This window comes from Salvelinus alpinus, chromosome 2 (assembly GCF_045679555.1).
Source record: "Salvelinus alpinus chromosome 2, SLU_Salpinus.1, whole genome shotgun sequence".
NCBI lineage: Eukaryota > Metazoa > Chordata > Actinopteri > Salmoniformes > Salmonidae > Salvelinus > Salvelinus alpinus.
Window position 1 is genome coordinate 66,655,204 of NC_092087.1, and position 61,403 is coordinate 66,716,606.

A 61,403-nucleotide genomic window follows, 5' to 3' on the forward strand; every position below is an offset into this window, starting at 1 on the left:
CATACTTAGGTAGCCTTTTCCCACATGTGTTTTGTGGGTAATTATTTTCCGTGTGTGTTTGTGTGCACCTCGGTTGTGTCACGTTCTTTGCTGTTTACCTGTTTGTTTTTTGGTTGTTTCGGTTTCACTTTCATTAAAAGATGTGGAACTACATGCACGCTGCACGCTGCGCCTTGGTTGATTTATGACAGGGAATTTGAGGATAGCGAGCGTGACAATAATAAACAGAATTTCCAATGGCTGTGTGATCTGATTATGCTAGAGCAATTTAACTACTTATGGCTGGGGGGCAGTATTGAGTAGCTTGGATGAATAAGATGCCCAGAGTAAACTGCCTGCTACTAAGATATGCATATTATTAGTAGATCTGGATAGAAAACACTCTGAAGTTTCTAAAACTGTTTGAATGATGTCTGTGAGTATAACAGAACTCATATGGCAGGCAAAAACCTGAGACAAAATGGATGAGTTTTCACTTCCTACGGCTTCCACTAGATGTCAACAGTCAATAGAACTTTGTCTGATGACTCTAAGGTGAAGGGGGGCCGAAGGAGACAGGAATGAATAAGCACTGCCATGAGGTGACCACGCTTTGACCACGCTGGTCTGAAGCTGCGGTTTTGGCGGACGAGTATGTTTTGACTCACAAAAGTGTCTTTGCAGAGCCCCGTATTCGGAGTGAGTGGGTGCGTTCGGAGAGATTTGGGCCTCGCTCACCGATATACTTTGGTTCACGAGCAGAGTTTTATTCAACTAGGGTTGAGCCTGACTCCCGTGGTAAAGCTGACTTTGGTCAAGAGTGACACTACTGTCAAGGTTCGGGTCATTGGAAAAACGAATGTCCGGTTCTCAGGACTAGGGGTAAATTCAGTGCGTGCGCTTATGTTAAATCTAAGCCTACGGCGTTATTTGCGCCTGTTCCACATCAGTTCACTTCTGACACATTGTCTCATGCCCAGGGGCATGTGAAAGTCCATATTAACCCAGACTATTTACCTTTCATTACGGAGGGTTTTGTGTCTATGTTAGGAAGTAAGGACCTATTGCCGGTGAAGATCCTGAGACACAGATGCCTCTGAATCGTTTGTGTTGGAGTCTGTGTTACACTTCTATGCTGAGACTGATTCGGGGAATAGTGTTCTAATTAGGGGAATAGGTTTGAACACTCTGTCAGTTCCATTGCATAAACTGATGTTGGATTGTGGACTGGTGAAAGGTGAGGTTGTTGTGGGGTGCGTCCTTCGTTGCCTATTGAGGGTATCGACGTTATCCTTGGGAATAACTTGGCTGGTGAGCGTGTATGGCCTGTCATGTTTCCATCTCTAGTGGTTTCCACTAAGCCATATTTGTAGGGATTCCTGAGAGTGCGCAGTTTCCCAGAGGTGTTCTCCGCGTGTGCAGTGACCCGTTCTATGAGCCATGGCGACCTGGTCACTGCGCTAATGAGAATGCTACAAAGAAATCTGTCACTACTTTCCTTGTTATCCCGTTATCTGTACCCAGCTCCAATCTAATCAAGGCGCAACAGGCTGACCCCACATTAGAGTTGCGTGACCAAATTGTGCCTGTGGGAGATGTCACCCATGGCTATTTTCTCCAAGAGGATGTCATGATGAGAAAGTGGGTGTCTTATGGTAGTTGTTTTCTGGGGGAGGCGTTTAGTCAGATTGTTGTACCAGTTAAGCTTTGTGAGTTGGTGTTGACAACTTCCCACAATGACATTGCTGGACATGTGGGTGTGAGGAAAACCTACAATCGCATATTAAGGGATTTATTTTGGCTTAGGTTGAAGAGGGATGTTTCTGAGTTCATCAAAACTTGTCAAACCTGTCAATTAACTGGTTAACCTAATCAAGCTATTAAGCCGGTACCACTGTTTCCTATTCCTGTACTCAGCCAACCTTTTGAGTATCTGATTATTGACTGTTGGTCCTCTGCCTCGTTCTAAAAAGGGTAGTAGTTACCTGTTCACTGTGTCAGATCACTAGGTTTCCTGCTGCCTATCCTCTCCGGTCTATCACGACTAAGTCTGTGCTAAAAGCTTTGACTCAGTTTCTCTCACTGTTTGGAATCCCTAAGGTCATTCTGCGTGATCAAGGATCTAATTTCACCTCTAATCTGTTTGGTCAGGTTCTCCAACAGCTCCATATTAAACACAATTTGTCTAGCGCCTATCACGCGCAAAGTCAAGGAGCGATGGAACGTTTCCATCAAACACTTAAGTCTTTGTTGAGAGCTTATTGTACTGAGTTGAATAAGGATTGGGAGAAGGGGTTGCCTTGGTTACTGTTAGCCGCTAGGGAGGTTTCACAGGAGAGCACGGGTTTCAGTCCAAATGACCTTGTGTTTGGACATTGGGTGTGTGGACTTCTATCTGTTCTCCTGGATGACTGGAAGTCTCCCGAGCCCACTCAGTCCTTGTTATCTTATATGTGTGATTTCCGGTGACGCCTGTACGCCACTGGTGAAACGGCTAAAGAGGAGCTATCATTTTCACAGGAGAGGATGAAGGGCATATTTGATCGGCGAACTGAGCCTCGTCACTTTAGTCCAGGTGACCAGGTTCTTGCTCTGCTGCCAATTGTTGGTTCTCCTTTTCAAGCCAAGCTTCAAGGTCCATAAACGGTTGTGCGCCAGTGCACTGAGCAAAACTATCTAGATGCCACTCCAAAACAGAGAAAAGCACACCAACTGTGCCATGTAAATTTGTTGAAACCCTATTATGCACGTTCCTCTGAGGCTAAACAATGGAAGTCTATAGAGGACGGTAAACCTGTTATTTTGGACGATACCGTTATTTCCCTGGGTTCTTGTCAGGCTAGGTCTGTGCATGAGGAGGAAGATGTTCCTGGTCCCAACGATTGCATACTGCAGGGTAGATTGAAAAATTCAGAGAAACTGGATATTTTAGACAGCCTTCTCGCTCATCTACCTGTTGGTGGGCGGAAAGAGATGGTTGGTCTGATTAAGAGATTTCCAGGTTTGTTTTCTGATACACCTACATGTACAAACTTAATAAAACACGATATTGACGTTGGAGATGCTGACCCCATTCGTCAGCGGTTCTATAGAGTTTCTTCAGAGAAACGGCGTTGTCTGGATGCTGAGGTCAGGTGAGGAGAGTGAGATTGCAGAGCCTTTCTCCAGTTGGGCTTCTCCCTGTATCTTGGTCAGTAAACCGGATTGGACAAACAGATTTTGTACGGACTACCGTAAGCTAGTGTCACTAAGCCAGATTAATTTCCTCTTCCTCGGATGGAGGCCTGCGTTGATCAAGTCGGAGCAGCTAAGTTTGAGCAAATTTGACCTGTTAAAGGGCTATTGGCAGGTGCCACTGATGAGTAGGGCACGTGAAATCTCTGCCTTTATTACACCCTCTGGTCTGTACTCGTATTCGGTTATGAGTTTCGGCCTGCGTAATGCACCTGCCACTTTTCAGCGAATTATGAACAGGGTTGTCTCCGGTCTGGCCAGGTGCGCTGTCTATCTGGACGATGTAGTGATATATGTAGATATTGGGAGGAACATCTGTCCCGTAGTCAAGCCTTGTTCGACAGCCTAGCTGCGGGTCGCCTCACGATCAATCTGGCTAAATGTGAGTTTGCTCAGGCGACGGTTACATACCTTGGAAAGGTGGTTGGGCAGGGTGAAGTGCGTCCTGTTCGGGCTAAGGTGGTAGCTATTGATGCTTTTCCAACACCAACTTCTAAAAAGGAACTGATGCATTTCTTGGGAATGATTGGTTATTACCGTAGATTTTGTAGGAACTTCTCTACTGTGGTCGCTCCCTTGACAGTTTTGCTGAAAGCTAAGGCTGTTTACGTATGGTCCTCCGTTGTCAACAGGCTTTTGAAGTTACAAAGATGTTGCTTACCCCAACTCCGGTGCTGGCTGCTCCTCGCGTGGATTTGTCATTTACTTTGCAGGTGGATGCTAGTCATGTGGGGGCAGGTGCAGTTTTTCTGCAAGCAGATGTGTCTGGTGTTGAAAGGCCTGTTAGTTTCTTTTCCAAAAAGTTTAATCAGTTGAACTACTCGGTCATTGAAAAAGAAGCGCTAGCACTCATATGGGCGCTACAACACTTCGAGGTCTGTCTGGTCGAGAGTAGTACCTATTGTGGTCTACACCGACCATAACCTCACCTTTTTGAGGTCCATGATGTGTCCTAATCAGAGGATAATGAGATGGTGGTTATTTTTACAAGCATTCCATCTCGATGTGCGGCACATCCGGGGGACTGATAATGTCGTTGCTGACGCGCTCTCTCGTGCGCCCTATTCCTGAATGTCCACGTGAATGACCACTGTTATTTTGTGTTTGGTATTGTCCTGTTCTGTCGCTCCTGTCTGTTCCCTTCTGGTCTCGTTTTCTTCTTTCCTCTTAAAGGTTGCTTCCTGTTCGCAAAGGTTGCTGAGGTCTGGGGAGGACGAGGTTGGCTGGGGCAAGTGGAAGTGTGAACACGTAACCCCCTCATCAATTTGGGACGCAGGCTGGGTCAATTTGTTTGTGTGACTGGTATGGTATTCCGGGGTCCTTGTTGGTCCCCGGTTTTATGGGGGGGGGGTTACGACCCTCCCACTCTGTCTGCCGAATTCTTTCTCTTTGCTCTTGTTTTCCTTATTAGGATGTCGGTGGGCGGAGCCGGGAGGGTCGTCAGCGAAATGGGACACACCTGGGTTCGGGTGTGTCCCAGGATAAATGCACCTCTTCCCCATTCATTGAGGAGACTCTCTCCAAGCATTCAATGATAGATTTTGGTTGTGGCATTTTTGTTTGTTTGCGTTGGCACCTTTCAACACCCCTCATTATCACATTTATGCACGCAACCACTCACTTACACTATTGATTTACTGACTACACACACCATTGTTAATTCTTTAGTTTACTTTAGTTAATAAATATATTTTGTTATTTCTTATCTCCACGTTGTCTTCCTTTTTGTTAAGAACTTTGAGCCGGACACTGCCTAGTTTCGTTCTGTATTTGCCTACTTTAAACTTAAGGCCATTCTTCCATCCTTCCCAACCTTTAGGTGACCCATTGTGAGCAAGACATTTGTCGGTGGACTAAGGCTTCTGCAGCATCAAAGTCGCACTCACTTGGAAACTCATTCTACTCATACATAGCTTTTGCCTCGCTTTCACGGATCCCTCGATCTGTCATTATGCACACTTGATCCCCATTTTCCTTGATTAAATACTAAGTATGCCCTTTGTTCACCATGGTCTTGTCGGTTATTGTTCCCATTCCTGTTGGTCGTGTGAGTACCTATGCGTTGGTGCAGCTGTTATGCTGCGTGCTTTATGTTGTGTATTACGGGTGTCTGTCACGACTTCCGCCGAGGTCGGTTCCTCTCCTTATTCGGGCGGAGTTCGGCGGTCGACGTCACCGGTCTTCTAGCTATCGCTGATCCATCTTTAATTTTCCATTGGTTTTGTCTTTATTTTCTACACACCTGGTTTTCATTATCCAATTACATGTTCATGTATTATGCAACCCTCATGAATTGTAAATCAGTAATTTCTCCCAACAGATGTCAAAGAAAAGCTCTCACACACACGCACACACACACACAGCAAGGATGGAGTGAAAAAGTACGGTGTTGAAAGACACACAGAGCCTGCAATGGCATTACCATTATCTCTAAGCCATGCCGAGTTCAACGAGATGCCCCAATTGACCGTAGCTCGCTCGGTCTGAGCGCAGCGACAGTGACAAGAAGAAGGACCCAAATGAACCTTGACCTCAATTTCAAGTTTTTTGCTTTTGGGAGACAGAGAGAGAACCGTCAAGGTTAGAAGCACAATTTGACCTCAGGAACGTTCCTAAGGTCCTCCCGATCTGTGCAAGCCTAACCATGACCGTGTGGCATTAACCCTTAACAGTTAAAAGAAGGTGTTTACATCAAACAGTTTACAATGACATCTCTCCCCATAGGAACACATTGCCTGCACCCCTAAATTCAACCTGAAGCCTATGTGGGTTATGAATGTCTTATGAACCTGTCTTCGATGACAATCCATCAGGCCACTATTAGGTCTACCTGTGTTGATTCTAAGCTTCCTGGAGCAACCGGAAGTTATTAAAATCACCCTAAAAGTGTTTTTCCATAACAAACCAGTAGTTTGTGATATATAGTGCATTCAACCCTGTGTAAATCAGTCAGTTCTTAACGTATAGACTTAAAACTCAGGATTCTGTAAAAGCATACCCCGATCAGGATATGTATTTACTTATAGCTTCCTGTGCCAACCGGAAGTGCCTTAAAATGGGGTCATAGGTGCTGTTTCGAAGGGTTAAAAAAGTCAGATCTTTCCAAAACTTTAAATGTGTGATTAGGCAACCCTCATGAACTGTAAATCATGTCTCCCATAAAATTTCCAAGAACCCCCCCCCCCCCCCACGCACACACAGCTCACACACACAGAAAGGATGGAGGGACACAGTGTGGGGTGTAGAGACAGACAGTGCCTGCAATAGTTACTTTTGTTTGAACTTTTAAAGAACCGTCAGACCTAGAGTTCTGAAACTTTAGAAACCTGTTCTAGAGCTCAGGTCGATAGTGCACGGTGAGTTATGTGGCTCTAGAATGTTCTCAGACCGATTAACAGCCTCGTACATTTGCAATGACTTCAATTCATTTTGACCATTACGAAAATGGCGACAGTTAGAAAAGTCCCAGAGTCGCAAGACTAGGTGCATTGAAACCGGCTCGGCCCATAGAGACGGACCCAACGTTCCTGTCTGATAGCTCATTCAAGCACCCCGTAGCAAGGCATGGAAAAAAGTGGATTTTCAGCACCAATTAAGGTCTTGCTCAGGCACCGAATGACCTATCGAGCCGAAACTTGGGATTCGAGGTCGCCTCACATAGGGCTACACATAATGTCAGAACTGGACCCGCAGCTAGAACATAACTACGTGTTATATGTTTTATTATGGTTTAAATAGAAGGCACTGTGAATTTTGGGCCTGCTCTGAAATATGTGATAGTTGGCTTCTAAACGTGTTGGAAAAAGTGGGTGTGGTGTCTGATGGTATGACATTCTGAAATCAACACCAACGAGCGATGGAGAGGAACCAGAATCACTGCCCGACCATCCCGAGTTCATCGGCCCAGTCAATTTCGCATTCCTGCAGTATTTTTGAGCACATCAAATTCGTGATGGTATATGCCCATTGAAACATATTGCAAATGCACGTTACATTTGCAATATGATGTGATGTTTTTCACTGTTGAATCATATTGCAAATGTAACGTGCATTTGCAATATGTTTCAACAGTGAAAAACATCACCAAATGCACATGATGAAATCAACACAACGAGCGATGGAGAGGAACCACTATCACTGCCCGGCCATCCCGAGTTCATCAGGCCAGTCAATTTTACATTTCTGCAGTATTTTTGAGCATGTCAAATTCGTGATGGTAATTGAAACATATTGAAACATATTGCAAATGCACAGTAATTGGTAATGGGTAATTGAAACACATTGAAACACATTGCAAATGCACAGTACATTTTTTGGCTATGTTTCATGTTTTATACTACGGCCCCAAATCAATGGGTGCTGGCCTGAGTGATTTATGGAGGTTTTCAAAAAAGTCAAAAAATATTCTGTTTTTTCTTCTCGAAAATATTCTATGTTTTTTCTTCTGGAGTCAATGGCCTGAGTGATTTATGGAGGTTTTCAAAAAAAGTCAAAAAATATTCTATGTTTTTTCTTCTCGAAAATATTCTATGTTTCATGTTTTGGGTTACCAGGCACGATTTTCAATACGGTTTTAAATGCTTCATTTTGGCCTTTTTTTATTTTTTATGTTATTTTCGACTTTTGACTTCCTATGAAATCATATTGTCCTTATGGACAAGTAAAAAAAAAATGATAATAATAAAATATGACAAAAGTATGTTCATACAGTTCTTATACATGTGAAATTGACATAAAAATCGAAAGAATTTCGAAAACGGTCCAGAAAGCACTTTTTTAAAGGGGGTGATACGTTTTTCAAATGTTTTCATATGTTTGACTTTTGACTTCCTATGATATCATATTGCAAATGCACAAAACATATACCGTATGTACAAGTAAACATTTCCAAAAAAATTATGATAATACAATTTGACAAAAGTTTGTTCATACAGTTCTTATACATGTGTAATTGACATAAAAATCGAAACAATTTCGAAAAACGGTCTAGAAAGCACTTTTTTAAGGGGTTGATAAGTTTTTGCAAAAATGTTAAAAATTTCAAATTTTTTCTCTTGGGTCTTGACTTGTGTTACATTTGCAATATGAAAAGTTACGGTAAAGCCATCTATAGGATTTTTGGAGTGTTACAATTGGCATTTGCCATATGACATTTGCAATCAACTTTGGATGAAACGCGGCCGAATTGAGTGGTATTGTCCATCGTGTATATGTTTTGGATGGTGCCAATGACTTCCCATTCTATTTTGTCCATTTCAGGGGGGTGTTCCCTTACATAAATGGGAGACATTAGGGATGTGAAAAAACATTTGTATTTTGTTGTACCTTGGGTAGGGTTATCTGAAAAAGATTGGGGGTATTTCCATTTGCCCATTACATAACAAACACTGTTTGCAGAGAGAGAGAAAAGCTGCCAGGAAATGTCATTGAAATGATCAATCAGTAACCCACACACACATCAGCTAAATCATAAAAAATGTACCAGTTATTGGTGGGCAAGAATGGCTCAAACATCTATTTGGTCAAAGTTAAGTAGAAACAGAAATTTTGCATCTATCAGAAACCTACTTAGCCTATTGTTTTTCATTAAAGAGTCTCTCAGTTGAACTCCTTCACACATTCATTTAATTTATCTAGCCAACCGGTTTCCCAAGTTCTCGTTTTTTTAAGATACCCACATGCCATCTTAAGCACTGACATGCATAGGTATAGACTTAACAGCAATAAATAAAGAATTACACAAAGTTAAGAGGAGTCTCATTAATTAGGTGGCAGAAGTAGGATTTAAGGGGTGTCTTGTATCTCGCTGTCCTGGGAATTCCCAATTCTGCTAAGAACAAATACAGGGAGGGAGGGTGAGCATGTTGTCTGGCACCCGTCCCAATGTGGAGGGTCAAGAGCAGTTACGGTCAGGAAAATGCAACGATAAAAGCTTGAGCCTGGGTGCAGCAATTTAATTTGGATTTGAATCAGACTCACATGATGCGGGTGGAGCTGGTGTTGCTGGCCGCTGTGGCTCTGTCTCTCCCTATGCTCTCCAAGGGTGAAGTGCTGTGAGTACATCATAAATAAGATAGTTTTCAACGTGGTACAACATTTGGTCCCACAATTGTAAAGGCAATACATCAGCCATCATTCCAAGAATTGTCAGGGTAAACTTATCATAGAAACATTGATAAATAATAAGTAGTACTTCTAAAAATGGTAGTATTAATAGCTAGGTTTCCATCCAATTGGCAACATTACGGATTTGTTGCGGATAAAATTGACTAGTTGTGGATAAATATCTGTGTGTAATGACGTAGTGCATTACAATGACGATAATAATAACAACAATAACAATAATGACGTAGTGCATTACACACAGAAGTTCAATGTGTTTCCATCGCATTTCCAACTTGCGTTAAATAGCAAATGTGCCTACTCTGGTCTTGGCAAATGCGCTCTAGCCAACCGCTCGCAGATACAGTGTGGGTAGGCTAATCTAGTAGATGAGATTATTATGGATAAGAGCGAGAGAGAATATTTGTATTTGTCAAACGGCAGTCAAGCATCGATCAGCATATTACCAGAATAAGACCCTCAATATTTATTGGAAAGAAGTATCAAGATCACTGTGCACTTTTAACCACCCTGTGAAGTTCATCATAACTTCATAATTGAATCTGTAGCCTAATAAACTGAATGGTTTCCCAGATCGTAGTGGGAGGACCACACACCATATCATCGCGTGACTCACAAATGTAGCTCGATATGATGGTTATTATATCAATATTTGTGCATAAAGGAGTTTCCACAGATATTCTCGCATAATTAATTTTACAGACACAAAAAGATGACATGTCAAACAAACAAATTATCTGTCTGCATTTATAAAATTGTACCGAAATGTATAGTTTCCATCACAGCTGTCGTGATTATTTTTTAGTTGATGATTTTTACACTGTGGATGATACGTGGCTAGCGCCATACAATTTATTGTTTACCAGTTACTGTGCATGCTTTGTGGATTTATTCATGTTTTGTTTGCATGGTCACTGCGGGTACCATAATGTTATGACACACCAGTTGAATGTTGATCCCCTGCGATTACACCAAAAAGTACAATATATTATAAAAAAGGAGGGGGGGAATGCTGAAAGGGATTGTTCACCTTTTAAGTCAAATAGGAAGATCGGGATTTTACAACTTGATGTTAAGAAGGTTTTCAATAGTTGTTTATAATTCATTAAAAACATTTTTTTTATTGAAATATAATATTGGAATAGGAATATAACTAATAACATTAAATAACATTGGAATATAACATTTAATAACAATAATTTAACTAATTAACAAATCCATTCAGTGTAACATAGATATCTTATGCTCTGTTATTGCACAATTCTAATTTCTACATAAGCCTACTAGAACCTTGTTCAGGGGTAATACATTTCTGACACACAATGATGGTCTCTGCAGATTACAGTATTTTGCTATACTTTATGAATGGCGTGAGAAATGGGAACTAAAAAGGATTATTATGCTGCTCCAAACACAGCATGTTTCTGCCGACATATGCCCAATAAATACATATGCAAACAGATGCAAGTACACACACACGGATCAGATGTCAGTCATTCCATAACAAAAAGGTCTAGGCCGGGATTGAGTGCACTAGACAGCCAACAATATGCCTTTTAAAGGCATTTTCTCCAACATTCACGGAGATCACATTCATGGTAAATGCTGCGCATGTCAGCTCAACTGTAAATTACCTTTAAAGTCTGTTATAGTGTGACGTGCCTTGAATTAAATCCCGGCCTTAGTCAAGTACAAATCAATCTTCCACCCTCCATATTTTTCCTCTTCCTTTCTCCTCTCTTAACCACTGCAGGTATGTCATGTCTGCTCCTAACCCTCTACGGGTGGGTAGCATGGAGAGGGTCTTTGTTGAAGCTCAAGATTACTCAGGGGGTGATTTCAATGTCAAACTCACGGTGAAGAACTTCCCTGCAAAAGATAAACTGCTCGCATCTACAAGTGTGTCCCTGAATTTAGTTAACAAATACCAGGCACTTATGGACGTTAACGTAAGTCTTTATATATGTTTCCTTACCTAAATTAAATGTACAGTGGCTTCAGAAAGTATTCACACCCCTTGACCTTTTCCACATTTTGTTGTGTTACAGAGTGAATTAAAATGGATTATATTTAGATTTTTGTCACTGGCCCACACACAATACCCCATAATGTAATTTTTTTTTTACAAATTCAAAACTGAAAAGCTGAAATGTCCTGAGTCAATAAGTATTCAATCCCTTTGTTATGACAAGCCTATATAAGTTCAGGAGTAAACGTGCATGTATCACTCACATAATACATTTGAATGCACTCACCATGTGTGCAATAAAACTGTTTAAAATGATTTTGAATGACTTCCTCATCTCTGTACCCCACACATACAATTATCTGTAAGGTCCCTCAGTCGAGCAGCGCATTTCAAATACAGATTCAACCACAAAGACCAATGAGGTTTTCCAATGGCTCGAAAAGAAGCAGACATTGAATGTCTCTTTGAGCATGGTGAAGTTACTACTTACACTTTGGATGGTCTATCAATACACCCAGTCACTAAAAAGATACAGGCGTCCTTCCTAACATAGTTGCCGAATAGGAAGGAAACCGCTCAGTGATTTCACCAGGAGGCCAATGGTGACTTTAAAAAAGAGTTTAATGGCTGTGATGGGAGAAAACTGAGGATGCATCAACAACATTGTAGTTCATCCACAATACTAACCTAATTGACAGAGTGAAAGAAGAAAGCCTGGACAAAATAAAAAAATATTCCAAAACATGCATCCTGTTTTCAACAAGGCACTGCAAAAAAATGTGGCATAGCAATCAAATCAAATGGAATTTTATTGGTCACATACACATATTTAGCAGATGTTATTGCAGGTGTAGCGAAATGCTTGTGTTTATAGCTCCAACAGTGCAGTTGTAACAGTATAACTTTAAACCGTCCCCTCGCCCCGACACGGGCGCGAACCAGGGACCCTCTGCACACATCAACAACGGTTGCCCACGAAGCACGGTCGTTACCCATCGCTCCACAAAAGCCGCGGCCCTTGCAGAGCAAGGGGCAACCCTACTTAAGTCTCAGAGCAAGTGACGTAACTGATTGAAATGCTAGTAGCGCGCACCACCGCTAACTGGCTAGCCATTTCACATCCGTTACACTCACCCCCCTTTCGACCTCCTCCTTTTCCGCAGCAACCAGTGATCCGCCCTTTCAACCTCCTCCTTTTCCGCAGCAACCAGTGATCCGGGTCAACAGCATCAATGTAACAGTATAACTTTACGTCGTCCCCTCGCCCCGACACGGGCGCGAACCAGGGACCCTCTGCACACATCAACAACGGTTGCCCACGAAGCACGGTCGTTACCCATCGCTCCACAAAAGCCGCGGCCCTTGCAGAGCAAGGGGCAACCCTACTTAAGTCTCAGAGCAAGTGACGTAACTGATTGAAATGCTAGTAGCGCGCACCACCGCTAACTGGCTAGCCATTTCACATCCGTTACACAGTAATATAAAAAAGTTCACAACAATACACACAATGCACACAAATCTAAAAGTAAAATAATGGAATTAAGAAATATAGATATTAGGACGTGTAATGTCGGAGGGGAATGGACTAAAATACAGTAGAATAGAATACAGTTTATACATATGAGATGAGTATAGCAAAAATATGTAAACATAATTAAAGTGACTAGTGTTCCATTATTGAAGTGGCCAGTGATTTCAAGTCTATGTATAGAGGGTAGCAGCCTTTAAGGTGTCCTGAATACAAAGTGTTGTGTTTGGGGCAAATCCAATACAACACATTACCGAGTACCACTCTCCATATTTTCAATTATAGTGGTGGCTGCATCATGTTATGGGTATGCTTGTAAGGACTGGGGAGTGTTTCAGGATTTAAAAAATTATGGAATGGAGCTAAGCACAGGCAAAATCCTAGAGGAAAACATGGTTCAGCCAGCTTTCCACCAGACTCTGGGAGACAAATTCACCTTTCAGCAGGAAAATAACCTAAAACACAAGGCCAACTATACACCGGAGTTGCGTACAGTACCAGGAAGACAGTGAATGTTCCTGAGTGGCCAAGTTACAGTTCTGACTTAAATCTACTTGAAAATACTTGTCTAGCAATGATCAACAACCAATTTGACAGAGCTTGAAGAATTTTGAAAATTATAATGGGCAAATGTCGCACAATCCAGGTGTGGAAAGCTCTTAGAGACTTACCCTGAAAGACTTACAGCTGTAATCGTTGCCAAATGTGCTCCTGGAAAGTATTGACTCAAGATTGTGAATACTTATGTCAATGAGATATTTCTGCATTTAATTTTCAATACATTTGCGAAAATGTCTAAAAACATTTTTTCACTTTGTCATAATGGGGTGTAGATGGGTGATATTTTTTTTTGTTAATCCATTTTGAATTCAGGCTGTATTACAAAATGTGGAATAAGTCAAAGGATATGAAGGCACTGTATCTGAGATCACTTCATGTAAGATATTAATTTCAGTATTTTACCTGTGGTCGTGTACTTCGCACAAAAAAATCCTCATCACTTCTGTTTTCTCAAACTTGTCAGATCTTGGAGGGACCTGACTTCTTTGATGAGGACTACACAGTGAACCAGTATGTGTACCTGCAAGCTGAGTTCCCAGGCCACAGTCTTGAAAAAGTAGTCCTGGTCTCCTTTCAAACCGGCTACATATTTGTACAAACGGACAAAACCATTTACACGCCAGAAAGTAAAGGTATGGCTGAGCCCACTGACCTAAAGCCTTCGAATTAGCATTGCTCGGCAATCACCTCTGCTCAGGGGCGGACTGTAACCAGAAATCGACCCTATTATTTCTAACGAACCGGACCATTTTTTTTAACTTGAGGCTACCATGTTTCTTTCTTGGGGCCCCCAATATTCGCCAGATAAAAAAAACTAGTTAGACAGGCCCACTGGGGTAAAAATGGACCGCCCCATCTGTCATTTGCCCGAAATGCCAGAAGGCCAGTCTACCCCTGTGAATCAGTTTGATTAATTTGGGGTCAGGTCGAAAGTCACATGAAACATTAATGGACATTTATCTTTTTTAATTTATTTTTAATTTCACCTTTATTTAACCATGTAGGCTAGTTGAGAACAAGTTCTCATTTGCAACTGCGACCTGGCCAAGATAAAGCAAAGCAGTTTGACACATACAACAACACAGAGTTACACATGGAATAAACAAACATACAATCAATAATACAGTAGAAAAATCTATATACAGCATGTGCAAATGAGGTATCTAGCTAGCTGGGAGATGAACATTGGGGTGATTTTGACCCAGAGTCAAAATTGTGTTACTCTAATTAATCCACAGATAAAACGGTGTTACACTATATGAACCTAACATCTTAAACTGCATTCTTAGTGTATTACAGAGTCTTTGCCTTAAACACCGGTCTAGAGCCTGTAACAGATATCATCAATGTGGAAATTATGGTAAGTTGTCCTTATAAAAAAATGAAACAGCATTGAGAATGCTTCCTTAGTCATGGTTGATGCATATGGCCAGTTGACAAAATAGGTATTTTCTGGCATTACTAATGTTTACTACTGTCAATCTTGAGTAGCAACAGATTAATTATCTGTGATCAGTCCATGTATTCTTTCACATATCATGTACAGTTAAAGTCGGAAGTTTACATACATCTTAGCCAAATACATTTAAACTCTGTTTTTCCCAATTCCTGACATTTAATCAGAGTAAAAATTCCCTGTCTTAAGTCAGTTAGGATCACCACTTTATTTTAAGAATGTGAAATGTCAGAATAATAGTAGAGAGAATGATTTATTTCAGCTTTTATTTCTTTCATCACATTCCCAGTGGGTCAGAGGTTTACATACACTCAATTAGTATTTGGTAGCATTGCCTTTAAATTGTTTAACTTGGGTCAAACGTTTCGGGTAGCCTTCCACAAGCTTCCCACAATAAGTTGGGTGAATTTTGGCCCATTCCTCCTGACAGAGCTGGTGTAACTGAGTCAGGTTTGTAGGCCTCCTTGCTCACACATGCTTTTTCAGTTCTACCCACAAATTTTCTATGGGATTGAAGTCAGGGCTTTGTGATGGCCACTCCAATACCTTGACTTTGTTGTCCTTAAGCCATTTTGCCCCAACTTTGGTAGTATGCTTGGGGTCATTGTCCATTTGGAAGACCCATTTGCAACCAAGCTTTAACTTCATGACTAAAGTCTTGAGACGTTGCTTCAATATAACCACATCATTTTCCTGCCTCATGATGCCACCTATTTTGTGACGTTTTTAATTTTTTAATTTTTTAATTTTACCTTTATTTAACTAGGCAAGTCAGTTAAGAACAAATTCTTATTTTCAATGATGGCCTAGGAACAGTGGGTTAACTGCCTTGTTCAGGGGCAGAACGACAGATAGTTACCTTGTCGGCTCGGGGATTCGATCTTGCAACCTTTCGGTTACTAGTACAACACTCTAACCACTAGGCTAACCACTCTAACCACTAAGTGCACCAGTCTCTCCTGCAGCAAAGCAACCCCACAACATCATGCTGCCACCCCCTTGCTTCACGGTTGGGATGGTGTGCTTCACGGTTGGGATGGTGTTCTTCGACTTGCAAGCTTGCCCCTTTTTCCTCCTAACATAATGATGGTCATTATGGCCAAACAGATCTTCATCAGATCTTCATCTTCATCTTTCATCAGACCAGAGGACCAGAGGACATTTCTCCAAAAAGTACAATCTTTGTCCCCATGTGCAGTTGCAAACTGTAGTCTGGCTTTTTTTATGGTGGTTTTGGAGCAGTGGCTTCTTCCTTGCTGAGCGGCCTTTCAGGTTATGTAGATTATAGGACTTGTTTTACTGTGGATATAGATACTTTTGTACCTGTTTCCTCCAGCATCTTCACAAGGTCCTTTGCTGTTGTTCTGAGATTGATTTGCACTTTTCGTACCAAAGTACGTTCATCTCTAGGAGACAGAACGCGTCTCCTTCCTGAGCGGTATGACGGCTGCGTGGTCCTATGGTGTTTATACTTGCGTACTATTGTTTGAACGTGGTACCTTCAAGCATTTGGAAATTGCTCCCAAGGATGAACCAGACTTGTGGAGGTCTACAATTTTTTTAATGAGGTCTTGGCTGATTTCTTTTGATTTTCCCATGATGTCAAGCAAAGAGGCACTGAGTTTAAAGGTAGGCCTTGAAATACATCCACAGGACTACCTCCAATTGACTCAAATGATGTCAATTTGCCTATCAGAAGCTTCTAAAGCCATGACATAAATTTCTGGAATTTTCCAAGCTGTTTATAGGCACAGTCAACTTAGTGTATGCAAACTTCTGACCCACTGGAATTGTGATACATTGAATTATAAGTGAAATAATCTGTCTGTAAACAATTGCTGGAAAAATTAGTGTCATGCACAAAGTAGATGTCCTAACCGACTTGCCAAAACTATAGTTTGTTGAACAAGACATTTTTGGAGTGGTTGAAAAACGAGTTTTAATTACTCCAACCTAAGTGTATGTAAACTTCCGACTGTATATTGTTTACTTATAGAATCCTGATGGAATCACCTTAATGCAGAAAAATTACAAACCACAAAATGGAATGAAATCTGAAGCCTTCCCTGTCCCAGAGATCACCAGGTTTGTTTTTGTTATTCAATCATCCTAACACACTTATCAGGAAAACTTTTGCCTGTGAGCCTTCTGCTCTCATTCTCTCTTAATATAGCTATGGAAACTGGAAAGTGGTGGCCAACTTCAAGAATACCCCACATAAGAACTTCACTGCAGATTTCGAGGTGAAAGAATATGGTAAGAAGGGTATTCATTTGGGTAGTCTTTAATTAAAGGACAATTCCACCACTTTTCAACCTCATATTCATTATCTCCAGAACCATACTGTAACAGTCTACATATGTAAAAATGGCACATTTATATAATCTGTGGTTAAAAAGACAAGATGTTTTAATCTCTAATGATGCCATTATGTAGAACATTTTAGTTTATATATTTTTTTCAATAAAACCTAGAAATGCACCGTTTTCAATAAAAAGAAAGTGGTGGTGGAATTGCCCTTTAAGAACAGTCCTGGCTAGTCTAGGATTTGGAGTGTTTGTATATAATAAATAGCGCCTATATAAACTAAATGAACTAAACAAAAATATAAACGCAACTAGCAAACAATGTAAAAGATTTTACAGAGTTACAATTCATGTAAGGAAATCAGTCAATTTAATTTTTATTTTAATTTTTTATTTCACCTTTATGTAACCAGGTAGGCCAGTTGAGAACAAGTTCTCATTGACAACTGCGACCTGGCCAAGATAAAGCAAAGCAGTGCGACAAAAAACAACAACACAGAGTTACACGTGGGATAAACAAAAGTACAGTCAATAACACCATAGAAAAATCTATATACAGTGTGTGCAAATGGGGTAAGGAGGTAAGGCAATAAATAGGCCATAGTAGCGAAGTAATTACAATTTAGCAAATTAACACTGGAGTGATATATGTGCATATGATGATGTACAAGTAGAAATACTGGTGTGCAAAAGAGCAAAAAAAGTAAAGAAAAACAATATGGGAATGAGGTAGGTAGTTGGCTGGGCTATTTACAGATGGGCTGTGTACAGCTGCAGCGATCGGTAAGCTGCTCAGATAGCTGATGCTTAAAGTTAGTGAGGGAGATATAAGTCTCCAACTTCAGCGATTTTTGCAATTCGTTCCAGTCATTGGCAGCAGAGAACTGGAAGGAAAGGCGGCCAAAGGAGGTGTTGGCTTTGGGGATGACCAGTGAGATATAACTGCTGGAGAGCGTGCTACGGGTGGGTGGTGTTATTGTGACCAGTGAGCTGAGATAAGGCAGAGCTTTACCTAGCAAAGACTTATAGATGACCTGGAGCCAGTGGGTCTGGCAACGAATATGTAGCGAGGGCCAGCCGACGACAGCATACAGGTCGCAGTGGTGGGTGGTATATGGGGCTTTGGTTACAAAACAAATGGCACTGTCATAGACTGTATCCAGTTAACTGATTAGAGTGTTGGAGGCTATTTTGTAAATGACATCGCCGAAGTTGAGGATCGGTAGGATAGTCAGTTTTATGAGGGTATGTTTGGCAGCGTGAGTGAAGGAGGCTTTGTTGCGAAATAGGAAGCAGATTCTAGATTTCATTTTGGATTGGAGATGCTTTATGTGAGTCTGGAAGGATAGTTTACAGTCTAACCAGACACCTAGGTATTTGTAGTTGTCCACATATTCTAAGTCAGAACCATCCAGAGTAGTGATGCTAGTCAGACGGGCAGGTGCGGGTAGCAATCGGTTGAAGAGCATGCATTTAGTTTTACTAGCGTTTAGGAGCAGTTGGAGGCCACGGAAGTGGAGTGTTGTATGGCATTGAAGCTCGTTTGGAGGTTGTTAACACAGTGTCCAAAGAAGGGCCAGATGTATACAGAATGGTGTCGTCTGCGTAGAGCTGGATCAAGGAATCACCTGCAGCCACAGCGACATCGTTGATATATAGAGAGAAAAGAGTCGGCCCGAGAATTGAACCCTGTGGTACCCCCATAGAGACTGCCAGAGGTCCGGACAACAGTCCCTCCGATTTGACACACTGAACTCTATCTGAGAAGTAGTTGATGAACCAGGCGAGGCAGTCATTTGAGAAACCAAGGCTGTTGAGTCTGCCGTTAAGAATACGGTGATTGACAGAGTCGAAAAGCCTTGGCCAGGTCGATGAAGACGGCTGCACAGTACTGTCTTTTATCGATGGTGGTTATGATATCGTTTAGGACCTTGAGTGTGGCTGAGGTGCACCCGTGACCAGCTCGGAAACCGGATTGCATATAAATTATCAGTGATTTGTTTGTTAACTTGGCTTTCGAAGACTTTAGAAAGGCAGGGCAGGATGGATATTGGTCTGTAACAGTTTGGGTCTAGAGTGTCACCCCCTTTGAAGAGGGGGATGACTACGGAAGCTTTCCAATCTTTAGAAATCTCGGCCGATACAAAAGAGAGGTACAGACTAAAAATATATTCATCAGTCCCTAATCTATGGATTTCACATGACTGGGAATGCAGATATGCATCTGTTGGTCACAGATACCTTAAAAAAAAGGTAGGGGTGTGGATTAGAAAACCGATGGTGAGTATGCAGGCCATGGAAGAACTGGCACATTTTCAGCTTCCAGGAATTGTGTAAAGACACTTGAGACATGGGGCCATGCATTATCATGCTGAAACATGAGTTGATGGTGGCGGATGAATGGCACAACAATGGGCCTCAGGATCTCGTCACGGTATCTCTGTGCGTTCAAAATGCAATCGCTAAGATGCAATTGCATTCGTTGTCCGTAGCTTATGTCTACCCATACCATAACGCCACTGCACTTTGGGTTGGGCAATTTGTTCACAACGTTGACATCAGCATACCGCTCGCCCACATGACGCCATACACGCTGTCTGCCATCTACCCAGTACAGTTGAATCGAGCATTTGCCCACTGAAGTCGGTTACGACGCCGAACTGCAATCAGGTTAGTACCCTGGTGAGAATTAGAACGCAGATGATTTTCCCTGAGACGGTTTCTGACAGTTTGTGCAGAAATTCTTCAGCAAACCCCCAGTTTCATCTCTCATTCCTACAGTGCAACGCTCCCTCAAAGCATTGTGTTCTGTGACAAAACTGCACATTTTAGAGTTACCTTTTATTGTCCCCAAAACAAGCTTCTTGATGTGCCACACCTGTCAGGTGGATGCATTGTCTTGGCAAAGGAGAAAAATGCTCACTAACAGGGATGTAAACACATTTTTGCACCACATTTTTGAGAAGTACACTTTGTGTGTTAACAAAATGTTGAGGATCTTTGATTTCAGCTCATGAAACATGAGACCAACACTTTACATGTTGCATTTATGTTTTAGTTCAGGATATTAATTCTTCCTATCTAGTTCTACCCAGCTTTGAAGTCAAATTGACAGTGAGCAAGTCCTTCTTCTACGTTGATGATGATGAGCTATCGGTCAACATTGATGCCAGGTTGGAGCCATTGTAGAATGTCAAAATATATTTATTGTTGTTATTTCCATGGTAACTAGTAACTAGAACTGCTACTAAAAAAAATATCTCATTTACAGTACTCCTCTATACCCTCCCCCCTAATTCTCTGTGGTGGTATTGCTGTATGGTTTGGTTTTGAAGGTACCTGTTTGGGAAGCCTGTGACAGGATCGGGTTTTGTGGTGTTCGGGGTGATCCAAGAAGATGGCAGGACGAGTTTTCCCAGCTCTCTCCAGAGAGTGGAGGTTTGTGCATGTAATATGGGCGGGAGTTTATTTGGATAATTCGGTACACATATAGGTATTCACAAACATTCACCATGGGTAGTCTATGTTTGATGAGCTCTCTAGCTATAATATCACAAGAAGTCTGACAGACAGGCATCTTTGCTTTGTTTCTTACGAATGCAGCTTATTGAAGGAGTGGGCAAAGCGGTTCTGAAGATACAGCACATTAAAGAAACTTTCCCAGACATCAATAACCTTTTGCAGAAATCCCTCTACATATCAGTCAATGTGTTAACAGACACAGGTAAGTAGAGTGTCTGTGGTACGTGCATACCTTTGCATCTTATGAAGTGTGCGTTTGTGTTCAGTCTCAAAACAGGGAAGTTGTTGGTTTTATCCCTCAGGGAGTGAGATGGTGAAAGCAGAGAAAAAGGGAATCTTCATTGTCAAGTCACCGTATAGCATTCACTTCAAGAAGACCCCACTGTACTTCAAACCAGGAATGCCTTATGACATCTCGGTACATTTAAGAACATCCAATCACTGTGTTCTACATGAACTCAATTACTATGCTATTCCAAAGTGTTGCCTAGTTATTTTAACCATGGAAACCAACCAAGTAACTGTGGTCAAGGGGTAGGATGGTATATTGGGCTTGCACTGTCTTCCCCACCTATTGGTCTAATTGTACCACTTTCAATTTGTACCATTAGGTGTATGTGACCAATCCAGATGATTCTCCAGCCAAAGGTATCGATGTGGAGGCTTTACACAACGACAAAACAGAGCAGGGGAGGACACATGACAATGGTATTGCCAAAATGACAATTAACACGGATGTGGGCACTGCTGAGCTGACCATCATGGCAAGTTCAAAACCCAAACTTGTTTTTTAATTGTGTCAAGAAGTGTTGACACCTTGTAGTCATTAATTTTGTTGCTCTATTTCGACACAGGTGAAGACCAACGTCAATGTACTTGGAGATGACAGGCAGGGCACACAGACGATGACTGCCAAGCCCTATAAATCAAAAGACAACTCACAGAACTACATTCACATAAACATCCATTCTGCAGAGGTCAAAATCGAAGATCGACTCAAAATAGACATAAGCCTCGGCAGCAGTCCTGCGGCCCAACATGACAAACATGAGATAACCTACCTGGTGTGTACCAGTCAACTTTAATCACTTAGACTTGTGCATTTGACCAAGCTGTGATGCATTGGTTGGCAACATTACAGGGTAAAAATGCTGCATGGTGTGTATCGTGTGGTATGTAAAAAAAGAAAAATAGATATATACACTACCGTTCAAATGTTTGGGGTCACTTAGAAATGTCCTTGTTTTTGAAAGAAAATCACATTTTTGGTCCATTAAAATAACATCAAATTGATCAGAAATACAGTGTAGACATTGTTAATGTTGTAAATTACTTTTGTAGCTGGAAATGCCTGATTTTATTGGAATATCTACATAGGCATACAGAGGCCCATTATCAGCAACCATCACTCCTGTGTTCCATTGGCACATTGTATTAACTAATCCAAGTTAATCATTTCAAAAGGCTAATTGATCACTAGAAAACCCTTTTGCAATTATGTTAGCACAGCTGAAAACTGTTGATCTGAATAAAGAAGCAAAAAATGTGGCCTTCTTTAGACTAGTTGAGCATCTGGAGCATCAGCATTTGTGGGTTCGATAACAGGCTTAAAATGGCCAGAAACAAAGACCTTTCTTCTGAAACTCGTCAGTCTATTCTTGTTCTGAGAAATGAAGGCTATTCCATGCGAGAAACTGCCAAGAAACTGAAGATCTCGTGCAACGCTGTGTACAATTCCCTTCACAGAACAGCGCAAACTGACTCTAACCAGAATAGAAAGAGGAGTGGGAGGCCCCGGTGCACAACTGAGCAAGAGGACAAGTACATTAGAGTGTCTAGTTTGAGAAACAGACGCCTCACAAGTCCTCAACTGGCAGCTTCAATAAATAGCACCTGCAAAACACCAGTCTCAACGTCAACAGTGAAGAGGCAACTCCGGGACGCTGGCCTTCTAGGCAGAGTTCCTCTATCCAGTGTCTGTGTTATTTTTATTGGCCAGTCTGAGATTTGGCTTTTTCTTTGCAACTCTGCCAAGAAGGCCAACACCCTAGAGTCGCCTCTTCACTGTTGACATTGAGACTGCTGTTTTGCGGGTACTATTTATTGAAGCTGCCAGTTGAGGACTAGACACTCTAATGTACTTGCCCTCTTGCTCAGTTGTGCATCGAGGCCTCCCACTCTGTTCTTTACTTAAACCAGGAACTCTCTGACTCCACCCATCACTGGCTGGCACTCTTTTCTAGTTAGTGCCAGTTTGTCCTCCCCATAGAGATGAATACTGACAAGTCTTTGTGTTCACAGATCTTGAGCAAAGGACATCTCATTTCCTCCAAAAGGTTAGAGTGGAGGAAGGGACAAGGACTGGTGACACATTCTCTGACGGTGAACAAGGATATGATCCCCTCCTTCCGGATTGTGGCATATTACCACGTGGGCCAGAAAGAGGTTGTGTCTGACTCTGTGTGGGTCGACGTCAAGGATACGTGCATGGGATCGGTAAGACTGTTGCCTCACTGTACAGAACCCATCGTCTAGTGGTTACACTCGGCTCTAGTCACATCTACCACTCTCCACCGGAAATCGGGGTTCAATCCCTGTGTCCAACCTTTCTACTGTTATACCCATTTGCCCATCTCCCCCTCTTAAAACTGTTGCCTTGCTGTGTTAGTATTTCTATGTGAGGTATTGCATTCAAGACTTCTCAAACATTACCTCCGTCTGTGTCCCACAGCTAAAAGTGGAGGCTGTCAGTCCCAGTGGCGGTCATGCACCTGGGGAAGAAGTCACCCTGTCTGTCATTGGTGATTCAGAGGCCAGGGTGGGACTTGTGGCCGTGGATAATGGGGTCTACATCTTGAATGACAAAAACCGACTTACTCAGACGAAGGTGAAGAACTGCAGACTGAACTTACCCTACTTCTGCCACCTAATTAATAAGACTCTGAGTCTTCTCATCTAAATTGTCCATAGTTGTTTATTTATTGATGTTAGTCCATACCTACAGTGGGGTCCGGAAATGATTGACATGCTTGAAAAAGATGCGCAATAACGACTGTATAAAAGAAATACTGAGTTCTATTGCATGTCCCAAAAAATTGGGAAATTATATTATTTTATACTAATACAATTGCTCAGAGAAAGAGATTTTGTTTAACAACTACAAAAAATAAGGTAGGGTTAAAAAATATTGACACCCCTAAATATTCTTATAAATAAGGTCATTAAAAGTTTAGTATTTGGTCCCATATACCTAGCACGCAATGACTACATCAAGCTTGTGACTCTACACACTTGTTGGATGCATTTGCAGTTCTTTTTGGTTGTGTTTCAGAATATTTTGTGCCCAATAGAAATGAATGGTAAATAGTGTATTGTGTCCTTTTAGAATAAAATGTGTTTTTAAACACGTCTACATTAATGTGGATGCCACCATGATTATGGACAGTCCTGAATGAATCGTGAATAATGATGATGAGATGGTCCAAGATGATACTCCTCAAGACATGCTGACCTCCCCTGTTATTGGAACTGCAAATGCAAGCTTGATGTAGTCATTGTGTACTAGCAATATGCGACCAAATGCAAAAAAATTTGACAAAACTTTATTTATAAGAATCTTTTAGGGGTGTCAGTAATTTTGACACCTACCCTTTTTTAGAATAAATAAATTACTTGTTAAACAATATCTCTTTCTCAGAGAAATGTATTAGAATAAAATAATAGAATTTCCCAATTTTGGAGTGTACAATAGTTGATTTATTATTTTATACAGTCATTGTTGCTAATCTTTATCAATGGTGTCAATAATTTCAGACCCCACGGAACGTATTTCATGTGGCTATAAAAAAAGTGACGTGGTTTAAAAAAAAGCCATGTGGGTACAGTGCATTCGGAAGGTATTCAGACCCCTTGACTTTTTCCACATTTTGCTATGTTACAGCCTTATTCTAAAATGGGTTAAATAGTTTTTTCCCCTCATCAATCTAAACACAATACCCCACAATGACAAAGCAAAAACACATTTTTAGAATTTTTTGCATATTTATATATAAAAATATTAAATATCACATTTACATAAGTATTCAGACCCTTTACTCAGTACTTTGTTGAAGCACCTTTGGCAGCGATTACAGGCTTGAGTCTTGTTGGGTATGTCACTATAAGCTTGGCACACCTGTATTTGGGGAGTTTATCCCATTCCTCTCTGCAGATCCTCTAAAGCTCTGTAAGGTTGGATGGGGAGAGTCGCTGCACAGCTATTTTCAGGTCTCTCCAGAGATTTTAGATCGGTTTCAAGTCCGGCCTCTGGCTGGGCCACTCAAGGACATTCAGAGACTTGTCCCGAAGCCACTCCTGCGTTGTCTTGCCTGTGTGCTTAGGGTCATTGTCCTGCTGGAAGGTGAACCTTCGCCCCAGTCTGAGGTCCTGAGCGCACTGGAGCAGGTTTTCATCAAGGGTCTCTTTGTAGTTTGCTCCGTTAATCTTTCCCTTGATCCTGACTAGTCTCCCAGTCCCTGCCGCTGAAAAACATCCCCACAGCATGATGCTGCCACCACCATGCTTCACCGTAGGGATGGTGCCAGCTTTCCTCCAGACGTGATGCTTGGCATTCAGGCCAAAGGGTTCAATCTTGGTTTCATCAGACCAGAGACTCTTGTTTCTCATGGTATGAGAGTCCTTTAGGTGACTTTTAGTAAACTCCAAGTGGGCTGTCATGTGCCTTTTACTGAGGAGTGGCTTCCGTCTGTCCACTCTACCATAAAGGTCTGCTTGGTGGAATGCTGCAGAGATGGTTGTCCTTCTGGAAGGTTCTCCCATCTCCACAGAGAAATTCTGGAGCACTGTCAATGACCATTGGGTTCTTGGTCATCTCCCGGACAAAGGCCCTTCTCCCCCGATTGCTCTCCCCCGATTGCTCAGAAGAGTCTTGGTGGTTCTAAACTTCTTCCATTTAAGAATGATGGAAGCCACTGTGTTCTTGGGGACCTTCAATGCTGCAGACATTTTTGGTACCCTTCCCCAGATCTGGCCTCGACCCAATCCTGTCTCGAAGCTCTACGGACAATTCCTTCAAACTCATGGCTTGGTATTTGCTCTGACATGCACTGTCAACTATGGAATATTATGTAGATAGGTGTGTGTCTTTCCAAATCATGTTCAATCAATTACATTTACCACAGGTGGACATCTCAACATCTCAAGGATGAGCAATGGTAACAGGATTCACCTGAGCTCAATTTCGAGTCTCATAGCAAAGGGTCTGAATAGTTACAGAAGTTTACATACACTTAGGTTGGAGTCATTGAAACTCGTTTTTCAACCACTCCACAAATGTCTTGTTAACAAACTATAGTTTTGGCAAGTCGGTTAGGACATCTACTTTGTGCATGACACAAGTAATTTTTCCAACATTTGTTTACAGATAGATTATTTCACTTACAGTATAATTCACTGTATCACAATTCCATTGTGTCAGAAGTTTACATACACTAAGTTGACTGTGCCTTCAAACAGCTTGGAAAATTCCAGAAAATGATGTCATGGCTTTAGAAGCTTCTGATAGTCTAATTCACATCATTTGATGGTGTACCTGTGGTGTACCTGTGGATGTATTTCAAGGCCTGCCTTCAAACTCAGTGCAAATCAATCCAAGAACAACAGCAAAGGACCTTGTGAAGATGCTGGAGGAAACAGGTACAAAAGTATCTATATCCACAGTAAAACGAGTCCTATATCGACAACCTGAAAGAACGATCAGCAAGGAAGAAGCCACTGCTCCAAAACTGCCATAAAAAAGCCAGACTATGGTTTTGGAGAAATGTCCTCTGGTCTGATGAAACAGAAATAGAACTGTTTGGCCATAATGACCATCGTTATGTTTGGAGGAATAAGGGGGAGGCTTGCAAGCCAAAGAATACCATCCCAACCGTGAAGCACGGAGGTGGCAGCATCATGTTGTGGGGGTGCTTTGCTGCGGGAGGGACTGGTGCACTTCACAAAATAGATCTCACCATGAGGGAGGAAAATTGTGGCTATATTGAAGCAACATCTCAAGACATCAGTCAGGAAGTTAAAGCTTGGTCGCAAATGGGTCTTCCAAATGGACAATGACCCCAAGCATACTTCCAAAGTTGTGGCAAAATGGCTTAAGAACAACAAAGTCAAGGTATTGGAGTGGCCATCACAAAGCCCTGACCTCAATCCCATGGAAATTTGTGGGCAGAACTGAAAAAGTGTGTGCGAGCAAGGAGGCCTACAAACCTGACTCAGTTACAGCCGCTATGTAAGGAGGAATGTGCCAAAATTCACCAAACTTATTGTGGGAAGCTTGTGGAAGTCTACCTGAAACATTTGACCCAAGTTAAACAATTTCAAGGCAATGCTACCAAATGCGAATTGAGTGTATGTAATCTTCTGAACCACTGGGAATGTGATGAAAGAAATAAAAGCTGAAAGAAATCATTCTCTCTACTATTATTCTGACATTTCACATTCTTAAAATAAAGTGGTGATCCTAATTTTTACTAGGATTAAATGTCAGGAATTGTGAAAAACTGAGTTTAAATGTATTTGGCTAAGGTGTATGTAAACTTCCGACTTCAACTGTATGTAAATAAGTTATTTTATTTTTATACATTTGCAAAAAAAATATAATAATTCACTTTTCCATCATGTTGTGAGTAGATTGATGAGGATTTAGAAAAATAATCCTATTTAGGATTAAAACGTAACAAAATGTAACGTAATAAAATGTGGGAAAAAGGAATGGGCCAGAATACTTTCCGAATGCACAAAATTCTGCTCAAATGAATTTACGAGGGAATTCAACTAGGAGAATCTTCAAATAAAAACAAATTGCTAAATGGGTTTTTGATAGATGCAACATTTCCATTTGTACTATGTCCTCTTAAACTGAAATACATTTGGACCAAACAGAAGATTGCGCCATACTTGCCCACCAACACTTGGGAATGTTTTCAGACTTAGCTGATTTGTGTGTATGTGTGTTTTTGGTTTTACTATCCTTGTGCGGACCATAAGCAGACCAGAAGTCCTCACAAGGATAGTAACATAGGAACGTTTGGACAAGTGTGGACATTTCGCCGGTCCCCAAAAGGGAAATGGCTATTTTAGGATTAGGGGTAAGGGTTAGAATTAGGGTTAGAGGTTTAGGTTTAAGTGTACGGTTGGGTTCGGGAAAATAGGATTTTGAATGCAAATCAATTGTTTTGTCCCCACAAGAATAGGTAAATGTGTGTGTGTGTGTGTGTGTGTGTGTGTGTGTGTGTGTGTGTGTGTGTGTGTGTGTGTGTGTGTGTGTGTGTGTGTGTGTGTGTGTGTGTGTGTGTGTGTGTGTGTGTGTGTGTGTGTGTGTGTGTGTGTGTGTGTGTGTGTACATGACATTGGTATGTGCATGAATCCATCCTTAGATCTGGGACATAATAGAGAAACATGACACAGGCTGCACTGCAGGGAGTGGAATGGACAGTATGGGCGTTTTCTACGACGCTGGGCTGGTGTTTGCATCCAACAGTGCAGGGGACACCCCTCAGAGGACAGGTATGTGAAGCCCAAGTATAAGCCCTCTATATAAAAGCTGAAATACACATTCAGGCCTGCCTAGTCTTGCGTGGCCAGCCTTCCAAAGTCCTGTCTCGTTCACTTGACTATCGGAAGTCAGGCGAACTTCACATTTGGATTTTTAGTTTGAATGGGAACGGTCGGAGTCAATTGCATTCAGCGCTCGGATTCGATTGCCTTAGTAAAGGCAATTTTTCGTATTTTTTCTTGTTTTGTCCGTGTCTCTGTTTTAGTAGCCTATTTGTTTTAGTAGCATTTGTTTTGTATCTTATGCACGCTAGCTTGCTGCAAGTCAGAGGTATTTCTTTTTTTTAAACTCAATGTCTCTTTGGAACTGCACCCATTCAAAATGCTTTATTGGTTTGATAGAGGCAATGTGTCACTACCCACTGGGCACAAACTGGTTGAATCAACGTTGTTTCAACATAATTTGTCAACATATTGTGACATTGAAACTATGTGGAAAATAAATTGGATTTGAAAAAAGTCATAAACTTTTGGAAAAAGGGAAGGGAACTGTTGTTTTGAGGGTGAAATTTCAACCACAGGATTATGTCATCATGGTAACCAAATTTAATCATAGACAAACCTTTGTTCCTTTAAAACAATGTCAGATCTTCAACGTTATATCCAGTATCAGAAAAAAACTATAGGCTGGGCAGGACCTCCAACTGGAGACTTGATCTATCAACAGCTGCTTTTTGGTCTCCCATCTAGGCTTTTAACCAAGCACTGCTTAGCTTAAAAACTACTTAAAAACTAAAGAGATTCACTGTTGCTATCCATATCAGGTATGAAGGTGAGACCCAGATGCAGACCACGTCAAATAAACAATAGTTTAATATTCCAACAGGGGCAGGCAATAGACAGGTCAAGGCAGGCAGGGGGCAGTAAACCAGAGGTGAGTTAACGGTACCGGGCGGCAGGCAGGCTCAGGATAAGGCAGAGGTCGGTAATCCAGAGGGGGTCAAATGTACAGGTCGGCAGGCAGGCTCTGGGTCAGGCAGAGTGGTCAGGGCTCGGAATCAGGACAGGCAAGGGTCAAAACTAGGAGGGCGAGAAAAGCGAGACTGGAAAAAGCAGGAGTTGAGACACAAAACGCTGGTTGACTTGAACAAACAAGACGAACTGGCAACAGACAAACAGAGAACACAGGTATAAATACACCGGGGATATATTGGGGAAGATGGGCAACACCTGGAGGGGGATGGAGACAATAACCCTCCTAGTCAACCAGGCACTGGAATCCCCTGCCCCGAGGTCGAACCTTCAGGAGACGCCTCACCATGTAAGCCGGTTGGCCATCGATAAGACTGGGCCTGGAAATGGGAGACAAAGGGCTGTAAGACATGGGTTTGTCTCTGGACACATAAAGGTGGAATGTATATATGAAGGTTACGGGGCAACAGAAGATGAACAGCAGAGGGGCTAATGATCTTGGAGATGGGGAACGGGACGATATTCCGGGGGGAGAGTTTGCGGAATTCCACCCGGAGGGGCAGATCCTGGGTGGATAGCCATACCTTCTACACGAGACGATACCGGGGAGCCGGGATCCGATGGCGATCCGCTTGTCATCGATACCTGGAGGTGGTCTTGAGGAAGGCCGACCGAGCTCTCCTCCAGGGACAATGACAGCAGCGGAAAAACATCTGGGCAGAAGGTATGTCGACCTCCTCTTCCTGCTCAGGGAAGAGCAGGGGCTGATACCGCAGGGAACAATAAAACTGTGATAGGCCCGTGGAAGAGCAGGGAAGGGTGTTGTGGACATATTCCACCCACACCAGCTGCTGGCACCAGGTGGTGAGTTTGGCGGAGACCAGGCAGTGCAAGGTGGTCTCGAGGTCCTGGTTGGCTCGCTCCGACTGGCCGTTAGACTGGGGATGGAAGCCGGAGGACATTTCATCAAAAAGTATGATATTTGTCCCCATGTGCAGTTGCAAACCGTAGTCTGGTATTTTTATGGCGGTTTTGGAGCAGTGGCTTCTTCCTTGCTGAGCGGCCTTTCAGGTTATGTCGATATAGGACTTTACTGTGGATATAGAAACGTTGTACCTGTTTCCTCCAGCATCTTCACACGGTCCTTTGCTGTTGTTCTGGGATTGATTTGCACTTTTCGCACCAAAGTACGTTCATCTCTAGGAGACAGAACGCGTCTTCTTCCTGAGCGGTATGACGGCTGCGTGGTCCCATGGTGTTTACACTTGCGTACTATTGTTTGTACAGATGAACGTGGTACCTTCAGGCGTTTGGAAATTGCTCCCAAGGATGAACCAGACGTGTGGTTCACCTCCTTCTGAGGTCTTGACTGATTTCTTTTGATTTTCCCATGATGTCAAGCAAAGAGGCACTGAGTTTGAAGGTAGGCCTTGAAAGACATCCACAGGTACACTTCCAATTGACTCAAATGATGTCAATTAGCCTATCAGAAGCTTCTAAAGCCATTACATCATTTTCTGGAATTTTCCAAGCTGTTTGAAGGCACAGTCAACTTAGTGTATGTAAACTTCCGACCCACTGGAATTGTGATACAGTGAATTATAAGTGAAATAATCTGTCTGTAAACAATTGTTGGAAAATGTACTTGTGTCATGCACAAAGTAGATGTCCTAACCGACCTGCCAAAACTGTAGTTTGTTAACAAGACATTTGTGGAGTGGTTGAAAAACTAGTTTTAAGCGTATGTAAACTTTTGACTTCAACTGTATATACTGTGCCACATTTGACAGTGCATGTCAGAGCAAAAACCAAGCCATGAGATCGAAGGAGCTCTGAGACAGGATTGTGTCGAGGAACAGATCTGGGGAAGGGTGCCAAAACATTTCTTCAGCATTGAAAGTACCCAAGAATAAAATGGCCTCCATCGTCCTTGGAAGAAGTTTGGAACCACAAAGACTCTTCCTAAAGCTGGTCAGGGAGGTGACCAAGAACCCTATGGTCACTCTGACAGAGCTCTAGAGTTCCTCTGTGGAGATGGGAGAACCTTCCAGAAGGACAACCAACTCTGCAGCACTCCACCAATCAGGCCTTTATGGTAGAGTGGCCAGACAGAAGCCACTCCTCAGTAAAAGGCACTTGACAGCTTGCTTAGAGTTTGCTAAAAGGCACCTAAAGGACTCTCAGACTATGAGAAACAAGATTCTCTGGTCTGATGAAACCAAGATTGAACTCTTTGGCCTGAATTCCAAGCGTCACGTCTGGAGGAAACCTGGCACTACGGAGAAGCATGGTGGTGGCAGCATCATGCTGTGGGGATGTTTTCACCAGGAGGGGCTGGGAGACTAGTCAGGCTCAAGGGAAAGATGAACTGAGTAAAGTACAGAGAGATCCTTGATTAAAACCTGCTCCAGAGTGCCCAGGACCTCAGACTGGGGTGAAGATTCACCTTCCAACAGGACAACGACCCTAAGTTCACAGCCAAGACAACACAGGAGTGGCTTCGGGACAAGTCTTTGAATGTCCTTGAGTGGCCCAGCCAGAGCTCGGACTTGAACCGGATCGAACATCTCTGGAGAGACCTGAAAATAGCTGTGCTTCGACGTTCCTCATCCAACCTGGCAGAGCTTGAGAGGATCTGTAGAGAAGAATGAGAGAACCTCCCCAAATACACGATAGCATGTATAGGTCGGCAGGTAGCCTGGTGGTTAGAGCGTTGGGCTAGTAACCGAAAGGTTGCTAGATTGAATCCCCGAGCTAACAAGGTAAAAATCGATCGTTCTGCCCCTGAACAAAGCAGTTAGCCCACTGTTCCTAGGCCGTCATTGTAAATAAGAATTTGTTCTTAACTGACTTGCCAAGTTAAATAAAGGTTAAATAGGTCTTTGGAGGTCTTCACATTGCTGTAATAATCTGTGCAGAATCTCAAACGGCATTAATCACTTGGACCATGTTCTTTTAGTGTAATCTCAACTACAATACAAGTGATTTGGTTCTGCTATTAGATGAAGCACAGTGATGACGCATTATTCCTTTGTATAAATAAACAAAATATCTGACTTTGTATTCCCATTTGAACTTTGCATTTGGGTGACATTTGGGTGACAACTAAACCAAAAATCTGTTTTTCCATTAGAATATGGTTATGCTTTTAGATGGTTGAAAGCATAATGATAACACATTAGAAATTCAATAACTGTCGGCTGTTTTTTGAGTGGGTGAATATAGGTTGTAATTTCATTGATCAATGCTAGCAATTTACTTCGAACTGCACACAGAGACATACAAATGGTATCCTTGAGTTAATCTGAAAATTGACAATCTTGCAATCTCTTTAACCTGATCTGAATGTGTGCAAAATATGTGTTGGCCGAATATTGGATGTTGTGTGTCTCCCAAAACCATTGGCAGTCAGCTTACTTCTACTTCTGACCTCATAAGGGTTGATACCTTGGTTGGCCACGCAGATATCATTTCTAGACACTTTGTAAAAGTCTTACAACGTAGCAAAAAGATGCCAATGACTACTAAGCGTTTGTTTTCGGACACACAGAACACCTGCTCAGTCATTCGTACATTGATACATCACACTCTTTCTCCTCATTGTGGCCTCCTTTCACTCTCATGTTTTTGTTTAGCCTGGCTTTGTTTTGACTACTGTTTTTTTTCTACAATTGTAAAGTGACTTTGGTTCTTTGCAAAGCGCTATATAATTATATAATATATAATATTAATACTTAAGTTATAAAATACACTATTGGCAATATCACATTTTAGCCAGTTATCAGCTGGTGTATCATATTTTACTTCACCATAGTATCTTCATTCTCACTGTGGAATTTGGTTGATGTAGGCCTAAAACATTTGTCCTTAATATTGCCTTGTCAAATCTCCCAGGCAGGTTTTGTGCATTGAAATCCGTCTTCTTCTTTGTGTGCTTTAGTCTCCAGCTGCCCTGTCAACTCAAGGAGACGACGAGCAGTGACTATAAATGATGTCGTAACCACACTGGGTAGGACAAGAGTTTCTCTGCTTGTGATGCCTGATCTTAAAACTGGATGTTTTTGTTTTAACCATGTACATATGTATTTATTTATTAGTAGAACTTAGTACTTCTTTCTTACCAAACAGACATCTGTTGCAAGGATGTCAAATAGTGTTTTATTGTTTATGTTTTCAACCTCTGGGAATGAGAACCAATTACGAAATAGGAAGACAGCTGTCCAGATTGGCCACTAAACAAACTTCAAATGATGTTCAGGGTTTTTTGTCTTTCATTGAATTATATTCCTTTTAAAATTCCTTTAACTCTCAGCACTTGATTTCCCTAAAGGTTTTGCAGATCACTCTGCGATAATGCAGAATCTCACTGATAATGCACTTCTCTCTGTCCTAGCGAGCCAGTACACAGGCCTGGAGAGACAGTGCTGCATGGACGGTATGAGGAAGAACATTCTAGATTACACGTGCGAGCGGCGTGCCCAATACATCAGCGATGGAACAGAGTGTGTGGAAGCCTTCCTGAAGTGTTGTAGAGAAATGGCCACCAAACGTGAAGAGGCCAAGACTGACCAGCTCATATTAGCCCGCAGTAAGTGAAACAACTGTAGTGGACTGGAATTGTCAATTCTAAAATTGCACACTATGTAAATCCAGTGTGATAAACAAAACCAGAGTGTGAATGTATAAAATATTCTGGTATTCCCTTCTGTGTAAAAGGGAAATACATTAACAGTGATGGGAACTGTCTGAATTTCTGTCACTCTTGGTAAGGTGAAGAAGAGGATTTCGAAAGTTTTAACAACATCATTTCCCGTTCCTTCTTCCCTGAGAGTTGGCTATGGAAGGAGGAGAGTCTGCCGCAGTGTCCTGACAATAAGCAGTGGTAAGAGCAGTATTTATTGAGATTGTTCAATGCACTACAGTAAAATGCATTCTAATGCATATTCCTTTTCCCATGTAATGAAAATCCTACATATTTTCTTTTTACCATTTAGTCCTATGCATAACATAAAAAGGACCTTACCGGATTCCATCACCAGCTGGCAGATCACTGCCATTGGCCTGTCCAAAACACATGGTACTCTCACTTATTTGTACCCTTCTTGCTATATTGGTGGCTACTCTTTCTACATCTTCTATCTTATGGCAACTCTCTTGCTCAATAGGAATCTGTGTGTCTGAACCGCTCAAAATAATTGTTTGGAAGAACTTCTTCCTTGATCTGAAGCTGCCCTACTCTGCCGTACGCAATGAGCAGCTGGAAATCAAAGCCATTCTTCACAACTACAGGAAGGACTCTATAACCGTAAGCTTATTGTCATTTAAAGGCAGGCATGCAACCGTGTTGAGTTGAACCTGCAGATACAGGTAGTATACAGAGTAAACCCAAATATTTCATTCTAAAATCAGTATGACCTCTTCTGTGCCTTATTATTATTATTATACCATTCAGTGTGGTATTTATCTGATTAGATGCACGGTGATGTGACTACCCCTCTCCACCTTAATGGCAGGTCCGTGTAGAACTGAGGGAGACATCAGACGTGTGCAGCTCTGCCAGCAAGAAGGGGAGGTATATTGTTACTGTTATGGTGGACCCCGAGTCCACACGAAGTGTCCCCTTTGTCATCATCCCCATGAAGCTGGGCCTCCATACCATCGAGGTGAAGGCCTCCGTCCGAGATTGGGGTGGTCGGGACGGTGTTAAGAAGGAGCTACGTGTGGTGGTAAGGCAAACCATTGCTTCTGACCTTTCCCAAACTATCCGAGGTGCAGGTTGGCTTTATTTGGTGCCATCCATGTAACCAACTACACTGTAAGAAGAACACTAAATAATTAGTGTTGCTAGAGAAAAGGACTTTCACTTGTCACTGAAATCACTTGACTTTATGATAAGATGGCAGAGTAGAAAGCTCCCAATATCTGACACAATGGGTCTGCCTGTCCAGGCCCTTGTGGATCTTCAGTTACGTGTAGAAGAGGGGGATGTTGGACATACAGGAATGCTCTTGTTTTCTCATCAGTGATTTACTGCTTCCACCAATGTCTCTTTTACCCCTTTTTTGTGATATCCAATTGGTAGTTACAATCTTGTCTCATCGCTGAAACTCCCCAACGGGCTGGGGAGAGGCGAAGGTCGAGTCATGCATCCTCCGAAACATGAACCGCCAAGCCATGCTGCTTCTTAACACACTGCTCGCTTAACCCGAAAGCCAGCCGCACCATTCAACTCATAACTATAAAATTTGATAAAATTTGATTTGATTTGATAAATGTGGTCAGCTTGCAGGCGCCTGACCCGTCACAAGGAGATCCTCCGGCCAAACCCTCCCATAACCTGGACGGCACTGGGCCAATTGTGTGCTGCCCTATGGAGTTCCCAGCTGGCTGTGACACAGCCTGGGATCGAACCCAGACTGTAGAGGCGCCTTAGCACTGCAATGCAGTGGCTTTGACCGCTCCGCCACTCGGGAGGCACACCCCGATGTCTCCTTGTTCAGTTTGTTGTAGGTTGGGGTGGGGTCGGAGGACAATGGCCTGTATAAATTGAAGTCTGACAATTGTCTTTTGTATTCAACAATATAATTGCCAGTATCCATAATCACTGTCGCCCGCCCTGGTCCACTTGATGACAATATTGAGTGTAGAATCTGCCTGTAGTTTGTTCAGGGACAGATTTTAGTTTTTTGTTTTGTTTATTCTGCTCCCACCAGACTTTACCTCGTCTTCCACAAGGTATTCATGGGTTTGAATTTAATCTCTTCAAGACAGGTGGAGTGGGTGTCACTTGTGGTGGGTAAAAACACAATCTGGTAGAGCTGAACATTTTCTGGTCAATAGAAAAGTCAATAACAGGTGTTTTGGAACAAAATATGAATCTTGATTAAGAAGGAAGATTTCAGCTGGTGTGAGGTGCTTTTGGAAGAGGTTGACTTTTGGCTCGTCTGGTGTTGTACTGGTGCCTCAAAACCTGTCAGCAAATACAGTAAGCTCTCCTTTAAAAACATACCTAATGGGACTCCTTGTACTAAGATCCGATGGTCCATGAGACCATTGTCCTAATTTTTGATACGAAAGTAAGGTGGCGGTTCTTGAACCTTGCGGCGGATGTTGAATCTTGAATCTTTGGTAACTGGAAAGCCCAGTTATTTTACTATGATTCCAGACCATTCCCATAAGAAGTAGGCCTATGTGCTGTTAAAGTAAATACTTTATCGCCCCTATTTGGAAAACCTAGGCCACCAGGTGAATTGTTGTAATTCAAGCAAAAAACATATATGCTGAGTTGATTAATAAGTAAATGAGCAAATTACCGTGTTTTCATTCTAACAATGACAGCCCGAAGGGGTGCTGACAAGGCTTGAGGTGAAGAAGGAACTGGATCCCGCCAAACACGGTGAGTGTATGGTAGCATACACAGATGTAGATCATCTATAGTTCCAGTGACAGTATTACCATTCGTTGCACTGATGAGTATCATATACATTTTCCTCTCTTAATATGCAAGTCAAATTGTATGGCTCTACCTGTAGGTGAGATTGAATGGAAAAACTCGTAACAACTGTTTACATTATTTGCTCGCTCTGTCTTTGTCGCTGTCACTCTCTGTCTCTGTCTTTCTCCGGGTTAAAAGGGGGAACGGATACTGTGCGCGTTCGGAGTGGTGCACTGGTTAACCAGATTCCAAATACACCTGCCAGAACACACATAAGTGTGACAGGTGAGACGGAATGATCTGACACACATGGACCATTTAGAAATGTACTACGAATACGTGTTAACAACATTAGTTGAATAAGATAGTTGCCCTCGGCTCACTAGCTTCGTATTGGTTCACAAAGCTAGAGGACCACTGAGTAGCAAATGCCACGGCTATTAAGATCATCAGTAGGTCTATAGAATAAAACATTGTGTGGACCTTCGGAAGCTTACACTCTTCGAAAAAGCCTCTGGGGAAAGGGTTCTAACCTGGAACCAAAAGGGTTCTAACCTCGAACCAAAAAGGGTTATTTTATGGTGACAGCCGAAGAACCCTTTTAGGTTCTAGATAGCGCCTTTTTTCAAGAGAGTGTAGTGTAGGGATAAGTCGAGATCAGTAATAATGCTGTTGTAGTGTAGGGATAAGTTGAGATCAGTAATAATGATGTTGTAGTGTAGGGATAAGTTGAGATCAGTAATAATTCTGTTGTAGTGTAGGGATACGTTGAGATCAGTAATAATGATGTTGTAGTGTAGGGATAAGTTGAGATCTGTAATAATGCTGTTGTAGTGTAGGGATAAGTTGAGATCTGTAATAATGCTGTTGTAGTGTAGGGATAAGTTGAGATCTGTAATAATGCTGTTGTAGTGTAGGGATAAGTTGAGATCAGTAATAATGATGTTGTAGTGTAGGGATAAGTTGAGATCAGTAATAATGCTGTTGTAGTGTAGGGATAAGTTGAGATCAGTAATAATGCTGTTGTAGTGTAGGGATAAGTTGAGATCAGTAATAATACTGTTGTAGTGTAGGGATAAATTGAGATCTGTAATAATGCTGTTGTAGTGTAGGGATAAGTTGAGATCTGTAATAATGCTGTTGTAGTGTAGGGATAAGTTGAGATCAGTAATAATACTGTTGTAGTGTAGGGATAAATTGAGATCTGTAATAATGCTGTTGTAGTGTAGGGATAAGTCCAGATCAGTAATAATGCTGTTGTAGTGTAGGTCTATTAGATCCATGGTATTCTTTATAGGTTAAGTTAAATAAAGGCAAAAAAATAAACAAAAATAAACTGTCTTTGTCATGTTGTCACTGACCATTGACTAAGTCATATTCCAGTTATTATTATGTGTAATTGTATGCATTTATAATGTTTTAACGTCTGCATTTATATATGTTTTACTCTCTGCATCTTTTCAGGTGAGCAGTTGGCCAGCACGATAGAGGCAGCTATCAGTGGTTCACCCCTGGGCGACCTCCTTCGCCAACCAGGTGGCTGTGGGGAGCAAAACATGATAGGCATGACTTTACCTCTCATCGCCACTTATTACCTGGACACGACCAAACAGTGGGATAAGGTGGGATTAGAACGCAGAAATCAAGCAGTCAACTACATTCAAAGAGGTGAGAAAGTTGATGAATTCCACATTTTAGTTTTGGATTTACAGTTGCACACCTCCCAGAGAGGATAGCATTGATTGGAAGTAAACACATTAAAGTTATGCTATAGGCCTAATATTACAGTGCAGCTTTAACAATTAATGTTTTTGTTTCTCACATTTGATTTGTGGTTAACAAGCACACAAAAAGTAATTGTTCGATTTTTGCATTTAAAAAAAAAAATTTCTGCTTGAACAGATCAGGCGTGGGTTTCCTAGCCTTTGTAGCGAATTTGGTACTTTATCTTTCGACAGTCAGTGATGTAGGGGTAAATTAAAATAGGTGGGTAAATGCTGATCGTCGTTCGGGATGAGTAACGCTCCCTATATTTTCAAAATAAGTGTGTTTACTTCCACTGCACAACCCAGACTGAACGCTACTCGTACAAATCTTTTTTTTTTTCATTTGTTGACGTTTGTTTGTAAAACGCACAGAAGATTGCCCGTTAAACATAGATTTTTTAAATCATTGTTACTCTCTCGCTGCTTTGTGACTGAGTTGTGGAGTGAAATAACATAACATGTTAGCTACAAAGGCTTTGGGAAACTCGCCACACTGCCTGTGGTGTTATCAGTACAAGTTCTTTCTTATTGGCACAAAACTAATCGGCTTTGATTATCTTCCCGGTTCATGGTTTTCTTTTGTTATTGTCAAGGTTATGATCAGCAACTGGCGTATCGGAAAAGCGATGGATCATATGCTGCCTTTGATCATGAGCGTAGTGGTACCTGGTGAGCTACACCTTCCCCCACTCCCTCTCAATACCAGGGACACAACATTAGATGTACAACATGTAGGCCTAGGTCTACTGTATGTTAAAGCAACAGTCTGTGATTGGTGCGTCCATTTTTTAAACAAAATTATTGCCATTGCCATTGATTCTTCAAGAATTTAACAGCTGTTTTACCCCATTAGAACCCAAAATATAAGCACCATTTTACTAAAATGTTTGTAAAAATGTTTACAGTTTTTGATCTCATGAATGGTCAGTCCTTGCATCCACTGTATGTAACGTCATTTGGGTCTTTGCGTGTCAAAAAGATACACGTCAAATAACACTATTTGCATCTTTAACTGAATTGTACAGTACCCCCGTGAATTATTGGCACCCTAGGTAAATATGAACAAAAAAGGATGTGAAAAAATTTCATTTTTGTTCATCAGATTGATTTTATACTCTAAATATCATATGACTATAACCTCGAATTGTTAAACCTCTACAATTGTTAAAAGAAAAAAGAATTGTCATCAAGAAATTATTATTTTATTCAAAAACATGCGTGTCACCATTATTGGCAGCCCTAGAAATTCTTATGACCATGAAGGTAACCTGAGTCTTTGGGAACTCTTAAGTGGTCCATGAATTCCTGTTTCACTGGGGTATGAATATGAGGTGACACACAGGCTAAACTCCCTTAGTCATCCATCAATATGGGAAAGGCCAGAGTACACATAAATGAAATGAGACAAAAGGTTGTTGACCTTAACAAATCAGGCAATGGCTATAAAATAGATAGCTAAATGCCTGAAAATACCCATCTCCACTATTAGAGAAATTTAAAACGACTGGATCTGTGATGAACCTCCCTGGAAGAGGACGCAAGTGTATTTTGCCCCCACGCACCGTGAGAAAGATAGTTCAAGTGGCACAACAATCTCCAAAGATCACAGTTGGAGAATTGGAGAAGTTGGTTTCATCAAGTCTCCAAAACTACAATTAGACGCCACCTTCATGCCAACAAATTATTTGTAAGGGTTGCCAGAAGAACACCACTGCTGTCACCAAACCACACATTTAAGCACCTGGAGTTTGCTAAATGTCATTGGAACCACGTTTGATTGGAACCAGGTTCTATGTTCAGATGAGAGTAAAACAGAGCTTTTTGGCAACAAACACCAGAGGTGGTGTAAAAAGAGCAATGGTCATGCAGAAAATAACCTAATCCCCACTGTGAAGTGGTGGATCTGTGATGTTGTGAGACTGTTTGACTTCCAAAGGCCCTGGGAACCTTGTTAGGAGACATGGCATCATGGACTCCATCGAGTACCAGGAGATTTTAGTCCACAACCTGTCTGCCTCTGCCAGGAGTCGAAAACTTGGTCGTCGTTGGGTCTTCCAGCAGGACAACGATCCAAAGCATACCTCCAAATCCACACAAAAAGGGTTCACTGACCATAGAATTAAGCTTTTGCAATGGCCATCCCGGTCCCTTGACCTAAACCCCATTGAAAGCCTGTGGGGTGAGCTGAACAGGAGAGTCCACAAGTGAGGACCAAGGACTCTGAAGGATCTGGAGAGTTTTTCTATGGAGGAATGGTCTCAAATCCCATTCTGTGTGTTCTCCCACCTCATCAAACATTATAGAAGACGACTCAGAGCTGTTATCTTGGCAAAGGAAGGGTGCACAAAGGACTAAATGCAGGGGTGCCAATAATTGCATGTTTTTGAATAAAAGTATTATTTCTTGATGATGATTTCTTGATTTAAAAAAAAAAACTCAATTAAAGGTTAGATTCATGTGATATTTTGGTGTAAAATTAAGCTGATTAACAACAAAGACATTGTTCGCAGCCTTTTTGGTTCATATTTACCTAGGGTGCCAATAATTCAGGAGGGCACTGTATATGTTGACTTAAGACAATAAGACCTCATAATGGTGAGAAAAGACCAGAAGCAGCTTACACTTTGAGGAATCCACTTTAAGGAATCACAAATTCAGGCAATTTACGGTGCCTTCAGAAAGTATTCATACCCCTTGACATATTCCCCATTTATTTTTGTTACAGCCTGGATTTAAAATAGATTTTTTTTTTTATTCTCACCCATATACACATAATACCCCATAGTGAATTGTTTTATTTTTCTTATTTTAACACATTTATTGAAAATGAAATACAGACATATCAAATTTACATAAGTATTCACACCCCAGAGTCAAATCTTGCCATAGATTTTCAAGTAGATTTAAGTAAAAACTTTAACTCGGCCACTCAGGAACATTCACTGTCTTCTTGGTAAGTAACTTCCAGTGTAGATTTGGCCTAGTGTTTTAGGCTATTGTCCTGCTGAAAAGTGATTTCCCAGTGTCTGATGGAAAGCAGACTGAACCATGTGAACCAAACTCCCCGGTCTTTAACGACTACCAGCATACCTTTAACAAGATGCAGCCACCACTATGCTTGAACATTTGGAGAGTGGTACTCAGTATGTGTTGCGTTGGATTTGTCCCCAAAACAACACTTTGTATTCAGGACACCTTAGAGGCTGCTGCCCTATGTACATAGACTTGAAATCACTGGCCACAATTGCTTTGCCAATTTTTCTGCATTATTACTTTAGTGCCTTTTTGCAAACATGATGCATGTTTTGAATATTTTCTATGTTGTCCAGGCTTCCTTCTTTTCACTTTGTCAATTAGATTAGTATTGTGGAGTAATTACAATGTTGTTGATCCATCCTCAGTTTTTTCCCATCACAGCCATTCATTTTTATATATGTTTACCTTTAACTAGGCATTAAACTCTGTAACTCTTTTAAAAGTCACCATTGGCCCCATGGTGAAATCCCTGAGCGGTACAAAGATGAGGTAGTCATTCAAAAATCCTGTTAAACACTATTATTGCCCGCAGAGTGCATGCAACTTATTATGTTAAGCACATTTTTACTCCTGATTTTATTTAGGCTTGCCATCACAAAGGGGTTGAATACTTACAATCAAATTAAATGTATTTATAAAGCCCTTTTTACATCAGCAGATGTCATAAAGTGCTTATACAGAAACCCAGTCTAAAACCCCAAACAGCAGGCAATGCAGATGTACTGTAGAAGCACGGTGGCTAGGAAGGTCAGATTGTTCTTCAAGATGTTCAAACATTCATAGATGACCAGCAGGGTCAAATAATAATCACAGCGGTTGTAGAGGGTGCAACAGGTCAGCACCATAGGGTGTAAACGTCAGCTGGCTTTTCATAGCTGAGCATTCAGAGGTAGAGAGAGAGAGACGAAAAAAGCAGGTCCTGGCACATAGACTATTGCAGCATAGATACTGGAGGCTGAGACAGGGGTAGTTGTGGACAGGGCCAACCAGGCAGGATATAACCCCACCCACATTGCCAAAGCACAGCCCCCACACCACTAGAGGGATATCAACAGACCACCAACTTACTACCCTGAGACAAGGCTGAGTATACTGTAGCCCACGAAGATCTCCTCCACCGCACAAGCCCATGGGGGTGCAAAACCAGACAGGAAGATCACGTCAGTGACTCAACCCCTTCCTAGGGACTGCATGGAAGAGCACTAGTAAGCCAGTGACTCAGCCCCTGTAATCGGGTCAGAGGCAGAGAATCAGAGTGGATAGAAGGGAGCCGGCCAGGCAGAGAAAGCAAGGGTGGTTCGTCACTCCAGTGCCTTGCCGTTCACATTCGCACCCCTGGGCCAGACTACACTCAGTCATAAGACCTACTGAAGAGATGAGTCTTCAGTAAAGACTTAAAAGTCGAGACGAAGTCTGCGTCTCTCACATGGATAGGCAGACCATTCCATAAAAATGGAGCTCTATAGGAGAAAGCCCTGCCTCCAACTTTTCTTATAAATTCTAGAGACAATAAGGAGGCCTGCGTCTTGTGACCATACATGTAGGTATGTACGGCAGGACCAAATCGGAAAGATAGGTAGTAGCAAGTGGCGCAGCGGTCTAAGGCACTGCATCTCAGTGCAAGAGGCGTCACTACAGTCCCTGGTTTGATGCCAGGCTGTATCACATCCGGCTGTGATTGGCAGTCCCATAGGGCGGCGCACAATTGGTCCAGTGTTGTCCGGGTTTGGTCGGGGTAGGCCGTCATTGTAAATAAGAATCCATGTAATGCTTTGTAGGTCAGCAGAAAAACATTGACCTCACTGACTAAAGATGTTTCAACTTTCAGTTTTTTATTCATTTGTAAAAAAAATAAAGTAAAACATAATTCCACTTTGACATTATGGGGTATTGTGTGTAGACAAGTGACTCCCCCCCCCCCCCCATGGAAAAAGTCAAGGGGTGTGAATACTTTCTGAAGGCACTGTACAAGTTGACATTTCATTCATGGCAGGGTAAATGATACCTAACTGTACCTAAATCTCATCCTTCCATCTAGGTTAACAGCTTATGTTGCTAAGGTATTTGCCATGTCAAACTCGTTAATCGTTATTTCGGAAGATGTCCTGTGCAGTGCAGTCAAGTGGCTTGTCATGGAAAGACAGCGGCCCAATGGCATTTTCGAGGAAACTGGCAAACTCCTACATCCCACCATGATGGTACTGTTTGTGTTGCTGGCAGAAATATAATGAAATACATTTATTAAACTATTTAATTTATTTAATTGTATTAATCATATTATTTTGCAAAACTGATTTATCTAAAACTAATACATCGCACTCCTATCCTTGACAATATTTACATTACCATTGCCTTACAGGAATTAACCTATCTCTTATGTTCAGAGTATCCATGTAAATGTAACAAGAATTATAAAAGAAATACTGAACAAAATATAAACACAAATGCAAGAATTTAAACAATTTTACTGAGTTAGAGTTCATATAAGGAATCAGTCAATTGAAATAAATAAATTAGGCCCTAATCTATGGATTTGACATGACTAGAATTGCAGATATGCGTCTGCATCTGGTCACAGATACCTTCAAATAAAAGGTAAGGGCGTGGATCAGAAAACCAGTCAGTATCTGGTGTGACCACCCGTTTCCTCACAGCGTGACACATCTCCTTCACATAGAGTTGATCAGGCTGTTGATTGTGGCCTGTGGAATGTTGTCCCACTCCTCTTCAATGGCTGTGTGAAGTTGCTGGATATTGGCGGGAACTGGAACACGCTGCCATACACGTCGATCCAGAGCATCCCAAACATGCTCAATGGGTGACATTTCTGGTATGCAGGCCATGGAAGAACTGGGACATTTTCAGCTTTCAGGAATTGTGTACAGAATCTTGCACCATGGGGCCGTGCTTTATCATGCTGAAACATAAGGTGATGGCGGCGGATGAAGGGCACGGCAATGGGCCTCAGGATCTCGTCACGGTATCTCTGTGCATTTAAATTGCCATTGATAAAATGCAATTGTGTTCGTTGTCCGTGGCTTATGCCTGCCCATACCATAACCACCATGGGCACTCTGTTCACAATGTTGACATCAGCAAACCGCTCGCCCACATGACGCAATACACGTGGTCTGCGGTTGTGAGGCCGGTTGGACGTACTGACAAATTCTCTAAAACAAAGTTGGAGGCAGCTTATGGTAGAGAAATTAACATTCAATTCTCCGATGGACATTCCTGCAGTCAGCATGCCAATTGCATGCTCACTCAAAAAAGATCTGTGGCATTGTGTTGTGTGACAAAACTGCACATTTTAGTGGCCTTATATTGTCCCCATCACAAGGTGCACCTGTGTAAGGATCATGCTGTTTAATCAGCTTCTTGATATGCCACACCTGTCATGTGGATTATCTTGGCGAAGGAGAAATGCTCACTAACAGGAATGTAAAATTTGGCACAACATTTTTGAAAAATAAGCTTTTTGTGTGTATGGAACATTTCTGGGATCTTTTATTTCAGCTCATGAAACATGGTACCAACACTTTACATGTTGCCATTATATTTCTGTTCAGTGTATTTCTCAGTTGTATCTTGAGTTTTTGAGTCTGTAAAATATTGAGAACATAAAATATTAAACCAAAAACCCAGACACCAACTTAGATATGGTAATTTCTGTCTGTGCCTATCTACAGGGAGATGTACTGGGGAAAGACGTGGATGACACCTTGACAGCATTTGTGCTCATAACCATGCAGGAAGCATACACAATTTGCAAAAATTATGATGGTATCAGTGTAAGTGGAATTTACACATTCTCATGTCTTCCTATTACTTCTCTCATACCCATGTTTTCTATGGCCATGCATAGTCAAATAACAAAGGCATTGAGTAGTTTTTGAATGCCTTTTAAGATACTTAAAAGGCCTCTCTTCCTCTCTCTCCAGAACCTGCCAGAGAGCATTAAAAAGGCTAAGCAATACCTAGAATTTCGGAATCAACACCTGACCAACCCTTATTCAGTGGCTATGACCTCATACGCCCTGGCTAACGAGGGCAAGCTCAACCAGGCTATCCTATTCAAACACTCATCTACAGGTGACCGTATAAATCCTCCTTTATAGTAGGAAATATTGAGTAATTGAACCCTATGATGGACAGTATTATGTAGCCTAACCCATTTTTGACTTTTATAGCCCGGTACTCTCTGCATCAAAAAGCTACATTTTGCCAGTGTAGCAGATGTTTTTGTACATTTTGGTTTTGTTAATAATGAATCATGTTTGTGTTTCCCCCACAGACCGGACCCACTGGCCTGTTTCAGAGAATCGCCTTCTCACACTGGAGGCCACAGCTTACGCCCTGTTGGCCCTGGTGAAGGCCGGTGCCATTGAGGAAGCTGGTCCCATCGTCAGGTGGCTCAAAAGCCAGGGTTTTCAAAGAGGAGGTGATTCATCCACTCAGGTACAGCCAGACCCATGTGACAAGTAACATCACGCATCCAACAAGGGCAAACAGGCTGGCTAACTAACCTTGGCTAAGACGGGCTAATGTCCATACATCATTTGAAACAGGCTGCTTCGGGGTCATGCAACATTATAATTCAATATAAGGAAATATGCCGTGTGGGGATGCACCATGTTATAGAAATCTGCATTTAGGATAAAACAAAACAGCACTCAAGAGCCACATACATTGAGGTCTGAAATGATTGACACTCTTGATAAAGCTGAGCAATGATGACTGTAAAATAAATCATTCAAATAGTGAGTTATATTGTATTCTCAAAATGTTTTGGAAATGACATTATTTCCTACTAATACAATTGCTCAGAGAAAGAGATTTTGTTTAACTATTCATTTTTTTTCTCAAAAAGATAGGGGTCAAAATGATTAGAAAGGTAGGGGTCATAACGGGAGGTTAGCATGTCTTGGCGGTATGATCTTAGACCCTTTGTAACTTTCTCACTCATCGTCATTCATGATTCATCCAGGATTATCCGTAATCATGGTAGCATCCCCATTAATGTAGAAGTGTTTAGAAACATATTCTATTATTATTTACAATAAAAGTGACTCCAAAATAACACAATACATTATTTACCATTCATTTCTATGAGGCACAAAATAATCTGAAACACAACCAAAACTAACTGAAAATGGTTCCAACAAGTTTGTAGTGTACTAGGAATATGGGACCAAATACTAAAATGTATTTATAAGAATCTTTAGGGGTGTCAATAATTTTGACCCCTTCCCTTTTCAGAAAATAAAGTACTACTTGTAAAAAAAAAGATATATCTTTCCCTGAGCAATTCTATTATACTGAACAAAAAATATAAATGCAACATACAACAATGGAAAGGATTTTACTGAGTTACAGTTCACAGAAGGAAATCAGTCAATTGAAATAACTTCATTAGGCCCTAATCTATCGACTTTACATGACTGGGATTTTTTTCCAGGATACAATATAGCTCAGTATTTTAGTTATTTATTTTATACATCGTTATTGCTAATCTTTATCAAGGGTATCATTCATTTCGGACCCGACTGTATACAGGCTTGGTACACTTTCAACCCCCTCCTTCTGTTTCTTCCAAAACAGTCCACTATCATGGTGTTCCAGGCTGTGGCAGAGTACATGACGAAAGCAGGAAAAGTAAAAGACATTGATCTGAATGTGGACATTGATATCTCAGGGAGAACTAAAGTCATCAAGTGGTCATTTAGCAAGAGTAACGCCCTACTCACACGCACCGACAAGGTAAGGACGTACGCGCACATAAGCCTCTTTGTAACACGTGAGAAGTGCGAGCCTATTGTCCGTGAGCCTAGAACACAGTCGAGACAAACTTTTGGGTCACTCGAATCACATTTCTCAGTCAGAATGTTGTGGTGTGAACATGGTTCCCTGAGGAAAGGAACAAGGCAACCTGCATCACAGAGGGGGAAGGAGAAATGTTTGTTAGAGAAAGTGAATTAAGAGAATAGTTGATCATGGTGAGAGACGGAGGAAGGCTATTTTGTCTGTTAGGCAGGTCTTAAATGAACGTTTGTATTCTGTATAGGTCCAGCTGCATGAGAACTTCACAGTAACTGCCAAAGGAACTGGTCAGGGGGAATTATTGGTAAGAAGGAGGGGAGAGGGGGAGGGGAGAGGGGGGGGGGGGGGGGGGGGTTAAATTGCACTGGATTTAAATTAGCCTAATTAGTGTGTGAAGACATTTGATTGATAACATAAAGATAGAATTTGTACCCGGGGATAACCAAGTAACACCAACCCTCTCCTTGCCTATCCATGTCAAGGTTACAACCTTATACTATGCCATGCCCAAGGAGGAGAACCAAGACTGCAAAAACTTTGTGCTTGATGTGAAACTAATAAAGCAGGCTACAGGTAGGCTACTTGTCATGGCTATTGAGTTTCCACTCAACTGACGTTTTGTTTGTTTTGTTTTATTCATTGAAATGTGGAAGAGAGCCACTAGTGGCAGATTTCAGTTTGGTGGTTGTTGATATCGGCATGACTGAAGTGGCCCCACTGTGTATGATGATGTCATATTGCTAAATCTACCTTCAAAGTGACATCTCTTGTCTTTAAAGTTGCACTCAACAGAGCTACAGAGACATATATGCTCCACATTGACGTGTTGTAAGTAAAAGAAAAACCTGATTACTCGGGCTATACTGTAATCACCATCGTACTTTGCCGTAGGCCAATATTATTGTTAGATTTTATTCTTATCCAGTGAGGAAAAGGAAACACAGTACATGCAAAAATGAAATCATATAAAATCAAGTCTTTCTTATGGACACTCCTATTCTCTCCCAAGGTTTAAATCTGACAGAAATGCCACCATGACCATTTTAGACATCAGCTTGCTGACTGGCTTTGTAGTTGACTTTGAGGATCTGAAACAGGTGAGTTATCAATGTTGATATAGCAGATGGCTTATGGTGCATCGCTACTGCCTTTCTGAGACCTAGAAGTACTGTTGCCCGGGCATGGATCCAGAAAACGTATTGCCATGTACTGGGTCATTAGTATTGACTGTGCTTCTTGCAGATAGCTTCGACTCCAGGTTTTCTAGGAGGTTTCTTCAGGACGCCTGGATTCATTGGATGTCAGAGAGGGATCACAGTGCTCCTTTTGGCTGGACAATTTCTGTGATACATACATAGCAAAACAGCTTGCAGATATGCCATCTTAATTTGATCACTCCATTGTTGCAGAGAAATGCAAATTGTACTGTTTTTGAGGTTTAAAGGCTTCTAAAGTTTCCACAAATCATGCTGTGAGAAACATGGTCAAATTAAGATAGCAGATCTGTATGTACTCTTATCCTTAATAGTCTTTCATTGGCCTAATTGTAATATTTCCCTGTAAAATTAATTAGGTCTATACTTGCAAACATTTAAAAAAGGTTTTAGTTTAAGATTAAGCATCAGCCAATTAAAATCGTTAATTCTTAGGGATAGCCCCCTTTTTTTCAATTTTCGCCTAAAATGACATCCACAAATCTAACTGCCTGTAGCTCAGGCCCTGAAGCAAGGGTATGCATATTCTTCGTACCATTTGAAAGGAAACACTTTGAAGTTTGTGGAAATGTGAATTGAATGTAGGAGAAAATAACACAATAGATCTGGTGGAAGAAAATACAAAGAAAAAAACAACCGTTTTTTGTTGTATTTTTTTTTCTACCACCATCTTTGAAATGCAACAGAGGTCCCAAATCTATCCATCACTCTGGTTGTAATTCCGATGGTGTCCACAAGAGGGCAGCAGTGTATGTGCAAAGTTTCAGACTGATAACTTGAAGTATGAGCAAGCTACATGACATTTAGTGTGAAGTCATCGTTAGCAGCAAAATTGTGCAATAGATACGGGGTTGCCCAGCTCATTGGCTATCTAGATAGCTTTGTTTGACCCCGATTTGGTGCTTTTGACAAAGTTACAGTCAATCAAGTGAAGACCGCCTGTGTCATCGGCGCGCCATGAAGGTGTCGCTCTCTGACCAAATTTGGTGTCCTATAGGATATACTACACTCCTAATGATATAGTGAAGTCTGGTTACATTCTAGGATCTCTGACGAATAAATACGAACGTAATTTGACTGGCTGAAACAACGTTTAGGGTTAGATTTTCACAGATTCCTTTCTTTGCAAATTGAACGAGTGGAAATACAAAATTGATTGTGCATGCTATATGGACCTTTTTAGGATATGAAAAAGGATTTTATCTAATGAAACGACACTTCATGTTATCTCTGGGACCCTTGGGATGATAAATCAGAGCAAGATTTCAGAATGTAAGTAGACATTTCACCGTCAGAGGTGATTTTATCAAACCTGTCGCGGTTAAAAAAGTGTTTGTTGTTTTGAGCACTCCTCAAACAATAGCATGGCATTTTTTCGCAGTAATAGCTACTGTAAATTGGACAGTGCAGTTATATTAACAAAAATTTAAGCTTTCAGCCGATATAAGACACTTATATGTTCCGACATTTGTTGTTTCTCTAAAATCTGAGATCAGGACACACGGCGCTACATGATTTACAATTGTCCCGTTGATGGAACGCCTATCCCTAATTAACGTAGTTGCACTTGATCAAAGGCTTCATGTTAGCTGTTTCCATTACATAACCTGGCAAATTTAGCCCTATGCTAACCTCACTATGTGAACATGATTATATCCGGTAAAAATTCCATATTAGGCTATTAAAATTGGCGATGTAGTTGGACGTGATAGAACACTTTTGCTTAACAGCAGTCAAACAGCAAAATCGGCTAATCAGTTACTAAAACGCGCACCAACTTTTTGGACGATTAGCTCACCTGGTGAGGTTAGCATAGTGCTAACATATGCCAGGTTATCTGATGGGACCAGCTACAATGTAGCGTTCTATCATGTGACACTACGTCAACGATTTTAATTGGCTGGTGCTTAAACTTAACCTTGAATTGAAACTTTCTGAATGTTCTCAAGTATGGTCCTACATATTTCCATTTCACACAATATAAACATGTGGCTAGCTATACATACAGATGAGAGGAGGCTGGTGGCAGGAGCTATAGTAGGATGGGCTCATTGTAATGGCTGGAATGGTATCAAACACATCAAACATATGGAAACCACATGTTTGTCTCTGTTCCAATTATTCCATTCCAGCCATTACAATGAACCCGTCCTCCTATAGCTTCTCCCACCAGCCTCCTCTGATACAGATAGAAACAACTGAGTGTGGCAGAATATGGACAAAATGCATAAAACTGTTCAACTTTACATTCAGTGTCACCAGATTATATAAACCATTAAATTGTGTCTATAGACTTCTGCAACCATACTGTCTGCACTAAAGTCCCTTTGTAGCAGTTAAGTACCTTACTCTTTTAGTTTTCCATTAAAATAGGCAAAAAGAAGAAAAAAGTGTTTGCATTTTAGCAACAACAAAAAATATTCCTGAGAAATAATTTTGCTAGGACTGTCTGAGAGTGGTCTGAGTGAGGGGCCAAATAGAAGGGATATGTATCCTGAAAACTAGCTGTTATTATTGGCTGAGAGGTCATGCAAAACCTGATTACAAGGTCCTGTTTCAACCAGCAACAATCAGGAATAACACAGATCAATTTGCTTCACATTCAATTTGCTTTACAATGTTAGTTTCATCAGCTGTTGCACAATAGAATACAAAACACAGGCAAAACAGAATTGTGACTGCACTGGGCCTCACACATGTGATTACACCTTTGGCGGAATTGTTACTGAGGATATTATAAACATGTTATTTTTATATACCGGTAGTAGTCGATAACTGGACACAAAAGTTAGTGTTCGCAGTTCTGGTGGATTCTTTATTCTGAAGAATCTCAGCCAGAACTTCTTCCATCACTACTACCGCCACAGAGTAACACCGCCATCTATTGGATTGATAGTAGAACTACAGCTTGTAGGAGATAAATGCGACATTAATTAGACAGCTTAACTTTTGGTTTAAAAAATATCAAAAGCGTGTCTTTTTCTAGTGTCTAATTTTTCAACCCATTACAACTGCTTAAATACCGGTCTGATGTAGTTATGGCAATACTCTTAAACCTTCAGGCTGCATGAACACACAGCATTGCCTAAGTACACAGTTTATTTTCATTTTCCGCTTTTTTTTTGTGTGGATAATACCATAAACATTAATGGTTCAAAGTTCACTCTTGTGTTTCTGCTTGCAGTTGTCAACCGGGACGGAAAGGTACATTCAGAAGTTTGAAATGGACAAAAAGTTGTCTGAGAGGGGCTCCCTCATCATCTATCTTGACCAGGTATCTGTTTGTGACATGCCACGCTGGTATTGACATGGCTTTCTTCTTCTCAGTGACATGTATACAAGGACGTAACTTAATTTTATTATTAACCTTTCACTATATCTCCGGTATTCTTTAAGGTTTCTAATACACTAGCAGACAAGGTGGCGTTCAGAATACACAAGGTACAAGATGTAGGTCTGCTTCAACCAGTCGGGGTCACCGTTTATGAATACTATGCTCAAGGTATGCTTTATTTTTAGAGGGGAAATGAACCAGACCTGGTTTAAATAGAATTCACATTTCTTTAAAATACTTAACCTGTGCTTGATTCAGCTTGGCTGGTGGAATGGAACAAATGGAATAGTCCCAAAAGTATAAACCCTGCCCATCTGGCATTCCAGGCAGGCTCAATCAAACACTCAAAGTATTTGAAAGAAAACATATACTATTAGAACCCAGGTCTGATAAGCACAGACACTCACATGTGCCTCATAGACTACAATGCATTCACTAGAAATGCCAACGCACAGAAGAAATTGTCTTGAATAGGGACTTTTGTCATTTTAGAGAACCGCTGTGTGAAGTTCTACCACCCAAAGAAGAAGGATGGAACCCTGAACAGGCTTTGTCAGGATGATGTGTGCCATTGTGCTGAAGGTACCACGCCTCGGTGGCCAAATTGCTGCCAAAAAGTAGTTGCAGTTATAGGATCAGCTTACCCTAAAATCCCAAATATCATGTTCCATTTTCACATGGAATGATCATTTTGCCTGTACAATAATATGTTAATGTAGCCTGGGTAACAGTCTGTTTCTGCCATCATTCCACTCCAGAGTACAAGGAGTGGAATGTTTGCACAAAACAGGTTCTGAATTTCAGCCTAATGTTAATATACTGAATGCCAAAGTAATACTGTCCTCACTATATAGATTGGCTGGTTACTTTGACATTTTCATACTCACACATGACCTTTCTTTCATAGAGAGCTGTAGCTTCCAGAAGAAACATGGAGACGTGAGTGAAGTGAAATTGTTGGACAAAGCCTGCGAAGCTGGAATGGATTATGGTAAGTCTCTAGTCTTTTGAGACAGACAATTGTGTTCAGTAGTATGGCACAATGATGCAAAGTGCTTTGCAATGGAACATTTGTATTTTCTCCCTACTGGACACAACTCAGGTATTATTAAAGTGAACAAAATTATAAACTCAGCAAAAAAAGAAACGGCCCTTTTTCAGGACCCTGTCTTTCAAAGATAATTCGTAAAAATCCAAATAACTTCACAGATCTTCATAGTAAACGGTTTAACACTGTTTCCCATGCTTGTTCAATGAACCATAAACAATTAATCAACATGCACCTTTGGAACAGTCGTTAAGACACTAACAGCTTACAGATGGTAGGCAATTAAGGTCACAGTTATGAAAACTTAGGACACTAAAGAGGCCTTTCTACTGACTCTGAAAAACACCAAAAGAAAGATGCCCAGGGTCTCTGCTCATCTGTGTGAACGTGCGTTAGGCATGCTCCAAGGAGGCATGACAACTGCAGATGTGGCCAGGGCAATGAATTGCAAGGTCTGTACTGTGAGACGCCTAAGACAGCGCTACAGGGAGACAGGAGGGACAGCTGATCGCCCTCGCAGTGGCAGACCACGTGTAGCAACACCTGCACAGGATCGGTACATCCAAACATCACACCTGCAGGACAAGTACAGGATGGCGACAACAACTGCCCGAGTTACACCAGGAATGCACAATCCCTCCATCAGTGTTCAGACTGTCCGCAATAGGCTGAGAGAGGCTGGACTGAGGGCTTGTAGGGCTGTGGTAAGGCAGACATCACTGGCAACAACTTCGCCTATGGGCACAAATCCATTGTCGCTGGACCAGTCAGGACTGGCAAAAAGTGCTCTTCACTGATGAGTCATGGTTTTGTCTCACCAGGGGTGATGGTTGGATTCGCGTTTATCGTCGAAGGAATGAGCATTACACTGAGGCTTGTACTCTGGAGTGAGATCGATTTGGAGGTGGAGGGTCCGTCATGGTCTGAGGCGGTGTGTCACAGCATCATCGACTGAGCTTGTTGTCATTGCAGGCAATCTCAACGCTGTGCGTTACAGGGAAGACATCCTCCTCCCTAATGTGGTACCCTTCCTGCAGGCTTATCCTGACATGACCCTCCAGCATGACAATGCCACCAGCCACCCTGCTCGTTCTGTGCGTGATTTCCTGCAAGATAGGAATGTCAGTGTTCTGCCATGGCCAGCGAAGAGCCCGGCTCTCAATCCCAATGAGCACATCTGGGACCTGTTGGATCGGAGGGTGAGGGCTAGGGCCATTCCCCCCAGAAATGTCCAGCAACTTGCAGGTGCCTTGGTGGAAGAGTGGGGTAACATCTCACAGCAAGAACTGGCAAATCTGGTGCAGTCCATGAGGAGGAGATGCACTGCAGTACTTAATGCAGCTGGTGGCCACACCAGATACTGACTGTTACTTTTGATTTTGATCCCCCCTTTGTTCAGGGACACATTATTCTACTTCTGTTAGTCACATGTCTGTGGAACTTGTTCAGTTTATGTCTCAGTTGTTGAATCTTGTTATGTTCATACAAATATTTACACAAAAAATAAATGCAGTTTACAGTGAGGACGTTTCTTTTTTTGCTGAGTTTATGTTTACTTATTCATATGACTGTCTTTTTTTCACAGTTTTCAAAGCCTCCTTGGTTAACGCAACACTGGAGTCCTACACTGATACATACCTAATGGAAATAAAAATGATTATCAAACAAGGTAGGATAAGTCCTTAATGTTTATTCCGGAGTTCCCAAACGATAATCATTCACTGCTGGATTATATTGAGTAGGACTATGTGTATCAACAGTGACAGTTGATATTTTGTTAACATTTTCAAATGCTCCTCTCACTTTAACACAAATGTGTCATTCCACAAATAGAGTGCCTATTGGGTAGTGTAATTTGTCAAATATATATATTTTGAATTTTTCACCTAATTTTCACATTCTGTTCAACTTCATAAAAAAACATGTTTCCCCATCTCAAGAGGTTTAATTAAGAGGAATTACTATAAAAAAGTGACAGGGTTGATCGTAACAGTGTTGACAATTTCATCTTGAATCAACCATAACTTCCCTTCTGACAGGGGAAATCTTCAGAAATGACTTTCCCAAAGCAACAAAGTAAATAGGGCTTCACAATGATGGTGAAAACTTGTGAAAATCTTGGGGTTATGTGGGATAAAATTTTCCCGAAGTTGACATGATGTGGGACATGCCAAAATGGGGATTTTCAGAGAAAACAAATCCCTTACTTGAATAAAAACACACTGCTATTGGAATTATTAACATGGTTTAGTTAAAGCATAGATATTTGTGATCCAAATGGTAAATCAAGTGTTTTATCAACATTTACACACAATGTCTGAAGTACATAAAAGGCAATGTATTCGTAGAGTGACCCAAATATTCCCTAGAAACACAATATAGTTATATTCCCTAGAAACACAATATAGTTTTGCACACAAATGCAAATGTTTTTGTTTTGCAAGCCGCTCTTTTTCCAGAAAGTTTAAAACCAAGTTCTTTAGAAATGAGATCAACGTTAATGTTCAATTTGTCTTTAGGCACTGACCTTCTGTTGGAGGGGGAAAAGCGCTTGTTCCTGGCCCACCCCTCCTGTAGAGAGACACTGGATCTGGAAAAAGGCAAGAGCTACCTGCTCATTGGAGACACTGCAGGTCTTATCCAGAGTGGTGACAGGTAAGAAATGTCTCATCATTTCATTACGCTAGTTTCAAACGAGTTTAAGAGAAATCTTGCCTACGACTCATATTTTTGCAAAGAGCAACTTTCATGATTTTTTTTTTTTACGAAAACCAGATGTTTTAGGCTCAGTTATAGTGAAACACGTCTATTCTGGTCTTCATTTTGACTGTTCGTTGCAAAAGTGATATATTTAGGTATTTTAGTAGTAAATATATCTATTTTCGCCACTAGCAGTACCATTGGGAATCGTAATGTAAAGTGACTCCACGTCATCTCAAGGGAGGGGTTCCGTATGAAATACCCCCCCTTCTAGATGTGCTGGGTGGTACCACCTCAAGTATTACTATAAAAGCAGGTGAAAGCCCACCTTATTTGGTAATGGTCTTGGTAAGTGGAGTGTGCCAATATATTTTGCATGATGCATCCTTGACTAGACTACTGAAGTTACACAAAATTCAAAAGGCAGTAAGGCACATTTCCCCATATGGACAACAATTCAAAGTTTTTGCTTACCGTTGTCACGCCCTGACCGCAGAGAGCCTTTTTATTTCTCGATCTTGTTAGGTCAGGGTGTGATTTGGGTGGGCATTCTATGTTCTATATTTCTTTGTTTTTGGCCGAGTGTGGTTCCCAATCAGAGGCAGCTGTCTATCGTTGTCTCTGATTAGGAATCATACTTAGGCAACCTGTTTTGCCACCTTAGTTGTGGGATGTTGTCTTCGTTTAATGCATGTATAGCCTTACGGAGCTTCACGTTCGTTTTTGTTTTGTTTATTGTTTTGTTAAAATGTACGCTAAAAGTAAAATGTACGCTCACCACGCTGGACCTTGGTCCGGTCATTTTCAAGACGACGCTCGTGACAACCGTTTCATACACATCTATGTATTTTACAAAAAAACATGTAAGCTATGAGGATTATACATTTATATTTGTAGCTACATCCTAAGAAGAAATAGATGCCAATGGTGGTCATGTCAACTTGTTGTATTTTTTCCCCAACCAATGACTGATTGGTGGCGCAGTCTGCTTAAACAGTTGGCTCATACTGTAGTTGAATGGTTGTGAGCTCTAATCAATATGTATAACTTTTTTAATTTAACCTTTATTTAACTAGGCAAGTCAGTTATGAACAAATTATTATTTACAATGACGGTCTAGGAATAGTGGGTTAACTGCCTTGTTCAGGGGCAGAACGAGAGATTTTTACCTTGTCAGCTTGGAGATTTGATCTAGCAACCTTTCAGTTATTGGCCCAACGCTCTAACCACGGCAGGTAGCCTATAACAGGGGGCACTGTACTACATTCCTTTTCGACACATTTATTATATTACAGACACCTTAATGCACACTTATGTGAGCTAAACTTAAAAATTAAAAAATGTATAACATTTTCCTTCAAGTATGTTTTGGAGTACTAAAGTTACAAGAAAAACGCTTAAATACATGTAATTTTGTCCTTGAAACATTTAATTGAAATACTATTAGTAGAAATACTACTAATTCCATTCATTCCTATGGTGGACTGCTCCTACTTGGGAGTGTCAATATGGCCGACCGGTGGCTTCAAAGCCTCTCAATGGCTAGTAGATAGCATCAGAAATCAAGGGTTTATATACGTTATTGGTTCTAATTCCACATGAGGCAGATATCTATATACAGCTCTGGAAAAAAATAAAAGAGACCACTGTAAAATTATCAGTTTCTCTGGTTTTACTATTTATAGGTATGTGTTTGGGTAAAATGAAGATTTTAGTTTTATTCTATAAACTACTGACAACATTTCTCCCAAATTCCAAATAAAAATATTGTCATTTAGAGCATTTATTTGCAGAAAATGACAACTGGTCAAAATAACAAAAAAGATGCAGTATTGTCAGACCTCGAATAATGCAAAGAAAATAAGTTCATATTCCTTTTTAAACAACACAATAGTAATGTTTTAACTTAGGAAGAGTTCAGGAAACTATATTTGGTGGAATAACCCTGATTTTCAATCACAGCTTTCATGTGTCTTGGCATGCTCTCCACCAGTCTTTCACGTTGATGTTGGGTGACTTTATGCCACTCCTGGCGCAAAAATTCAAGCAGCTCGGCTTTGAGGTTTTCTATGGGGTTCAGGTCTTGAGATTGGGCTGGCCATGACAGGGTCTTGATTTGGTGGTCCTCCATCCACACTTTGATTGACCTGGCTGTGTGGCACAGAGCATTGTCCTGCTGGAAAAAACAATCCTCAGAGTTGGGGAACATTGTCAGAACAGAAGGAAGCAAGTTTTCTTCCAGGACAACCTTGTACGTGGCTTGATTCATGCGTCTTTCACAAAGACATCTGGATTCGCACCAGGGTCTGTAGTGACACCTCTAGCACTGAGATGCAGTGCCTTAGACTGCTGCGCCACTCAGCAGCCCCCACACCGCATCGTTCACCTGGAATGCTTCTCCAACAGTCTTGAAGGAGTTCCCACATATGCTAAGCACTTGTTGGCTGCTTTTCCTTCACTCTGCGGTTGAAGTCGGGGGATTGTGGAGGCCAGGTCATCCGATGCAGCAGTCCATCAATCCCCTTCTTGATAAAATAGCCCTTACACAGCCTGGAGGTGTGTTGGGTCATTGTCCTGTTGAAAACAAATGATAGTCCCACTAAGCCCAAACCAGTTGGGATGGCGTATCACTGCAGAATGCTGTGGTGGCCATGGTGACAGTGTCACCAGCAAAGCACTCCCACACCATAACACTTCCTCCTCCATGCTTTACGGTGGGAAATACACATGCGGAGATCATCCGTTCACACACACTGTGTCTCACAAAGACATGAAGTTGGAACCAAAAGTCCCAAATTTGGACTCCAGACCAAAGGATACATTTCCACCAGTCTAATGTTCATTGCTTGTGTTTCTTGGCCCAAGCAAGTCTCTTCTTCTTATTGGTGTCCTTTAGTGATGGTTTCTTTGCAGCAATTTGACCACGAAGGCCTGATTCACACAATCTCGTCTGAACAGTTGATGTTGAAATATGTCTGTTACTTAAACTCTGTGAAGCATTTATTTGGGCTGCAATTTCTGAGGCTGGTAAGTCTAATGAATGTATCCTCTGCAGCAGAAGTAACTGTCTTCCATTCCTGTGGAGGTCCTCATGAGAGCCAGTTTCATCATAGCACTTGATGGTTTTTGTGCGACTGCACTTGAAGAAACTTTAAAAGTTCAGGGTTGACTGACCTTCATGTCTTAAAGTAATGATGGACTGTCATTTCTCTTTGCTTATTTGAGCTGTTCTTGCCATAATATGGACGTGGTCTTTTACCAAATAGGGCTATGTTCTGTATACCCCCCTACCTTGTCACAACCCAACTGATTGGCTTTAGAAGGAAATAAATTCCATAAATGTACTTTTAAGAAGGCACACCTGTTAATTGAAATGCATTCAAGGTGACTACCTCATGAAGCTGGTTGAGAGAATGCCAAGAGTGTGCAAAGCTATCATCAAGCCAAAGGGTGGCTACAAGGAAGAATCTCAAATATAAAATATCTTTTGATTTGTTTGTTTGATTTGTTTGCTTTTTTGGTTACTACATGATTCCATATGTGTTATTTCATAGTTGATGTCTGCACTATTATTCTACAATGTAGAAAAATAGTAAAAATAATGTATTTACAATATTCATCCTGTGCCCACACACTTCTAATTCTGAAAAGTGCAAATATACCTGTGAGAGGTGTCGCCCTGGTAGTAGTTGAAGTTTTTTATAAAGTACCCAAAACCAATCTGAGTTAATTTGACAATTGGAAAAAGAGCTACTGTGTAAATACTGCAATGCAGGTTGGATTGAATTGAACCCCTCGTCTTCATTTTCAAGGTGATGATTGCACTTTTCTTCCCAACATAATCCCGCAATAAATGTGAGTCCACATTTCACTGTGAGCTAACTGTCCAGAGCCGTATTTGCTCGTGATGCACATCATTTTATTATCAGAGTGTGCCAGTGGACTGGTAAGTGTATATATGAGCAATTCCCCCCAACCACAACTTCTCATTTGAATGCTTTTTGTTTTTTTAAAGGGGTTGGGCAAGGCTGAAATTGAGCTTGAAAGTTACTCCCTGATGTTAAATCTGACTTTGGAATCAGATTCCTGATTATCCCTTCAAGTGTAGATCAGATGAAACAAACAATGGCATGCAGCATAAGCTTTAAAGGAGTAGTTCAGTATTTTACTACTTGCTGTTAGATGGTTCCTCACCCATAAATCAGTCTATGGGCCAGGAAAAACTGTAATCCATGGTTCTGTTTTCGTTAAACAGCCATTACAAACTTCAACTAACTTTAGCCACCGCTAGCTAACAATCAATGGAAGTGATGGGGGGGGGGATGTGAGCATGTTATTTTTTGAATGGCCAAATCACCTTTAAGTAACATGAAGCCGAATATGGAGTTGATTTTAATTGATTTCAGGTGATTTGGAGAAACAAAAATGTTTATATGCCCCCATCAATTTCAATGATTTTTATGCGAGCAGTGGCTAAAATTTGTAGTGGCTGTTTAAAGACAATTGAACCATGGATTACAGTTTCTCCTGACCCATAGACTACTTTCATCTAACATCAAGTTGTAAAATCCTAAACTACTCCTTTTAAGTAAAAGCTATAAATGAGCTATTTCATTAACTGTAACTATATTTCTGTCACGCTACTAGACCGCAAACCCTGCTAAGAGCTATGTCTTTGTTTCTAGATTCGAGTACGTATTGGGTGAGCGGACATGGATCGAATACTGGCCCACAAGTGCTGAGTGCAATATCCGGGGTCCGATCAGGAAAAGATGTTTGGAAATCAATGACTTTGTTAGCGTAATGGAAAACGAAGGATGTGTAAACTAGAGTGAACATGTGTTATTCTGTTGTTTTCATTTTGTCACGGTTAAATTTTTCCCTTGCAAAAGAATGTCTTTGCACCAACTGTAGCTTTAATTAGTGCTGTACTTGTCAATTTAAAATGCTTTGTTTGTTGTACTGGAAGATGATAAAAACATGAATAAAGATGTTAATCCAATTTTCTGGGTTGACACCAGTTTCAGTCCAGGGGTTAAACCAGGGTCATCCATGTCCCTACCTGTCCCATGCGGTCCTGTGTGGCTCAGTAGGCAAAGCAATTGACTTGCACCGTCTGGGCATACCCATACGAAAACGTATGCATGCACCAGTTAAGAGTAAAGACATATATCCATGAAGGTAAATCTACAAAGAAATGATGGCCTGGCTGGTTGGTGTTGTAATGCAATGCAGTACTTTTTCAAACCAACTTTTAAATAGATCCAAAAAACAAACTCTACCAGTAGGTGGCCCACTTCCACAGGCCGAATGGTGTCTCTGCACTGCTCAGTGGACGTTTACGTGCTGACCGAACCGGACGCGTGCACGTTGCTTTTGTTCAACCACACCAGAAGCGATCAGAACACGCAGGTTGAAATATCAAAACGAAAAGCATTAAACATTTATGGCAATTTAGCTAGCTAGCTTGCTGTTGCTAGCTAATTTGTCCTGGGATATAAACATTGGGTTGTTATTTTACCTGAAATGCACAAAGTCCTCTACTCCGACAATTAATCCACAGATAAAACGGTAAACCGAATTCCTTTCTCGTCATCCCTCCTCCTTCCTCAGGCTTCTTCTTTACTTCTTCGGACTTTATATGGCGGTTGGCAACCAACTTTACAGTGCATTACTACAACCGACTGGAGTGTGGACGTCAGTTCATCTTTCAATCACCCACGTGGGTATATGCTGCTAAACACCAATGACGAGATGGGAGAGGCCGGGAGAGTCTAAAATAGAAACTATTTCTATTTTAGCACCTGGCAACGCAGACACTCGTGTGCAGTGTTGGAGCAATGATTGAATAA

At 41.3% G+C, this 61,403-nt stretch overlaps 1 protein-coding gene across 1 annotated transcript; it reads left to right on the forward strand.

Moving 5' to 3' along the window:
• Positions 1-9,122: 9,122 nt before the first annotated feature.
• On the forward strand, positions 9,123-60,553 carry LOC139544098 (complement C3-like). The gene is made up of 41 exons (XM_071350864.1): positions 9,123-9,266; positions 11,090-11,285; positions 13,858-14,026; positions 14,684-14,754; positions 16,847-16,935; positions 17,024-17,106; positions 20,242-20,329; positions 20,492-20,594; positions 20,760-20,880; positions 20,981-21,096; positions 21,290-21,442; positions 21,533-21,742; positions 22,980-23,174; positions 23,410-23,565; positions 28,109-28,238; positions 33,139-33,207; positions 33,592-33,786; positions 33,969-34,080; positions 34,193-34,275; positions 34,364-34,503; positions 34,712-34,924; positions 36,537-36,594; positions 36,832-36,918; positions 38,098-38,301; positions 38,993-39,068; positions 43,474-43,633; positions 45,125-45,226; positions 45,377-45,527; positions 45,730-45,893; positions 47,037-47,195; positions 47,500-47,559; positions 47,738-47,828; positions 48,035-48,083; positions 48,265-48,352; positions 51,654-51,743; positions 51,866-51,971; positions 52,296-52,385; positions 52,711-52,794; positions 54,437-54,520; positions 55,371-55,506; positions 60,237-60,553. The coding sequence occupies exons 1-41, from the start codon at positions 9,193-9,195 to the stop codon at positions 60,379-60,381; spliced, it is 4,950 nt and encodes a 1,649-aa protein (XP_071206965.1). The 5' UTR covers positions 9,123-9,192; the 3' UTR covers positions 60,382-60,553.
• Positions 60,554-61,403: the final 850 nt, after the last annotated feature.

Coding starts and splice junctions, on each gene's coding strand:
- LOC139544098 (XM_071350864.1), top strand. CDS start 9,193: ATGATGCGGGTGGAGCTGGTGTTGCTGGCCGCTGTGGCTCTGTCTCTC. Junction 9,267..11,089: donor CTCTCCAAGGGTGAAGTGCT/GTGAGTACATCA, acceptor TAACCACTGCAG/GTATGTCATGTCTGCTCCTA. Junction 33,208..33,591: donor TGATGTCGTAACCACACTGG/GTAGGACAAGAG, acceptor TCTCTGTCCTAG/CGAGCCAGTACACAGGCCTG.